The 72,089-nt window shown below is 46.8% G+C and overlaps 1 long non-coding RNA gene across 1 annotated transcript; it reads left to right on the top strand.

The window, feature by feature from the left end:
- Positions 1 to 20,174: 20,174 nt before the first annotated feature.
- LOC134612345 (uncharacterized) lies at positions 20,175 to 64,052 on the top strand. The gene is made up of 3 exons (XR_010090925.1): positions 20,175 to 20,319; positions 46,318 to 46,376; positions 63,752 to 64,052. It is a non-coding gene; the product is annotated as an uncharacterized LOC134612345 (long non-coding RNA).
- Positions 64,053 to 72,089: the final 8,037 nt, after the last annotated feature.

Here is a 72,089-nt window from a genome sequence, read left to right as displayed (position 1 = left end):
TTCCCAACACTCTCAGAGCTCCCACATAGCTTCCTCTTTACTCATTGTGTAGCCCCCTCATCTCGTTGATGTCAGCTCACTGAGCAGCCCCCCCATTTCCTTCTCTCCTTGTCAGATTTAGCTTTTCTATTGTACAACGCAATGCGCTTTATAAATTATAAATTACTGTGTTAATACTTGTAGCGGAATGCAGTAAGCCTGTCCTGTAAGATGCCTGTATAACTGTGTTCAGTATATTCTGCCTGTGTCTATTTTCCCATTTGTTATATTCCATGTAATAATCGTATGCTATTCGGTAGTTTCCGTCCGTACAAAATACATATGGAAACTACCGAACTGAGGGACCACCCCAGAGAGAAGTGTATTGGCAATTAAGGTTCCCATTCTGCCGAAACCGCAAGTTAACAAGCTCATTAGGATTGTATCTGGGTGGCCGCCATTCGGTATGCGTACACGTGGCGGCGGCCATCTTACGCATGAAAATCTCAGCGGTGTTTGGTCGTCGAGTGTCTGGAACTCAAATCGGACACTCAAACAACCGAACACCGCTGAGACCTCCAGAGCTCCGTAACTGCCGAACGGAGAGTCCTAACGAATCCCCATTCGGTAGAAACAAAGTACCGAATGAGGGAACCAGTATCTGGGTGAATTGAAGTGTGGATGGCAAATATAAATGTATGATTTAACTGCCAAACGGAGACCGACCGCAGGGCCCAAACACATGGAACCCTTTTCGGATACCACCTCGTGTGCGGTCGGTCAAACTTCACCCTCCACCTAACTACCGAACCACTGGTCCGATCTGGGTGAATTTCGGATATGATAGTCACCCAGATCAGGGCTATCTAGCGGTACCCTAATATTTAGCTTATGTGTTGGTTTAGGGGTATATCCATGTTTGGGGTAAAATATTGTATAAGTTAAGGGGATTATGAGTCACTCTGAGGGGAGGAGATGGGTGGGAGGTAACAAGCACTGTATTGGTTACTGTCCTAATTAATGTGAATCCCTCCCTTGCATGGGAGCAGGCTTTATAAGGAACCCTGGAATAAACGAGAGTCAGTTCTACTCCTGAAACTGTGTGTCGTCCAGTTATTGGGATTGCTGTGGGGATATTGCTGTACCTTTTACCTGCTGGAAACTCTGCTTGTGGATTTACTATTGACTTGTTCCTGAGCCTCACTAAGATCATAAGTGGAGAATAGCTGTGGGAATCAGCTCTCCGCTACAATACTAATTCACAAGAATCCCATGTTCTCCTTTTTAAGTACCTGAAATGGTTAAACATGAAAACCGTCATCCTTAAAATAAATCACCATTTTACCCATTTGTATTGAATGTTGACCCATTTTTAATGTCACTTTTTCCCCAGGTTTCCAGAACTACCTGATGTTCGGGATCATTGTCCTGCTAGTTGCCATAGTGATATGGCTCCGACTAACCTGTACGTATTACCAACACTAAACAACGGGTATAACGCACCCCCTGGAGACATTAAATGAAAGAAAAGATAAATATCCAGTCACACCCAAGGTTTCTTCTAACTTATAGACACTACTCAATCCATGAATAAAATACAACTCATAGTTACAACACAACTCATTGGTAACATACAATATATAAACACGGTATAACTCAAAGATACTAGGCAACCCATTAACATAACACGACACATAGACACTACATAACTCAGACACAACCCATAAGCAAAACATATTATTATTATTATATTATTTATAGAACGCCGTCAAATTCTGCAGTGCTTTACAATGGGTGGACGAACAGACATGTAGTTGTAACCAGACAAGTTGGATACACAGGAACAGAGGGGTTGAGGGCCCTGCTCAATGAGCTTACATGCTAGAGGGAGTGGGGTAAAATGACACAAAAGGTAAGGATAGTATTAGACTAGTGACAGTTGCAGAAGAGGAATCAGTTGGGAGCTATTAAGAGATTAATTGATACGCTTTTATGAAGAAGTGGGTTTTTAATGATTTTTTGAAGGAGTGGAGACTGGGTGAGCATCTAACGGAGGAGGGAAGCGAGTTCCATAGGAACAGTGCAGCCCTCGAGAAGTCTTGAAGGCGAGCATCAGAGGTGGGAGTATGGACAGAAGATAGACGTAAGTCTTCAGCAGATCGTAAGGGCCTAGACGGGACATACTTGTGTGTAAGGGAGGATAGATAGGTGGGAGCAGCATTATGTAGACATTTGAAAGCAAGAACCAGAATTTTAAATTGAGCTCTATATTTTATAGGAAGCCAATGTAGGGACTGACAGAAGGGTGAGGCATGGGAGGTGCGGGCGGACAGGAAGATGAGCCTCGCCGCCGCATTCATTATGGACTGTAACGGCGCAAGTTGGGAGCACGTAAGACCACTGAGAAGCGGATTACAGTAGTCAAGGCGAGAAAGTATAGTGGAATGGACCAACACCTTAGTCGCATCTGGCGTTAAGTAGGGGCGGATGCGCGCAATGTTTTTGAGATGGAAATGACAGGATTTTGCGATAGAGTGAACATGAGGCTTGAAGGAGAGGTCGGAGTCAAAGAGAACACCTAGGCAGCGAGCCTGCGTGGTGGAGCTGATGGTAGCACCATTGACTTGGAGGGAGACAGACACAGGAGTAACAACACTTGAGGGAGGAAAGACCAGAATTTCAGTTTTGGTCAAGTTTAGTTTAAGGAAGTGGGCAGCCATCCAGTTAGAAACAGCAGAGAGGCAGTCAGAGACACTAGTCAAGAGAGACGGGGAGAGATCAGGAGAGGACAGGTAGATTTGCGTGTCATCCGCATAGAAATGATATTGGAAGCCAAAGGAGCTAATGAGTTTACCAAGGGAGGCAGTATAGATGGAGAGCTATACACAAACATAATACAACTAATAGACACATACACATAACACAACTCCCACACCATACAGCTATCACACAATTACATAACAATATACATGACTCGTATTTACTCAGCTCCATGTCAATCATTGTTATACTCCCTGTCAATCATTGTTATAATCCCTGTCAATCATTGTTATACTCCCTGACAATCGTTGTCATAATCCTTGTCAGTAATTGTTAGAATCCATGTGTCATTGTTATAATTTCTGTCAGTCATTGGTTTAATCCCTGTCAGTCATTGTTATAATCCCTGTCAATCATTGTTATATTCCCTGTCAATCATTGTTATAATCCCTGTCAGTCATTGTTATAATCCCTGTCAGTCATTGCTATAATCCCTGTCAGTCATTGTTATAATCCCTGTCAGTCATTGCTATAATCCCTGTCAGACATTGTTGGAATCCGTGTCAGTCATTGTTATATCCCCTGTCAATCATTGTTATAATCCCTGTCAGTCATTGCTATAATCCCTGCTATATAATTTTTATTGAGGGCCTCCACCCACCGCTCAGGGGTGGGGGCCAGGGGGGAGGACATTAGTTCATAGCCCCCAATTTTTATTTAGGGCCCCCACCCACTGCTCAGGGGTGGGGGCCAGGGAGGAGGACATTAGGTCCCCCCCTAATTGGTATTTAGGGCCCCCACCCACTGCTCAGGGGTGGGGGCGAGGGTGTGGACATTAGGTCCCCCCCTTATTCTAATTTAGGGCCCCCACCCATCGCTCAGGGGTGGGACCAGGGTGAGGACATTAGCCCCCCCCCAATGTTTATTGAGGGCCTCCACCCACCGCTCAGGGGTGGGGGCCAGGGGGGAGGACAACATTAGCCCCCCTTATTTTGATTTAGGGCCCCCACCCGCCGGTCAGGGGTGGGGGCCGGGGGGGGAGGACAATAGGTTCCCTCCCATTATTTTACTTTAGTGCCCCTACCCGCTGCTCAGGGGTGGGGGCCAGGGGGGAGGACATTTGTTTCCCCTCTTATTCTAATTTAGGGTTTCCACCCACCGCTCAGGGGTGGGGGCCGGGGGGAGGACATTAGATCCCCCCCTTATTCTAATTTAGGGCCCCCACCCACCGTTCTGGGGTGGGGGCCGGGGGGAGGACAATAGGTTCCCCCCCATTATTTTACTTTAGGGCCCCTACCTGCCGCTCGGGGGTGAGGGCCCGGGAGGAGGACAATAGGTCCCCCCCCTTATTTTACTTTAGGGGTGGGGGCTCAGGAGGGGTGAACCTAGCAGCCATAGGCTGCTCACTGTTTAATAGACATGCCCCTACTCGCGGTATAGCGAGTAGGGGCATAATTTACTAATACTAAGTAATCTTTACTTAGTGTTAGTAAATTTGGCTGAAAGACCAATTTAGGTCTTTCAGCCTTTTAGTAGATAGCTCCCTGATAACGTGGGAATTAGGGAGTTATCTACTTATTCATTCCTGTCATTACATAGACTGGCCAAGTAACTTACATTTTATATGAATGTGTGTTACTTGATTGTTGTAAGTGTTGCAAATGCTTACAGCTGAATCCTGGCTATGTTTGTATACTTTTTATTTGAAATTGTATACTGTGTAACATTCTTCTTCTTCCACTGGGTAAGTATATTAGTACTTAGGCAATACATTGTACTTCCCTTTGCAGCTCTCTAGCCCTTTCCAGGACTTTTTTAGAGCCATTTTAGTGCCCAAAAGTTCGGGTCCCCATTGACTTCAATGGGGTTCGGGTTCGGGGTCAAGTTCGAGTCCTGAACTCAAACTTTTTGCCGAAGTTCGACTAAACCCAGTGAACCCGAACATCCAGGTGTTCGCTCAACTCTACCGGTGAGCACTATGTTTGTCCATCTCATTGTCCACCTCCCATAACTCTAGCTTTACATGTTAACATTTTACTTCTATCCTCTCCATTGGCCACATTTAGATCATATTTATTGGGCAAACCTGTGTGTGCAGTCATAATGGAACCAACATAATAATTCAGAACATGGAACGTCTATGATAATCTGACGCTTGGTTTAGTATTTGTTGTTTTGTTGTTTTTTTAATGCAGAACAATCATTTTATGAAACAAAAAACCTTTTCCTATTGAAAAAAGAAATAAACAAGCTGAATAAACAAGCTGAATACAACTGCATGTGTTTTCTTTTAAAGGTGCATCAAGTAAAACGAGCAACTTCACCCACGGGAAAGAAACAGAACCACAAGGTGACTTGTCTTACTGAAGCACAGTACTGGTTATTATCACACAGGGATGGCACACACAGTACTGGTTATTATCACACAGGGATGGCACACACAGTACTGGTTATTATCACACAGGGATGGCACACACAGTACTGGTTATTATCACACAGGGATGGCACACACAGTACTAGTTATTATCACACAGGGATGGCACACACAGTACTGGTTATTGTCACACAGGGATGGCACACACAGTACTAGTTATTGTCACACAGGGATGGCACACACAGTACTGGTTATTATCACACAGGGATGGCACACACAGTACTGGTTATTATCACACAGGGATGGCACACACAGTACTGGTTATTATCAGACAGGGAATGCACACACAGTACTGGTTATTATCAGACAGGGATGGCACACACAGTACTGGTTATTATCAGACAGGCATGGCACACACAGTACTGGTTATTATCACACAGGGATGGCACACACAGTACTGGTTATTATCACACAGGGATGGCACACACAGTACTGGTTATTATCAGACAGGGAATGCACACACAGTACTGGTTATTATCAGACAGGGATGGCACACACTGTACTGGTTATTATCACACAGGGATGGCACACACAGTACTAGTTATCACACAGGGATGGCACACACAGTACTGGTTATTATCAGACAGGCATGGCACACACAGTACTGGTTATTGTCACACAGGGATGGCACACACTGTACTGGTTATTATCACACAGGGATGGCACACAGAGTACTGGTTATTGTCACACAGGGATGGCACACACTGTACTGGTTATTGTCACACAGGGATGGCACACACAGTACTGGTTATTATCACACAGGGATGGCACACACAGTACTGGTTATTATCACACAGGGATGGCACACACAGTACTGGTTATTATCACACAGGGATGGCACACACAGTACTGGTTATTATCACACAGGGATGGCACACACAGTACTGGTTATTATCACACAGGGATGACACACACAGTACTGGTTATTATCACACAGGGATGGCACACACAGTACTGGTTATTATCACACAGGGATGGCACACACAGTACTGGTTATTATCACACAGGGATGGCACACACAGTACTGGTTATTATCACACAGGGATGGCACACACAGTACTGGTTATTATCACACAGGGATGACACACACAGTACTGGTTATTATCACACAGGGATGGCACACACAGTACTAGTTATTGTCACACAGGGATGGCACACACAGTACTGGTTATTATCACACAGGGATGGCACACACAGTACTAGTTATTGTCACACAGGGATGGCACACACAGTACTGGTTATTATCACACAGGGATGGCACACACAGTACTGGTTATTATCAGACAGGCATGGCACACACAGTACTGGTTATTATCACACAGGGATGGCACACACAGTACTGGTTATTATCACACAGGGATGGCACACACAGTACTAGTTATTGTCACACAGGGATGGCACACACAGTACTGGTTATTATCAGACAGGCATGGCACACACAGTACTGGTTATTATCACACAGGGATGGCACACACAGTACTAGTTATTATCATACAGGGATGGCACACACAGTACTGGTTATTATCACACAGGGATGGCACACACAGTACTGGTTATTATCACACAGGGATGGCACACACAGTACTGGTTATTATCACACAGGGATGGCACACACAGTACTAGTTATTGTCACACAGGGATGGCACACACAGTACTGGTTATTGCCACACAGGGATAGCACACACAGTACTGGTTATTGCCACACAGGGATGGCACACACAGTACTGGTTATTATCACACAGGGATGGCACACACAGTACTGGTTATTATCACACAGGGATGGCACACACAGTACTGGTTATTATCATACAGGGATGGCACACACAGTACTGGTTATTGCCACACAGGGATGGCACACACAGTACTGGTTATTATCACACAGGGATGGCACACACAGTACTGGTTATTATCATACAGGGATGGCACACACAGTACTGGTTATTATCACACAGGGATGGCACACACTGTACTGGTTATTATCACACAGGGATGGCACACACAGTACTGGTTATTATCATACAGGGATGGCACACACAGTACTGGTTATTATCACACAGGGATGGCACACACAGTACTTGTTATTATCACACAGGCATGGCACACACAGTACTGGTTATTATCACACAGGGATGGCACACACTGTACTGGTTATTGTCACACAGAGATGGCACACACAGTACTGGTTATTGTCACACAGGGATGGCACACACAGTACTGGTTATTATCACACAGGGATGGCACACACAGTACTGGTTATTATCACACAGGGATGGCACACACAGTACTGGTTATTGTCACACAGGGATGGCACACACAGTACTGGTTATTATCACACAGGGATGGCACACACAGTACTGGTTATTATCATACAGGGATGGCACACACAGTACTGGTTATTATCACACAGGGATGGCACACACAGTACTGGTTATTATCACACAGGGATGGCACACACAGTACTGGTTATTATCACACAGGGATGGCACACACTGTACTGGTTATTATCACACAGGGAGTGCACACACAGTACTGGTTATTGTCACACAGGGATGGCACACACAGTACTGGTTATTATCACACAGGGATGGCACACACAGTACTGGTTATTATCACACAGGGATGGCACACACAGTACTGGTTATTATCACACAGGGATGACACACACAGTACTGGTTATTATCACACAGGGATGGCACACACAGTACTGGTTATTATCACACAGGGATGGCACACACAGTACTGGTTATTATCACACAGGGATGGCACACACAGTACTGGTTATTATCACACAGGGATGGCACACACAGTACTGGTTATTATCATACAGGGATGGCACACACGGTACTGGTTATTATCACACAGGGATGGCACACACAGTACTGGTTATTGTCACACAGGGATGGCACACACAGTACTGGTTATTATCACACAGGGATGGCACACACAGTACTGGTTATTATCACACAGGGATGGCACACACACTACTGGTTATTATCACACAGGGATGGCACACAGTACTGGTTATTATCACACAGGGATGGCACACACAGTACTGGTTATTATCACACAGGGATGGCACACACAGTACTGGTTATTGTCACACAGGGATGGCACACACAGTACTAGTTATTGTCACACAGGGATGGCACACACAGTACTGGTTATTATCACACAGGGATGGCACACACAGTACTGGTTATTATCACACAGGGATGGCACACACAGTACTGGTTATTATCAGACAGGGAATGCACACACAGTACTGGTTATTATCAGACAGGGATGGCACACACAGTACTGGTTATTATCAGACAGGCATGGCACACACAGTACTGGTTATTATCACACAGGGATGGCACACACAGTACTGGTTATTATCACACAGGGATGGCACACACAGTACTGGTTATTATCAGACATGGAATGCACACACAGTACTGGTTATTATCAGACAGGGATGGCACACACTGTACTGGTTATTATCACACAGGGATGGCACACACAGTACTAGTTATTATCACACAGGGATGGCACACACAGTACTGGTTATTATCAGACAGGCATGGCACACACAGTACTGGTTATTATCAGACAGGGATGGCACACACAGTACTGGTTATTGTCACACAGGGATGGCACACACAGTACTGGTTATTGTCACACAGGGATGGCACACACTGTACTGGTTATTATCACACAGGGATGGCACACACAGTACTGGTTATTGTCACACAGGGATGGCACACACTGTACTGGTTATTGTCACACAGGGATGGCACACACAGTACTGGTTATTATCACACAGGGATGGCACACACAGTACTGGTTATTATCACACAGGGATGGCACACACAGTACTGGTTATTATCACACAGGGATGGCACACACAGTACTGGTTATTATCACACAGGGATGGCACACACAGTACTAGTTATTATCACACAGGGATGGCACACACAGTACTGGTTATTATCAGACAGGCATGGCACACACAGTACTGGTTATTATCACACAGGGATGGCACACAGAGTACTGGTTATTATCAGACAGGGATGGCACACACGGTACTGGTTATTATCACACAGGGATGGCACACACTGTACTGGTTATTATCACACAGGGATGGCACACACAGTACTGGTTATTATCACACAGGGATGGCACACACAGTACTGGTTATTATCACACAGGGATGACACACACAGTACTGGTTATTATCACACAGGGATGGCACACACAGTACTGGTTATTATCACACAGGGATGGCACACACAGTACTGGTTATTATCACACAGGGATGGCACACACAGTACTGGTTATTATCACACAGGGATGGCACACACAGTACTGGTTATTATCACACAGGGATGACACACACAGTACTGGTTATTATCACACAGGGATGGCACACACAGTACTAGTTATTGTCACACAGGGATGGCACACACAGTACTGGTTATTATCACACAGGGATGGCACACACAGTACTAGTTATTGTCACACAGGGATGGCACACACAGTACTGGTTATTATCACACAGGGATGGCACACACAGTACTGGTTATTATCAGACAGGCATGGCACACACAGTACTGGTTATTATCACACAGGGATGGCACACACAGTACTGGTTATTATCACACAGGGATGGCACACACAGTACTAGTTATTGTCACACAGGGATGGCACACACAGTACTGGTTATTATCAGACAGGCATGGCACACACAGTACTGGTTATTATCACACAGGGATGGCACACACAGTACTAGTTATTATCATACAGGGATGGCACACACAGTACTGGTTATTATCACACAGGGATGGCACACACAGTACTGGTTATTATCACACAGGGATGGCACACACAGTACTGGTTATTATCACACAGGGATGGCACACACAGTACTGGTTATTATCACACAGGGATGGCACACACAGTACTAGTTATTGTCACACAGGGATGGCACACACAGTACTGGTTATTGCCACACAGGGATAGCACACACAGTACTGGTTATTGCCACACAGGGATGGCACACACAGTACTGGTTATTATCACACAGGGATAGCACACACAGTACTGGTTATTGCCACACAGGGATGGCACACACAGTACTGGTTATTATCACACAGGGATGGCACACACAGTACTGGTTATTATCACACAATGATGGCACACACAGTACTGGTTATTATCATACAGGGATGGCACACACAGTACTGGTTATTGCCACACAGGGATGGCACACACAGTACTGGTTATTATCACACAGGGATGGCACACACAGTACTGGTTATTATCATACAGGGATGGCACACACAGTACTGGTTATTATCACACAGGGATGGCACACACTGTACTGGTTATTATCACACAGGGATGGCACACACAGTACTGGTTATTATCATACAGGGATGGCACACACAGTACTGGTTATTATCACACAGGGATGGCACACACAGTACTGGTTATTATCACACAGGCATGGCACACACAGTACTGGTTATTATCACACAGGGATGGCACACACTGTACTGGTTATTATCACACAGGGATGGCACACACAGTACTGGTTATTGTCACACAGGGATGGCACACACAGTACTGGTTATTATCACACAGGGATGGCACACACAGTACTGGTTATTATCACACAGGGATGGCACACACAGTACTGGTTATTATCACACAGGGATGACACACACAGTACTGGTTATTATCACACAGGGATGGCACACACAGTACTGGTTATTATCACACAGGGATGGCACACACAGTACTGGTTATTATCACACAGGGATGGCACACACAGTACTGGTTATTATCACACAGGGATGGCACACACAGTACTGGTTATTATCACACAGGGATGGCACACACAGTACTGGTTATTGTCACACAGGGATGGCACACACAGTACTGGTTATTATCACACAGGGATGGCACACACAGTACTGGTTATTATCACACAGGGATGGCACACACAGTACTGGTTATTATCACACAGGGAATGCACACACAGTACTAGTTATTATCATACAGGGATGGCACACACGGTACTAGTTATTATCAGACAGGGATGGCACACACAGTACCCGTTATCACACAGGGATGGCACACACAGTACCGGCTATCACACAGGGATGGCACACACAGTACTAGTTATTATCACACAGGGATGGCACACACTGTACTGGTTATTGTCACACAGGGATGGCACACACAGTACTGGTTATTATCACACAGGGATGGCACACACAGTACTGGTTATTATCACACAGGGATGGCACACACAGTACTGGTTATTATCACACAGGGAATGCACACACAGTACTAGTTATTATCATACAGGGATGGCACACACGGTACTAGTTATTATCAGACAGGGATGGCACACACAGTACCCGTTATCACACAGGGATGGCACACACAGTACCGGCTATCACACATGGATGGCACACACAGTACTGGTTATTATCACACAGGGATGGCACACACAGTACTGGTTATTATCACACAGGGATGGCACACACTGTACTGGTTATTATCACACAGGGATGGCACACACAGTACTGGTTATTGTCACACAGGGATGGCACATACAGTAATGGTTATTATCACACAGGGATGGCACACACAGTACTGGTTATTATCACACAGGGATGGCACACACAGTACTGGTTATTATCACACAGGGATGGCACACACAGTACTGGTTATTATCACACAGGGATGGCACACACAGTACTGGTTATTGTCACACAGGGATGGCACACACAGTACTGGTTATTATCATACAGGGATGGCACACACAGTACTGGTTATTATCACACAGGGATGGCACACACAGTACTGGTTATTGTCACACAGGGATGGCACACACAGTACTGGTTATTATCACACAGGGATGGCACACACAGTACTAGTTATTATCATACAGGGATGGCACACACAGTACTGGTTATTATCACACAGGGATGGCACACACAGTACTGGTTATTATCACACAGGGATGGCACACACAGTACTGGTTATTATCACACAGGCATGGCACACACAGTACTGGTTATTATCACACAGGGATGGCACACACAGTACTAGTTATTGTCACACAGGGATGGCACACACAGTACTGGTTATTATCAGACAGGCATGGCACACACAGTACTGGTTATTATCACACAGGGATGGCACACACAGTACTAGTTATTATCATACAGGGATGGCACACACAGTACTGGTTATTATCACACAGGGATGGCACACACAGTACTGGTTATTATCAGACAGGCATGGCACACACAGTACTGGTTATTATCAGACAGGGATGGCACACACTGTACTGGTTATTATCACACAGGGATGGCACACACAGTACTAGTTATTATCACACAGGGATGGCACACACAGTACTGGTTATTATCAGACAGGCATGGCACACACAGTACTGGTTATTATCAGACAGGGATGGCACACACAGTACTGGTTATTGTCACACAGGGATGGCACACACAGTACTGGTTATTGTCACACAGGGATGGCACACACTGTACTGGTTATTATCACACAGGGATGGCACACACAGTACTGGTTATTGTCACACAGGGATGGCACACACTGTACTGGTTATTGTCACACAGGGATGGCACACACAGTACTGGTTATTATCACACAGGGATGGCACACACAGTACTGGTTATTATCACACAGGGATGGCACACACAGTACTGGTTATTATCACACAGGGATGGCACACACAGTACTGGTTATTATCACACAGGGATGGCACACACAGTACTAGTTATTATCACACAGGGATGGCACACACAGTACTGGTTATTATCAGACAGGCATGGCACACACAGTACTGGTTATTATCACACAGTGATGGCACACACAGTACTGGTTATTATCAGACAGGGATGGCACACACGGTACTGGTTATTATCACACAGGGATGGCACACACTGTACTGGTTATTATCACACAGGGATGGCACACACAGTACTGGTTATTATCACACAGGGATGGCACACACAGTACTGGTTATTATCACACAGGGATGACACACACAGTACTGGTTATTATCACACAGGGATGGCACACACAGTACTGGTTATTATCACACAGGGATGGCACACACAGTACTGGTTATTATCACACAGGGATGGCACACACAGTACTGGTTATTATCACACAGGGATGGCACACACAGTACTGGTTATTATCACACAGGGATGACACACACAGTACTGGTTATTATCACACAGGGATGGCACACACAGTACTAGTTATTGTCACACAGGGATGGCACACACAGTACTGGTTATTATCACACAGGGATGGCACACACAGTACTAGTTATTGTCACATAGGGATGGCACACACAGTACTGGTTATTATCACACAGGGATGGCACACACAGTACTGGTTATTATCAGACAGGCATGGCACACACAGTACTGGTTATTATCACACAGGGATGGCACACACAGTACTGGTTATTATCACACAGGGATGGCACACACAGTACTAGTTATTGTCACACAGGGATGGCACACACAGTACTGGTTATTATCAGACAGGCATGGCACACACAGTACTGGTTATTATCACACAGGGATGGCACACACAGTACTAGTTATTATCATACAGGGATGGCACACACAGTACTGGTTATTATCACACAGGGATGGCACACACAGTACTGGTTATTATCACACAGGGATGGCACACACAGTACTGGTTATTATCACACAGGGATGGCACACACAGTACTGGTTATTATCAGACAGGCATGGCACACACAGTACTGGTTATTATCACACAGGGATGGCACACACAGTACTGGTTATTATCACACAGGGATGGCACACACAGTACTAGTTATTGTCACACAGGGATGGCACACACAGTACTGGTTATTATCAGACAGGCATGGCACACACAGTACTGGTTATTATCACACAGGGATGGCACACACAGTACTAGTTATTATCATACAGGGATGGCACACACAGTACTGGTTATTATCACACAGGGATGGCACACACAGTACTGGTTATTATCACACAGGGATGGCACACACAGTACTGGTTATTATCACACAGGGATGGCACACACAGTACTGGTTATTATCACACAGGGATGGCACACACAGTACTAGTTATTGTCACACAGGGATGGCACACACAGTACTGGTTATTGCCACACAGGGATAGCACACACAGTACTGGTTATTGCCACACAGGGATGGCACACACAGTACTGGTTATTATCACACAGGGATAGCACACACAGTACTGGTTATTGCCACACAGGGATGGCACACACAGTACTGGTTATTATCACACAGGGATGGCACACACAGTACTGGTTATTATCACACAGGGATGGCACACACAGTACTGGTTATTATCATACAGGGATGGCACACACAGTACTGGTTATTGCCACACAGGGATGGCACACACAGTACTGGTTATTATCACACAGGGATGGCACACACAGTACTGGTTATTATTATACAGGGATGGCACACACAGTACTGGTTATTATCACACAGGGATGGCACACACTGTACTGGTTATTATCACACAGGGATGGCACACACAGTACTGGTTATTATCATACAGGGATGGCACACACAGTACTGGTTATTATCACACAGGGATGGCACACACAGTACTGGTTATTATCACACAGGCATGGCACACACAGTACTGGTTATTATCACACAGGGATGGCACACACTGTACTGGTTATTATCACACAGGGATGGCACACACAGTACTGGTTATTGTCACACAGGGATGGCACACACAGTACTGGTTATTATCACACAGGGATGGCACACACAGTACTGGTTATTATCACACAGGGATGGCACACACAGTACTGGTTATTATCACACAGGGATGACACACACAGTACTGGTTATTATCACACAGGGATGGCACACACAGTACTGGTTATTATCACACAGGGATGGCATACACAGTACTGGTTATTATCACACAGGGATGGCACACACAGTACTGGTTATTATCACACAGGGATGGCACACACAGTACTGGTTATTATCACACAGGGATGGCACACACAGTACTGGTTATTGTCACACAGGGATGGCACACACAGTACTGGTTATTATCACACAGGGATGGCACACACAGTACTGGTTATTATCACACAGGGATGGCACACACAGTACTGGTTATTATCACACAGGGAATGCACACACAGTACTAGTTATTATCATACAGGGATGGCACACACGGTACTAGTTATTATCAGACAGGGATGGCACACACAGTACCCGTTATCACACAGGGATGGCACACACAGTACCGGCTATCACACAGGGATGGCACACACAGTACTAGTTATTATCACACAGGGATGGCACACACTGTACTGGTTATTGTCACACAGGGATGGCACACACAGTACTGGTTATTATCACACAGGGATGGCACACACAGTACTGGTTATTATCACACAGGGATGGCACACACAGTACTGGTTATTATCACACAGGGAATGCACACACAGTACTAGTTATTATCATACAGGGATGGCACACACGGTACTAGTTATTATCAGACAGGGATGGCACACACAGTACCCGTTATCACACAGGGATGGCACACACAGTACCGGCTATCACACAGGGATGGCACACACAGTACTGGTTATTATCACACAGGGATGGCACACACAGTACTGGTTATTATCACACAGGGATGGCACACACTGTACTGGTTATTATCACACAGGGATGGCACACACAGTACTGGTTATTGTCACACAGGGATGGCACATACAGTACTGGTTATTATCACACAGGGATGGCACACACAGTACTGGTTATTATCACACAGGGATGGCACACACAGTACTGGTTATTATCACACAGGGATGGCACACACAGTACTGGTTATTATCACACAGGGATGGCACACACAGTACTGGTTATTGTCACACAGGGATGGCACACACAGTACTGGTTATTATCATACAGGGATGGCACACACAGTACTGGTTATTATCACACAGGGATGGCACACACAGTACTGGTTATTGTCACACAGGGATGGCACACACAGTACTGGTTATTATCACACAGGGATGGCACACACAGTACTAGTTATTATCATACAGGGATGGCACACACAGTACTGGTTATTATCACACAGGGATGGCACACACAGTACTGGTTATTATCACACAGGGATGGCACACACAGTACTGGTTATTATCACACAGGCATGGCACACACAGTACTGGTTATTATCACACAGGGATGGCACACACAGTACTGGTTATTATCACACAGGGATGGCACACACAGTACTGGTTATTGTCACACAGGGATGGCACACACAGTACTGGTTATTATCACACAGGGATGGCACACACAGTACTGGTTATTGTCACACAGGGATGGCACACACAGTACTAGTTATTATCATACAGGGATGGCACACACAGTACTGGTTATTATCACACAGGGATGGCACACACAGTACTGGTTATTGTCACACAGGGATGGCACACACAGTACTGGTTATTATCACACAGGGATGGCACACACAGTACTGGTTATTATCATACAGGGATGGCACACACAGTACTGGTTATTATCACACAGGGATGGCACACACAGTACTGGTTATTGTCACACAGGGATGGCACACACAGTACTGGTTATTATCAGACAGGGATGGCACACACAGTACTGGTTATTATCACACAGAGATGGCACACACAGTACTGGTTATTGTCACACAGGGATGGCACACACAGTACTGGTTATTATCATACAGGGATGGCACACACAGTACTGGTTATTATCACACAGGGAATGCACACACAGTACTGGTTATTATCACACAGGGATGGCACACACAGTACTGGTTATTGTCACACAGGGATGGCACACACAGTACTGGTTATTATCACACAGGGATGGCACACACAGTACTAGTTATTATCATACAGGGATGGCACACACAGTACTGGTTATTATCACACAGGGATGGCACACACAGTACTGGTTATTATCACACAGGGATGGCACACACAGTACTGGTTATTATCACACAGGGATGGCACACACAGTACTGGTTATTATCACACAGGGATGGCACACACAGTACTGGTTATTATCACACAGGGGTGACACACACAGTACTGGTTATTATCACACAGGGATGGCACACACAGTACTAGTTATTGTCACACAGGGATGGCACACACAGTACTGGTTATTATCACACAGGGATGGCACACACAGTACTGGTTATTATCACACAGGGATGACACACGGTACTGGTTTTTGTCACACAGGGATGGCACACACAGTACTGGTTATTATCACACAGGGATGGCACACACAGTACTGGTTATTATCACACAGGGATGGCACACACGGTACTGGTTATTATCACACAGGGATGGCACACACAGTACTGGTTATTATCACACAGGGATGGCACACACAGTACTGGTTATTGTCACACTGGGATGGCACACACAGTACTGGTTATTATCACACAGGGATGGCACACACAGTACTGGTTATTGTCACACAGGGATGGCACACACAGTACTGGTTATTGTCACACAGGGATGGCACACACAGTACTGGTTATTGTCACACAGGGATGGCACACACAGTACTGGTTATTATCACACAGGGATGGCACACACAGTACTGGTTATTATCACACAGGGATGGCACACACAGTACTGGTTATTATCACACAGGGATGGCACACACAGTACTGGTTATTATCACACAGGGATGGCACACACAGTACTGGTTATTGTCACACAGGGATGGCACACACAGTACTGGTTATTATCACACAGGGATGGCACACACAGTACTGGTTATTGTCACACAGGGATGGCACACACAGTACTGGTTATCACACAGGGATGGCACACACAGTACTGGTTATTATCATACAGGGATGGCACACACAGTACTGGTTGTCACACAGGGATGGCACACACAGTACTGGTTATTATCACACAGGGATGGCACACACAGTACTGGTTATTGTCACACAGGGATGGCACACACAGTACTGGTTATTATCACACAGGGATGGCACACACAGTACTGGTTATTATCATACAGGGATGGCACACACAGTACTGGTTATTATCACACAGGGATGGCACACACAGTACTGGTTATTGTCACACAGGGATGGCACACACAGTACTGGTTATTATCACACAGGGATGGCACACACAGTACTGGTTATTGTCACACAGGGAATGCACACACAGTACTGGTTATTATCACACAGGGATGGCACACACAGTACTGGTTATTATCATACAGGGATGGCACACACAGTACTGGTTATTGTCACACAGGGATGGCACACACAGTACTGGTTATTATCACACAGGGATGGCACACACAGAACTGGTTATTGTCACACAGGGATGGCACACACAGTACTGGTTATTATCACACAGGGATGGCACACACAGTACTGGTTATTATCATACAGGGATGGCACACACAGTACTGGTTATTATCACACAGGGATGGCACACACAGTACTGGTTATTATCACACAGGGATGGCACACACAGTACTAGTTATTATCATACAGGGATGGCACATACAGTACTGGTTATTATCACACAGGGATGGCACACACAGTACTGGTTATTGTCACACAGGGATGGCACACACAGTACTGGTTATTGTCACACAGGGATGGCACACACAGTACTGGTTATTATCACACAGGGATGGCACACACAGTACTGGTTATTATCAGACAGGGATGGCACACACAGTACTGGTTATTATCACACAGGGATGGCACATACAGTACTGGTTATTATCACACAGGGATGGCACACACAGTACTGGTTATTGTCGCACAGGGATGGCACACACAGTACTGGTTATTGTCACACAGGGATGGCACACACAGTACTGGTTATTATCACACAGGGATGGCACACACAGTACTGGTTATTATCACACAGGGATGGCACACGCAGTACTGGTTATTATCACACAGGGATGGCACACACAGTACTGGTTATTATCACACAGGAATGGCACACACAGTACTGGTTATTGTCACACAGGGATGGCACACACAGTACTGGTTATTATCACACAGGGATGGCACACACAGTACTGGTTATTATCACACAGGGATGGCACACACAGTACTGGTTATTGTCACACAGGGATGGCACACACAGTACTGGTTATTATCACACAGGGATGGCACACACAGTACTAGTTATTGTCACACAGGGATGGCACACACAGTACTGGTTATTATCACACAGGGATGGCACACACAGTACTGGTTATTATCACACAGGGATGGCACACACAGTACTGGTTATTATCACACAGGGATGGCACACACAGTACTGGTTATTATCACACAGGGATGGCACACACAGTACTGGTTATTATCACACAGGGATGGCACACACAGTACTGGTTATTATCACACAGGGATGGCACACACAGTACTGGTTATTATCACACAGGGATGGCACACACAGTACTGGTTATTATCACACAGGGAATGCACACACAGTACTAGTTATTATCATACAGGGATGGCACACACGGTACTAGTTATTATCAGACAGGGATGGCACACACAGTACCCGTTATCACACAGGGATGGCACACACAGTACCGGCTATCACACAGGGATGGCACACACAGTACTAGTTATTATCACACAGGGATGGCACAGAATGAGTGTCACCAAAGCCACCAAACCAATTAAACAGCTTGCAGACAGCAATAGTGCCACAAACAAACACAGACAGTCTGACACTGTTATTGCAGAAAAGCAACATGTACACAAATAAATTGTAGTTTAATTGAAATAAATAACCTTTTATTGAAAAAAATGTAATGGTTTAAGCATGAATTATAAGAAAAAAACCGATATACTTATATCTACGTTCTTGCAGACTATTCCAATCAATGTCGTAAAAACTGGATTTTTCTGAACAAGAAATGTTACTTCTTTTCTGAAGAGAAAAATATTCAAGAAGAAGGTGAGAAAAATTGCATCGCGTTGGGCACACGACTGGCAGCAATGACAGAAGATGACACCACGCTACAGGTAATCACCCAGAAGAATTATCCCGTAAAATGTGACAGCGGCTCAGAAAGTAAGTCTGGGACAAGAATCTGTCTGTCCCTCTGTCTGTCTATGAATCTTTACGGCATATAAATAGATCAAACCCACCCACATATCCGATCCTAGTGTCTAATCTGACTCTGTGACGAACCCTGCTGCATAGACCTGTATAGCGGGTTCGTCTGTTTTCATTGGATTCGTGGATTTCCTGTCCGTACGCTGTTGTTCGTACATTTTCTAAAGTACCGATTGAAACTACCGAACATCGGCCACCCAGGAGAGGAGTGTGCGGCTCATTAACACCTTGATCACAAATTAGAACGTTGTGGTTAACCGCAAACACCTCTCCATTCCATTTCGTACGGGTGGTCATCGTTCGTATGCCGAACACGAGGCGGCGGCCATTTTGGACACGAGGCGAATCAGCGGTGTTCGGTGTAAAACCCATGGATCTAAAAACGGACTCTTTATCTACCGAACACCGCTGGAGACGGCCGTCTCCCCTTCTATTCCCTTGGAGGCATACGAACACTGTTCCGTTCGGGAGTTTCTTTCATCCGTATGAACTTACCCAGATAGCCGTCCCATGGAGTCATTCGTATACCGAAGGACTTATGAGAGACTTTGACTCCATGGCGATTGGACTGTGTACATCGGACCTGAGCGCTATTCGGTAGGAATATGCCCTCAGATCCAGGCTATCTGGGGATACGTTGCACGAACACTGTATATTCGGTACTTCTGATTTTATGTATTTTATTGCATTTTTTGTGTTTGGTTTTAAAATGGCGATGGTTCCTATCCTCGGAGTTAATTAGGTTTCTCCCTAATTATCTCCAGGATAGGAACAGATGTATTATGGGTAAAATGGGAAGGGCTTGTGTTATAGCCACTGTGATTGGCTACTGTTTAATATATTTTACAGTCTTCCACCAGGTCCCCTAGGGGAGTGTCTACCTGGTGGAGACCTGCATAAATACTGGGCAGGTAGCCCCCATTAAACACATTCTGCTTGACCTTCAAAACGGAGCTTTGTCTCGTTTGTGGAGGGATTGACTATTGGGACAGCGCTTTCGCTTATTTCTAGCTGTGGAAGGATTTCGGATGGATTGCTGATCGGGAGTTACCGCATTCGTATGCTCCGTTCGGGAGTTTTATGATCGGTTATACTGGAATTGCATTTCTGGAGAAAGGGGACTATCGACTAAACGGCGGCTTCACTCTCCAGGCGGTGAGTGTCGTAACAATTGGTGGCAAGCGACGGGATGAATCCCACCGCCCTGAAGGCCAGCTACACACCCCGGATTGGAAATGCAATATGAGGAATTGAGGCGTGCTACCCTTAAAGACATTTTGGAGCGCAGAGGACGATCAGCGAGCAATCTCAAGAAAAGAGAGATTATTGCTATATTGGTAGAGATGGATACAGCACAGGGAAGGGAGATAGCTAATGTGCCTGGCCTGCTGGATTTAACACCCGAGGAGATAGCGTTTAACCGGGCAGTTCAGATAAGGCTGCACACTTTGGCCCGAACCCTGCAGCGGATATTGTGGTGCAAGTACAAGCCGCAGTGGCAGCACAACAGGCGCTCCAGAGAAGCGGAGCTGCAGCAGCAGAGGTACCCCATAATAATAATGGGAAGAAAAAGGTACCCTTTGCTGCTTTTAAAAATTTTATTGAGACTGAAGGAGAGATAGACGGGTTCCTGGCGGACTTTGAACGACAGTGTGCTTTACACCAGGTGCCCGCAGAAGAATGGGTTCCTATCCTCTCTGGGAAATTATCCGGCCGGGCCAGTGAAGCTTTTCGGGCCATCCCAGAGGAGGAACTCACTAGCTACCGGGCAGTAAAAGATGCCCTTTTGACCCGGTTCGCTGTTACCCCTGAGGCGTACCGGAGGCGATTTCGAGACAATAATAAACAGGCTGGTGATTCCTATGTGGAATGGGCATGCCGGGTACACCGCACGGCAGCCCACTGGATGACAGGGTGTCGAGCGGTAACTGGGGAAGAGGTGCTGCAAGTGTTCCTGCTAGAGCACTGCTTTGACAAGTTACCTGCAGGAGTTCGAGAGTGGGTCAGGGACCGTAAACCTGCTACCTTCCATGAAGCTGCTCGTCTGGCTGACGAATACACTGATGCCCGTAAGCTCGATCAGACAGCAGCCAAGGTCCCTGCCCGAGTGGAATACAATCCGGCAGCACCTCCAACCACCAACCTATATCACCCCCCAGCACAACGTACCCCTGCTATGCCGCCAGCAACCAACCAGGGGCAGTCAGCCCGATTCAACAAACGGGGTTACTCCAACCAGGTCCAGTGCTTTGGATGCAAGCAGATGGGACATAAAAGACCAGAATGCCCTTTAAACCATGCCAACCAAGCACCGTCCTGGAGAAACCCAGCCGGCGGAGCCCAGCAGCCACCTCAGCCATCTGCCCACTGCCTTGAGCAGTAGGAGTTTTGGGGTTTCTTTCACGAAGCAGACCCCGTCCAAGCAGCTCAGCAGGACAACCGCCAACACCACAGGCAGACCGTTAAGTTGAATGGGAAAGAGGTCACTGGTCTAAGAGACACCGGAGCTACTATGACCTTGCTCCAAAAGAACCTAGTTTCGGAACACCAACACACCGGGAATACTGTGGCAGTAAGGGTGGCAGGAGGCGCCGTGTTCCGCCTGCCTGTTGCCCGGGTTCATTTGGACTGGGGAGTGGGAGCTGGACATGTGAATGTGGGGGTTATGAAGGACTTGCCTGCCGATGTTTTGCTGGGAAATGATTTGGCCCCTCTGATTTCTGCCTATGCTACTATGGGACCTGGCGAAGCCAATCCAGTGACTACCCGTGCTCAGACCCGTGCTGCTGGAACCGGCCCACCTGCTGCTGAGACCCAGGTAAGAACCGACTCCCCGACTGACACCCCAGGGCAGACGTTAGCTAGTTGGGATTCCCCAGAGGAGTTCGGGAGGGAAACCCAGACAGATCCATCTCTCCAGAGGTATAGGGGCAGAGCAGACACTGGAGAAGAAGGAGCAGAGGGGGAGCGGTATGAGTGGGTGGGGGACAGGTTATATCGGATCCCTAAGCCGTCCCAGAAAAGTGTTGCCCCTCCGCCAAATCGACAGCTGGTAGTGCCCGCGAAATACCGGCGGGAGATTCTGCGGATAGGGCATGATGTCCCGCTAGCCGGACATCTAGGGTCCCGCCGCACAGGCCATAGGATTATGCAGAATTTTTTTTGGCCAGGAATTAACCAGGCTGTGCGGATATATTGTAGCACGTGTGACACTTGTCAACGGGTAGGGAAGCGGGGGGACCACCCAAAAGGTAGGCTTATGTCGATGCCTATTATTGGGGAGCCCTTTGCCCGCATAGCCGTTGATATTGTGGGTCCACTGGCCAGGGCTAGTCCATCTGGTAAGAAATACATTCTCACCGTGGTGGACTATGCCACTCGCTATCCAGAGGCAGTAGCGCTGTCTAATATAGAGGCAGAGACAGTTGCTGATGCCCTGGTTAGGATTTTTACCAGGGTCGGGTTCCCTCAAGAGATTCTCTCTGACCAGGGAACCCAATTTACCGCTGTGCTCACCCAGCAGCTGTGGAGGGTATGCGGCATCAAACCGATACTTAGTTCCCCATACCATCCACAGACTAACGGTCTCTGCGAGCGATTTAATGGCACCCTCAAACAGATGCTGAGGACCTTTTCTGACACTTGCCGGGACTGGGAGCGATTCCTGCCTCATCTGTTGTTTGCCTACAGAGAGGTGCCCCAGGAATCTACTGGGTTCTCCCCCTTTGAGCTGCTTTATGGGAGAAGGGTCCGCGGACCTCTAGATCTCATTAGAGGCCACTGGGAGGGGGAGACGGAGCAGGAAGGGACCCCCATAGTGCCATATGTTCTGGAACTTCGGGACCGCATGGAGAAACTGTCTCTGATGGTAAGAGAGAACCTCCAGGTGGCCCAGGGGAGACAGAAGGAATGGTACGATCGGGGTGCCCGACAGCGAGTATTCCAGGTTGGGCAGAAGGTACTAGTGCTCAAACCTGTGAAGGCGAACAAGATGCAGGCATCTTGGCAGGGCCCGTATAAAGTATTAGCTCAGGTGTGTGATACTACTAACTTATAGCCAGCTGTTCAGATGACAGGATCCAGCGATCCTTTCATGTGAACATGCTAAAGGAGTATCAGGAACGACCTGAGGATGTAGCTGCAGTATGTGCCCCCGCTGCAGACGATACCGAAAGCTTACCCTTACCCGACCTATTAGCAAGAGGTGCCCAGACAGATCTGACTGATCTCGTACAGCTAGGGGACAGGTTAAGCCCCGCAGAGAAGGAACAGGCGAAACAGCTTCTGTGGGAGAAGCAGGCGACGTTCTCCCAAGAACCCGGCTACACTACCCTAGCTGTACATAAGGTAGAGACCCCTGGACAGAACCCCTTAAGACAGCCCCCTTACCGTATCCCTGAAGCAGTCCGAGAAGGAATGCGGAAGGAGATAGAGGAGATGACCCAGCTTGGGGTCATCGAGCACTCCGATAGCCCTTGGGCCTCCCCTGTAGTCCTGGTGCCCAAGAAAGATGGGACCACCCGGTTCTGTGTGGACTACAGGAGGCTCAACGAGCGGACCACCACTGACGCCTACCCGATGCCACGGGTAGACGAATTATTAGACCGCATTGCCAGGGGACGCTATCTGACCACCATAGACCTGTGTAAGGGCTACTGGCAGATTCCCCTGGCCAAGGACGCTATCCCCAAGTCGGCCTTCGTCACCCCCTTTGGCTTATACCAATTTAAGGTTATGCCATTTGGGATGAAGAATGCCCCAGCTACCTTCCAACGGATGGTGGATAGGCTCCTTGATGGCTTCCAGGAATTTGCTTGTGCATACCTGGATGATATTGCGATCTACAGTGAGTCCTGGGAGGAACACCTGGTGCACGTAGGGGTAGTGCTGGATAAAATTCGGGCCGCTGGCCTGACGTTGAAGCCAGGAAAGTGTCATCTAGGCATGGCTGAGGTACAATACTTGGGTCACAGGGTGGGGTGTGGGAGCCAGAGACCGGAGCCGGCCAAGATAGAGGCAGTAGCGAACTGGGCCACACCTATCACTAAGACCCAGGTATTGGCCTTCCTAGGGACAGCAGGGTATTACAGACGCTTTGTCCCCGACTACAGCTCTATAGCTAAACCCCTGACAGACCTGACTAAGAAGAACCTCCCTAAGCAGGTCCTGTGGTCTCCAGCTTGTGAAGCTGCGTTTCAAGCACTTAAGCAGGCTCTCGTGAATGCCCCTGTCCTGGCTGCCCCACTTCCTAACAAACGTTTTCTCGTTCATACAGATGCTTCCATGTATGGACTGGGGGCTGTGCTAAGCCAGGTCGGGGAGGATGGAGGAGAACACCCTGTCGCATATCTCAGTCGAAAGCTGTTACCCCGGGAAGTGAGTTATGCGGCAGTAGAGAAAGAATGTTTGGCCCTGGTCTGGGCATTGAAAAAATTGAGTCCCTATTTGTATGGACAGGAATTTTCCCTTATCACGGACCACAATCCCCTTGTTTGGCTTAACCGGGTCTCAGGAGACAATGGTAGACTGCTGCGGTGGAGTTTAGCATTACAACCATATAACTTCACCATCAGCTACCGACCCGGTAAGCAGAATGGGAATGCAGATGGGTTATCACGGCAAACCGACGTCCTTGCTACTTCCGAGTCCGGTCATCCCCAAGTTGACCCGCTAAAGGGCCAAGCCGGGTCTGCCGGAGTGTTCCACAAGGGGGGAGCCGTGTGACGAACCCTGCTGCATAGACCTGTATAGCGGGTTCGTCTGTTTTCATTGGATTCGTGGATTTCCTGTCCGTACGCTGTTGTTCGTACATTTTCTAAAGTACCGATTGAAACTACCGAACATCGGCCACCCAGGAGAGGAGTGTGCGGCTCATTAACACCTTGACCACAAATTAGAACGTTGTGGTTAACCGCAAACACCTCTCCATTCCATTTCGTACGGGTGGTCGTCGTTCGTATGCCGGACACGAGGCGGCGGCCATTTTGGACACGAGGCGAATCAGCGGTGTTCGGTGTAAAACCCATGGATCTAAAAACGGACTCTTTATCTACCGAACACCGCTGGAGACGGCCGTCTCCCCTTCTATTCCCTTGGAGGCATACGAACACTGTTCCGTTCGGGAGTTTCTTTCATCCGTATGAACTTACCCAGATAGCCGTCCCATGGAGTCATTCGTATACCGAAGGACTTATGAGAGACTTTGACTCCATGGCGATTGGACTGTGTACATCGGACCTGAGCGCTATTCGGTAGGAATATGCCCTCAGATCCAGGCTATCTGGGGATACGTTGCACGAACACTGTATATTCGGTACTTCTGATTTTATGTATTTTATTGCATTTTTTGTGTTTGGTTTTAAAATGGCGATGGTTCATATCCTCGGAGTTAATTAGGTTTCTCCCTAATTATCTCCAGGATAGGAACAGATGTATTATGGGTAAAATGGGAAGGGCTTGTGTTATAGCCACTGTGATTGGCTACTGTTTAATATATTTTACAGTCTTCCACCAGGTCCCCTAGGGGAGTGTCTACCTGGTGGAGACCTGCATAAATACTGGGCAGGTAGCCCCCATTAAACACATTCTGCTTGACCTTCAAAACGGAGCTTTGTCTCGTTTGTGGAGGGATTGACTATTGGGACAGCGCTTTCGCTTATTTCTAGCTGTGGAAGGATTTCGGATGGATTGCTGACCGGGAGTTACCGCATTCGTATGCTCCGTTCGGGAGTTTTATGATCGGTTATACTGGAATTGCATTTCTGGAGAAAGGGGACTATCGACTAAACGGCGGCTTCACTCTCCAGGCGGTGAGTGTCGTAACAGACTCCTTTCAAATACCTGATTGTGACGAGAGCAATCTCGCCACATTGTATTCGAGAAGCCTGTTTGCCCGCCTGCTGCCTTTGGACTATGGACCAGACTTTTAAAAGACTTATTTTCCCTGCAGAAAGGCTGATTCGTGCCTTTCTGCCGGGGTGTTCGGTAGATTTTATCTACCAAACCAACTACCGAAGGCGCGACCACCCGGGAGCTGCAGTGTGCCGCCAATTTACCTCCGGTTAACCGCAGCTTAATTGACGAATTCAGGGTGGTCTTTGTTTGTTTACCGAACACGTGGCGGCTATTTTAAAAGTCCCGTACGGCCAGCGGTGTTTGGCACTTAAACTATGGAACTAAAAACTGACACTTATTTGCACAAACACCGCTGAGCCGAAAGCCGCCTGGTTCCTGTTCGTACAGTTTAACGAACACATGTCCATTCGGTATTTTTTGTGAATGTGTTAACCCAGATAGCTCTGCCATGGAGCCCATTCATGTAGTTAAAGACTTTGGCTCCATGGCAATTGAACTGTGTGTATAGGATCTGAGCGCTATTCGGTAGTTTTGTGCGCTCAGATCCCAGCTATCTGGGGATATGTGAAATGTCTGTGTTTTATGTAGACAAGGTGACTTTATGTATTTTAAAGTGTTTTACTGTCTTTGTGTCCCCACGTGTATAATGGAGTCTTACCTCTGTCCTGGGAGATAATTTAATTACTTCTCAATTATCTCCAGGATAGAGGGAGGGAATTAGGATTCATTGTGGGGATGTTTTACTGCTGTGTGTCTGTAATTGGTGTATGTCTGTCCCTTGTCACAGTCTTCCATCTGGTCCCCTAGGGGAGTGTCCATGTTACGGTTGCCTCCAGGCTGGCTGGAAGTTGGACCGTAGAAAAGGATGCTCCTAGCACTCACCAAAGGACCATCAGCACCGTAGCCACCATAAGCACTGCAAACTCCACGAACCACCGCTGCTGGGCTGGTATCTCGCCGTCTGCTCTGCGCCCTGGACCTACGACCAGGCTCCAGGTTCCAATAGGAGAACCTCTTCCTTCTGTAGAGCGAAGCAGGATCAGGAACAAGAGCTCTTACAAGAGCTCAACAGCTAAGGGAGTATGAAGAGCATAGCAATCCCTGTAGTGATTATAGCTGTCCCCTACAAACATGAGTCAAGGCTGCAAGTTAGAGGGTTAGAAGAGGTCTGAGATGCTGGAACACCCAGCCTGGCTTTTATTGAGGTTACGTGCAAACAGGACACTCCCAGGGGGAGGCATAAAATCACCAATCACACATCTGGTGCAGCCCACACATTCCCTCCCCTCAGATAAACAGTTAAACCAATTATTACATACAATAAAAATACAGTTTTTACACATACACTGTAACTTTAAAACCATACATTCAATTTCAATAAAAGTTGCATATTCAGACTCAGCATACATCAAACCTAAACCCTTCCAAAAATCAGCCAAATCCCTCCAGTGGATCAAAAGTTAGCTGGAAGTCCTTTATGACTGACCGCAAGCAGGGGCGGACTGACCACTCGGGCAGATCGGTCATGGACCGAGGGCCCGAGGCAGTCAGGGGCCCGGCTGCCTTAACAGTCATACTCTCTCTGGCTGGGGAGTTCAGAGATCTCCCCAGCCAGAGAGGCACAATTTAACATGATATGTGTCCCCTCACCTACTGAGATCTGGCAGCAATCCTGCTCTTGCCAGGTCTCCTCTATACTCTCTGCGGAGCGTGTGAGGGGAGGAGGCGGGGCCCAGGAGAGGGGAAGTGACATCACTTCCTGCCTCCTCCTCTCCTCCTGCAGAATATACTGAGTGAGCAGCCTGGCACAGTCAGCAGGTATGTAAATCAACCATCTCCACCTCCACCTCAGCACCCATCTCCCTCAGCCCCATGCCCCTCCACCCACCTCAGCACCCACTTCATCTCCCATGCCCCCTCCACCCACCTCAGCACCCACATCATCTTCCATGCCCCCTCCACCCACCTCAGCACCCACATCATCTCCCATGCCCCTCCACCCACCTCAACACCCACTTCATCTCCCATGCCCCCTCCACCCACCTCAGCACCCACATCATCTTCCATGCCCCCTCCACATCATCTTCCATGCCCCCATGCCCCCTCAGCACCCACTTCATCTTCCATGCCCCCTCCACCCACCTCAGCACCCACTTCATCTCCCATGCCCCTCCACCCACCTCAGCACCCACTTCATCTTCCATGCCCCCTCCACCCACCTCAGCACCCACATCATCTTCCATGCCCCCTCCACATCATCTTCCATGCCCCCATGCCCCCTCAGCACCCACTTCATCTTCCATGCCCCCTCCACCCACCTCAGCACCCACTTCATCTCCCATGCCCCCTCCACCTCAGCCCCATGCCCCCTCCACCCACCTCAGCACCCACTTCATCTCTCATGCCACTCCACCTCAGCCCCATGCCCCCTCCACCCACCTCAGCACCCACTTCATCTCCCATGCCCCTCCACCCACCTCAGCACCCACTTCATCTCCCATGCCCCCTCCACCCACCTCAGCACCCACTTCATCTCCCATGCCCCCTCCACCTCAGCACCCACTTCAGCCCTATGCCCTTCTCCAACTCAGCACCCACCTCCCTTAGCCCCATGCCCCCCTCCACCCACTTCAGCACCCATCTCCTGCTTCACTCACCTCATCTCATCTCCCATGCCCCCCTCTACCTCAGCACCCATCCCCCTCCACCTTCACTCACCTCAGCCCCCCTCTCACCCAGCACCCACTTCATCTCCACCTCAGCACCCATCTCCCTCCACCTTCGCTCACCTCTGCCCCCATCTACCCCAGCACCCACTTCATCTCCAATGCCCCCCTCCACCTCAGCACCCACCTCAGCCTCATGTCCCGCTCCACCTCAGCACCCATCTCCCTTAGGTCCCACCTGGGCCCCATGTCCACCTCAGCACCCATCTCCCCCATCACCCACCTCAGCCCTAATGCCCCGTTCACCCATCTCAACCCCTATCCATCCCTACACCCATCACAGCCCTCACTGCACCCACTACAGCCCCTATACCTTCCTGCACCTAGTATACCACCTATCACTCTTCCATTCTCTACAGCCACTACGGTCCCTATGCCCCCCTGCACCTACTAGAGCCCATATCCCCACACACCACACACTGCAGCTACTATCCACACACACAGCCTTAAAGGGACACTCCAGGCACCCAGACCACTTCTGCCCATTGGAGTGGTCTGGTTGCCAACTCCCACTACCCATAACCCTGCAAGTGTAATTATTGCAGTTTTCATAATCTGCAATATTTACCTTGAAGGGTTAAGTCCTCAGCCAGTAGAGGACACTTCCGTGTTCATAGAACACGAAAAGTGTGCTATAACATCGCTGGACGTCCTCACGCTATGTGAGGACCTCCAGCGTTGCTGAAATCCCCATTTGAAAGCATTCAATGCTTTCCTATAGGGAGGTCTAATGAGCGTGTGCGGCATTGCCGCGCATGCGCATTAGGTCTCCCCGGCCGCGCATGCTCAATAGGAGCGTGGGCAGATCCTGACCAGGAGCCGAGGGACATCGGCGCTGGATACGGGTAAGTCACTGAAGGGGTTTTAACCCCTTCAGCAACATGGGATGGGGGGTGGGAGGGAGAGGGGACCTGCAGTGCCAGGAAATCGGTTTGTTTTCTTGGCACTGGAGAGTCCCTTTAATATCTATTATCCATACAAACACACATTACAGCCCTAGTAAACCCCAGACGCCTACTACAGCCCCTACCACACACTGCAACACAACCAGCTGTCTCAACTCACATACTGCACTGCAAACAGACTCATTCACACACTTAAAATCGCCAAAAGCCTCACTGTATGCACACAATCCCACAAGCAGCATCCCCACACATGGAAAACAACATGCAGCCTCCCTACACAAAGCCTCCCTACAGTTATCACAAGCAGCATTCCTACCATTGCAATACTGCACACAGCCTCCTTACACACTCTCACACACACACCATAATTACAACCATCTATATAACACAAACATATTCTGCAGTGCAGTACAATAGGTAAAAGGCAAAAAAATTTACACAACACATTGATATACAGGAACACATCACAAGCAGCATCCCACACACTAAACCCCACAAGTCGCCTACAAACGTTTGCAGGTTACTTGTATGGACTTGTATGACTGAAAACAAATGTGGGGGATGCTGCTTGTGATGTCACCAGCAAACACAGGGGAAAAAAACTTTGCACCAGAAGGGGGCCCTTGGTCTCCTATTGCCCGAGGGCCCTGTGAGTTGTCAGTCCACCCCTGACCGCAAGCACATTTTCCTGCCCAAAACAGTTCCATAGATTTGGGCTGTGCGGTCGGTCAATTTCATGCCGAAAAACGACCAAGTCCCATTTCGAACGGGACTTAGTCTCTGGAGCTGAAAAACGAAATGATGGAAAAGGTAAGGGTCAGCGGTGTTCGGCAAAATGTGTAGCCGATTTCAGTTCCACAGAATCTTTAGCATACACCGCTGACCGCATCTGAATGAACAAAGATGGCCGCCGCCACGTGTTCGTTTGCACGAACTGAGGCCACCCAGCGGTCGGCAATTAACCTGCAGTAACCTCACAGCCTGGGAGGTAAATTGCCTGCATACTTTAACTTCTGGGTGGTCCGCCTGTGTGGTACTTGGTTCAGTAAGCCCTATTTACTGAACCAAGTGGGAGAAAGCCAGGAACAAGTTATTTTACAGGTCTGGGGACATAGTCTTAAAGGGGTATTGTTCACCAAAGTTACAAGATGTCCCCAGACGGTTCTTAAAGGGCCATACACACCCAATAAAAGTTAATAAGTTTTCAGGGGCACAATCTTCCAGGGGCCATAGTCATGAGGAAGGAGGCTGGCAAACAGGCTTCTCCACAATCCAGGGAAGCAGGGCAATGTTCCATTTAAAGGGCCAGTTACAAATAACGATTTGTAACAGTCCACCAGGTGGGAGACCTGCATAAATACTGGGCGAGTAGCCCTGAATAAACCAGACCACTGCTTGACCCTCAACACGGAACTCTGTCTCGTCTTTGGGGGGATTTACTGTATGCTGATAGAGACTGATTGCTAGGAGTGTAAGCTGCTTGGATGCTTTTACTGTTCGTCTGCTAGCAGCTATTCGTGAGGTTCCGGTTCGGGAGTTTGGAGCATTCCCTTGTATGCAGTTCGGGAGGTTGGTGTTTTACTGAAGCTGCCTTTATATCTGAAAGGGGAATATCGCCTAAACGGATTTTAATCCCTTGTCTGCTGAAACGGTCCATTACACTGATCATTTCCGTATTCATTTTAATGAACTGTTTGCTATTCAGATCTTTTTGAAGAAATATATAAATTGTTCTAATAATGCCCAGTTTTTGCTAGCCAGGCTTTCATTAGGTTCATTCAGGTCCTTGGGGCACGCACAGTGTGGCCGCATTACCGCAGTCCTAAGGCCGCGTGGCCCAAATGCTCCACGTGGCCGTGCGGCCTGAATAGATAGTACTTACCTTTGGTCCCGTGAATGGCTCCCTCTGCTGGTTCGCGAGACGAACTGCAGCCCCTTATAAATATAATATTTTGCCATGACGTCATGATCTTAAAGGGGCCGCGTCATCTGGGAGGAGCAGCAAAAATGGAGGAGCAACAAAAAGCTCTCTATATTTAAATGTTATGTTTTTATTAAATATACAATCTAGAAATATAGATTGTTTTACTGCTCCTCCTGTTTCCCCCGTATTGGTAATTTCTAACCTCATCTGTGACGGATCCCCTACACTCCGACTGAGTATATCCGCTGTAAGTCTCACGAGTCCCAAAGTGAAGCAGTGATTATATCCCTGGTATACACAAACATCAGTCGAGATTTGATGAAGGGTAAAAGAAGGAATATTTTTTTATGCTCCAGTGACCTGTTTATATACACAGACCCCCAGCATCGGGTCTCCATTTATTTGTACAGTAAGCCCGCCCATGCCCCTCTGTGTCTGGGACTGGGAGATAAGAGAGCTAACTTTTCCTTAAACTAATTATCTCCCCTCACCCTTCAATCTCTCGCCTGCCCTGATTGCAGTATGGCTGAGGTAGATGGTATTCATACTCCTATGGTCTGTTAGTGCAGCTTGGCACCCTCGAACCCCCTCACCCATCAATCTCTCACCTGCCCTGATTGCAGTACGGCTGAGGTAGACAGTATTCATAGTCCTTTGGTCTGTTGGTTAGCTTGATATCCACAGCTGAGGAGAGAGGGTTGGATATGTATTCACTCCAGGCTGGACAGACTGGGCAAAGGGGCATAGACGCCCTCTGCCAGGGCCTTGCTTGGCTGCATTATGGAGCCGTGTTGAGTGTTGAGAGGGAGCTACATGCCATATGGGACACACTGCCCTGCACCCCAATAATACGTTACTGCACATAATCTCAGAATACTGGCAGTTACCCCTAAAATCCATTGTGACTGACCACCTGGCACCCTGACTGAGTGCCTCCACCAATCAATGCTTCCTAGTGCTCACCGAGTACTTAAAAGCACTCCACCAGACACCATAACCACCGTAGTCCCCACAGCCAGCGTTACAGCTTGGTTGGGGTCTCACTGTCCTCCACCCAACCTATACCCAAGACCAGGATCCTGCTTCTAGTGGGCCGACCTCTCATACTCCAGAGAGTATAGCAGAAGAGCTCTTACAAGAGCTAGTGATTATAATCCAAAGGAGTATAGTGATTACAGCAATCCCCAGAGCTGTCTCCTCCACACATGTTGAGGGTGAAGATGAACTATTTAATGGCAGCCACAATTGGCCTTATATATAGGTCCCCATGCAAGGGGTTTACTATAACCGTGCACATGGTCCTATGCCAAAAACAGTTCCAGGGAATCAGGGCTAACGAAGAGACTTTTAAAGTGCATTGGGCTAGAAATATTGCAGGGCCCATAGTCCTGAGGCAAGAGGCTTGCCAGCAGGCCCCTCCAAGAACCTGTAATGAGGTTCCGTTCGTCACATCCATGATTAAAATGGAAAGATTATTTCAGATCCTTGTCTCAGCACAGGGAAGGACAAAACTCATAAAATAGGGAAAACCCCAATAAAATGTATTTCAAATCTTGGATGAAACATGTTCTGGGCATTAATAGCAAATACATGAAATCCATTGAAATAAGAGGAAGATGTGTCCTTTGTTGAGCTCCAACTTGTGGTAGGGTATAATATGACATAATGTAAAGAAACTCAATAATCCTTGCACAAAACAACCAAGGTGAAAAAGTCAGGTGTTTCATTATAGATCTAGATAAGAACCAATAATCAAATGTTTTTTGCTTCCTTAGATTGATTGATTGATCATTTATTATTAGTTATTGCAAGATAGGTTTTTGAGATTTGGAAATTTTACATATGAATATACCGTATATAACGGACCCCTTTACTCCGACTGAGTATATGCATTGAAGAGTCTCCCAGGTTTCGAATTGAGGCAGTGATTATAACTCTGGTGTGACGGTACAATCCGTTACTCGGTCAAGCATTCCCTTCTTCCCATTCTCCCGAATTGCTGGTGTCTCCATCTCCTGAATGGTTGGTGTTGCTGCAACCAAGTTCTCCCGGTCTAGCTCCATTAACTCAGCCGTAACGACCTGCTTGGTTTTGCTGCTAGCAATACTTCCATGTTGCTGTGGATAGGGACGCTGCCCGTAGCTAGCTCTATCCCTTGAGTTCCTCCGAAGCCAGGGTCGCTGCACGAGTGCTAGCGTTGCCCTCCATGCACTATACACCAGTGCTTTCCTTGAATCCTCTGTGCAGGGAAAAAGAAGGGAAAATCCCGCCGCTTGCCACCAGTTGTGACGGTACAATCCGTTACTCCGTCAAGCATTCCCTTCTTCCCATAAAATAAAATCAGCAAGTAATCCAAAGAGTAATAACTTGCTGGTCTCGCCAAATAATCCACACATGAGCCAAGGCTTAATGCTGGAACAAGACTGACTTTTAATGACACACACTCTGCTTTTATGCAATTCTCCCCTGCAAGAGAGACACCCACAGACAATTATGAATTACCCATTCACACAATGGTTACATCCCACACATCTCCTCCCCTTAGCCTGAGAGGTAACCCATGTGACGGAACCATCCGTCTGTCTAGTACTTTTGTGGATTCGGCTATTTTAGGCCATCCGTCTAAAGGACTGATTTGGGATGTTATAAAGTATGTTTTACCGTTCCAGCCTGTTTTCCAGCCGTTCGCCTCGTTTCGCACGAACTCCCTGTCTAACATATGGGTGGCCGCCATTTTGGGACTGTTGCACGTGTTCGCGGCCATCTTGTGTACGAACAGCGGTGTTTGCCTGTGAACGCGTGGAACTAAAAACGGATACCCAAACAGGCGAACACCGCTGAGACCTCCATACACCCAGAAGTTTGTGTTGGAACTACCGAACGACGAGCCATTCGGTAGTTACTTGTAATCAGCTATGGGGAATCCAGCGAACTCGGAGACAGTTGTGGATGATAAGGATTTCGTATGATTTTAACCGGCGAACGGAGACCGACTGCAGGGCCGAAACTTGTGGAACTCTTTTCGGCTAGAAGATCCGTGCAGTCGGTCAAAACTTCAATCGTCCATAACTCCCGAACCCCTTAACCGAATGGGCTAAGATTTGGACAGAGTGTTCCCCTAACCAAGACCTTTCAATTGGTGCTGGACTCAAGGGTGTACCCCCTGGTTTTGGGGTACATCCATAACTGGGGTGAATTATTGTACAGTTTAATTGTGTTGTGTGATTATCTGAGGGGAGGAGAGGTGGGGGTGTTACCCTGTGTATAATTGGTTATTTTCATCCTCCCCCTGGGAGTGCCCTGTGTGTGCCTTTTCTTAATAAAAAGCAGGCTGGATGTTCCAGTCCTCAGATCTTGTTTTGACCCTCAACATGGAGCTTCAGTCTCGTTATTGGGGGGATTCTTATTTACGCTCAAGGACTATTATTGGGAACTTATGCCGTTTGGTGGATATCGTTACTCGAGAGATTACTACTTCCCCTGGTTATGGTTCGTGGATTATACAGTATACGAACAAGGACTTGATACGGTGAGAGGGGAAGGTAGACTAAACAGTGACTTACTTATTAAGACAAAAGGTGTCTTAACAATTGGTGGCAAGCGACGGGATGAATCCCACAACACAGAAGGAAAGAAATGCAGTATGAACAGTTAAGACGTGCTACTCTTAAGGACATAATAGAACGCCGAGGTCGATCAGCAAGCAATTTAAAGAAACGAGAAATTATTGCTTTGCTAAGGGAAATGGATGCAACACAGGGATCGGAGAACGCTAATGTGCCCAGCAGTTTGGATTTAACACCCGAGGAGATACAATTTAACCGGGCAGTGCAAATAAGGCTGGCACACTTTGGCCCCAACCCCTCAGCAGACATTGTGGAACGTGTGCAAGCTGCAGTAGCAGCACACCAAGCGCTCCAAGGAAGAGGAGCTGCAGCAGCAGAGGTACCCAATAACGATTCCGGAAGGAAAAAGGTACCATTTGCTGCATTCAAAAACTTTATTGAAAATGAAGGAGAGATCGATGGGTTCCTGGCCGATTTTGAGAGGCAGTGTGCCCTCCATCAGGTACCCACAGACCAATGGGTCACCATCCTCTCTGGGAAATTATCCGGCCGGGCTAGTGATGCATTTCGGGCCATCCCAGAGGAGGAGATCACCAGCTACCGGGCAGTGAAGGATGCGCTCCTAGCCAGGTATGCGGTGACCCCAGAAGTTTACAGACGGCGCTTCAGGGAAACCAACAAACAAAGTGGCGATTCGTATGTGGAATGGGCCTGCAGAGTTCACCGTACTGCAACCCACTGGATGGCAGGATGCCAAGCAGTATCGGGGGAAGAGGTACTACAGGTATTCTTACTGGAACACTGTTTCGAGAAATTGCCTACCGGGGTTCGGGAGTGGGTCAGAGATAGAAAACCCTCTACCCTACCCGAGGCGGCCCGGTTGGCAGACGAATATACTGATGCTCGCAAACTGGACAGTACCGTGGTTAAAGTTCCGACCAGAGTGGAATACCGACCAGCAGCCCCTCCGATTCCAACAACCTACCAACCCCCAGTGCATCGCAGCCCAGTAGTACCACCGTCCAATAATTATGTACAGCCATCCAAATTTAATGCCCGGGATTATTCCCAACCCATCCGGTGCTTTCTGTGCAAACAGTTGGGACACAAGCGCCCGGAGTGTCCGCTGAACCAAGCTAACCAAGCTCAGTCCTGGAGGAGATCAGCCAACCCGAATCAGCGACCACCACAGCCTGCTGCTCACTGTGTAGAACAGGAGGAATTCTGGGGTATCTTGCACGAAGCCGACCCGGTGCAAGCCGCCCATCAGGACAATCGCCAGCAACACCGGCAGACTGTGAAACTAAATGGCCGAGTGGTAAATGGACTTAGAGACACAGGAGCCACCATGACACTGCTCCAAAAGAACTTGGTCTCAGAACACCAGCACACCGGAGACACAGTGGCCGTGAGGGTAGCAGGGGGAGCCGTATTCCGGTTACCTGTTGCCCGTGTTCACCTGGACTGGGGAGTGGGCGCTAGACACGTGGATGTTGGGGTTATGAAAGACTTGCCCGCTGATGTGCTTCTTGGTAATGATTTGGCCCCTTTGGTTTCGGCCTATGCTCCAATGGGTCCCTTGGACGTTAACCCAGTGACTACTCGCTCTCAGACCCGTGCCTCTGGAACCAGCCCACCTGCCGAGGAGGCCCAGGTAAGACCCTTTTCCCCGACTGACACCTTGGCTCAGACCCCCTTACATTGGGATTCCCCAGAGGAGTTTGGGAGGGAAACCCGGGCAGATCCTACCTTACAAAAGTACAGGGACAGAGCAGACGCTGGAGAAGAAGGGATAGACGGAGAGCGGTATAAGTGGGTGGGGGACAGGCTATACAGAATCCCGAAACCTTCCCAGAAAAAGATAGCCCCTCCGCAGAACCACCAGCTGGTGGTACCCGCGAAATACCGGCAGGAGCTTCTGCGGATAGGGCACGATGTCCCTTTAGCAGGACATCTAGGGTCACGTCGCACAGCCTATAGGATCTCCCAGAATTTCTTTTGGCCCAACTTCAACCAGGCTGTACGGATATATTGCAGTACTTGTGACACATGTCAACGGGTAGGAAAACGGGGGGACCACCCTAAGGCTAAACTATCAGCGATGCCTATTATAGGGGAGCCCTTTTCCCGCATAGCTGTTGACATTGTGGGTCCACTGGCCAGGGCTAGTCCATCAGGCAAGAAGTATATTCTTACTGTAGTGGACTATGCCACTCGCTATCCAGAGGCAGTAGCGCTGTCGAACATAGAGGTAGAGACAGTTGCTGATGCCCTGGTGAGGATTTTTACCCGGGTTGGGTTCCCTAAAGAGATCCTCTCCGACCAGGGAACCCAATTTACTGCGGTGCTCACCCAGCAGCTGTGGAAAGTATGTGGCATTAAACCCTTGCTTAGCTCGCCTTACCATCCACAGACTAACGGTCTCTGCGAGCGTTTTAACGGTACCCTCAAGCAGATGCTGAGGACCTTTACGGACACTTGCAGGGACTGGGAGAGATTCTTGCCGCACCTTCTGTTTTCATACCGGGAGGTGCCCCAGGAATCTACTGGGTTCTCCCCTTTTGAGTTACTGTATGGGAGACGGGTCCGCGGACCCCTAGATCTCATCCGGGGACACTGGGAAGGGGAGACCGAGCAAGAAGGGACCCCCATAGTGCCATATGTTCTGGAACTTCGGGACCGCATGGAGAAACTGTCCCTGATGGTAAGGGAGAATCTCCAGGCGGCCCAGGGGAAACAGAAGAGGTGGTATGATCAGGGTGCCCGACAGCGAGCCTTCCAGGTGGGGCAAAAAGTATTAGTGCTCAAACCTGTGAAGGCCAACAAGATGCAAGCCTCTTGGCAAGGCCCGTACACGATAGTGGCGCAGATCTGCGATACTACCTATTTGATAGCCAGCTGTTCCGACGAAAGGGTCCAGAGATCCTTTAATGTGAACATGCTGAAAGAGTATCAAGAACGACCTGAGAACATTGCAGCTGTATGTGCCCCAGCTGCAGATGACCCGGAGAATTTGTCTCTCCCTGATCTATTAGAAAGGGACCCCCAGACTGACCTCACCTCCCTCGTACAGTTAGGAGACAGGTTAAACCCCACAGAAAAGATCCAAGCGAAACAGTTGTTATGGGAGAAGCAAGCAACTTTCTCCCAGGAGCCAGGTTACACCCACCTCGCTATGCACAAGGTAGAGACCCCCGGACAGACCCCCTTACGACAGCCGCCCTACCGTATCCCTGAAGCAGTCCGAGATGGAATGCGGAAGGAGATACAGGAGATGACCCAGCTTGGGGTCATCGAACCCTCTGACAGCCCTTGGGCTTCGCCTGTAGTCCTAGTACCGAAGAAAGATGGGACCACCCGGTTCTGTGTGGACTACAGGCGACTCAACGAGCGGACTACCACTGACGCCTACCCGATGCCCCGGGTAGACGAATTATTGGATCGTATTGCCAGGGGACGTTATCTGACCACCATAGACCTATGTAAGGGCTACTGGCAGATTCCCCTGGCCGAGGATGCTATCCCCAAGTCGGCCTTCGTCACCCCATTCGGCCTGTACCAATTTAGGGTCATGCCTTTTGGGATGAAGAATGCCCCGGCTACTTTCCAACGGATGGTGGATAGACTCCTGGATGGCTTCCAAGAATTTGCCTGTGCATACTTGGACGACATAGCGATCTATAGTGGGTCCTGGGAGGAACACCTGGTACACATAGGGGTAGTGCTGGATAAGATCCGGGCCGCTGGCCTGACATTGAAGCCAGAAAAGTGCCATGTAGGTATGGCAGAGGTACAGTACCTGGGTCACCGAGTGGGATGTGGGAACCAGAGACCAGAGCCCGCCAAGGTAGAAGCGGTGGCTAACTGGCCCACACCCACTACTAAGACCCAGGTATTGGCCTTCTTAGGGACAGCGGGGTACTACCGACGTTTCGTTCCTGACTACAGCTCTATTGCTAAGCCCCTGACAGATCTGACGAAAAAGAATTTGCCTAAGCAGGTCCTGTGGTCCCCGGCTTGTGAAGCTGCGTTCCAGGCACTGAAGCAAGCTATCTTGGCTGCCCCAGTCCCTAACAAACGCTTTCTCGTTCACACAGATGCTTCCATGTATGGACTGGGGGCTGTGTTAAGCCAAGTTGGGGAAGATGGAGGAGAGCATCCTGTCGCATACCTCAGCCGAAAATTACTACCCCGAGAAGTGAGTTATGCGGCAGTTGAAAAAGAATGTTTAGCCCTAGTCTGGGCATTGAAAAAGTTAAGTCCCTACTTGTATGGGCAAGAATTTTCCCTTGTAACAGACCATAACCCCCTCGTTTGGCTTAACTGGGTCTCAGGCGACAATGGGAGACTGCTGAGATGGAGCTTGGCATTACAACCGTACAATTTTACTATTAGCTACAGACCCGGTAAGCTGAACGGAAATGCGGATGGCTTATCACGACAGACCGACATATCCACCACCTCGTAAGTCCGGACATCCCCAAGTTGACCCGCCACAGGGTCAAGCCGGGTCTGCCGGAGTGTTCCACAAGGGGGGAGCCGTGTGACGGAACCATCCGTCTGTCTAGTACTTTTGTGGATTCGGCTATTTTAGGCCATCCGTCTAAAGGACTGATTTGGGATGTTATAAAGTATGTTTTACCGTTCCAGCCTGTTTTCCAGCCGTTCGCCTCGTTTCGCACGAACTCCCTGTCTAACATATGGGTGGCCGCCATTTTGGGACTGTTGCACGTGTTCGCGGCCATCTTGTGTACGAACAGCGGTGTTTGCCTGTGAACGCGTGGAACTAAAAACGGATACCCAAACAGGCGAACACCGCTGAGACCTCCATACACCCAGAAGTTCGTGTTGGAACTACCGAACGACGAGCCATTCGGTAGTTACTTGTAATCAGCTATGGGGAATCCAGCGAACTCGGAGACAGTTGTGGATGATAAGGATTTCGTATGATTTTAACCGGCGAACGGAGACCGACTGCAGGGCCGAAACTTGTGGAACTCTTTTCGGCTAGAAGATCCGTGCAGTCGGTCAAAACTTCAATCGTCCATAACTCCCGAACCCCTTAACCGAATGGGCTAAGATTTGGACAGAGTGTTCCCCTAACCAAGACCTTTCAAGCGGTGCTGGACTCAAGGGTGTACCCCCTGGTTTTGGGGTACATCCATAACTGGGGTGAATTATTGTACAGTTTAATTGTGTTGTGTGATTATCTGAGGGGAGGAGAGGTGGGGGTGTTACCCTGTGTATAATTGGTTATTTTCATCCTCCCCCTGGGAGTGCCCTGTGTGTGCCTTTTCCTAATAAAAAGCAGGCTGGATGTTCCAGTCCTCAGATCTTGTTTTGACCCTCAACACGGAGCTTCAGTCTCGTTATTGGGGGGATTCTTATTTACGCTCAAGGACTATTATTGGGAACTTATGCCGTTTGGTGGATATCGTTACTCGAGAGATTACTACTTCCCCTGGTTATGGTTCGTGGATTATACAGTATACGAACAAGGACTTGATACGGTGAGAGGGGAAGGTAGACTAAACAGTGACTTACTTATTAAGACAAAAGGTGTCTTAACAACCCAATTATACGTACAGTTTAAAACATACTTTTTACCTAACATTCATAACTCTAAAACCATACATCACATTCACATAAAAATTACATATTCACAATCAATCCATTCAGGGGAACAACATATTAATGAATCAGACCAGGGGTTCAAAAGTTAGTAAAAGTATATTTTGGTCCCTGGCTGGCAGCATGGCAATCTGGTTTAAACAGGCTTTACAGAGAATTATCCAGGGCTAGGGGCAGACTCCATTGAGCACATGGTTGCAAAAAGACGTAAACCACTTTAAAATACATAAAGTCACCTTTTACACATAACACACGGACATTTCTTTTATACATTTTAAACCAAACAAATACAGGTATTTAAATAGCAGGGAGAGGGTTTAACTGAGGGCCCACAGGCAAGTACATGGAAAATCCTTCACAATGGCCCCCCTTTTTCTCCCTGCTCCGGCAGACATGACTGGACCTTTCCGGGTCCAGTGGGGCTGACGGGACTGCCAGTCATTAGTCCCAGAATAAGTCTGTTTGGCGGGCCAGCCCACATACAGCATTCAAAGGGCCAGACCTCCCTGGGTCCATAATCCCAAGGCAAGAGGCCGGCGAGTAGTCCTCTCCAGGCGCACAGACCCCTGACCTTCCGTCTGTCAGTACCCCGGTTAGTCAGGCAGCCCACCCACAAATAAAAATTAGCAGAGTAGCCCCCCCACGATAACCAGTACTGGCCTGTAGGTTCAAGTTTGTAGTGGGACAGCTCAACACCCTCGGTCTCCCTGGTGCAGCTAGGTAAACTGCTGGTGCTGCTTGGGGGGTAGAGGCCAGCGGTGCTCTGCCTTGTTGCCAGCTCTTCCGCTGGGGTACCCCGTAGTAAGCCAGGCTCTTGACCCGGGAAAAAGGGAGGGCAGAGGCTAACAGCGCTCTGTCCAGATGCCAGCTCTGCTACTGGGGGAATTAGGGCATAGTCCTGCCCGGTGGCAAAGGGAACGTGGGGGTCAGTGGGGGTTAACATCTCCACTGTTAACCCTGGGCCCTAGTTAGGAGTTAGCTGGGGAGGGGGGGGATTGGCTTACCTCCTCCTCCTGATACTCCTGCGGCCGTTGGGAAGGGAGGTCGATGCTCTCCGCTCCCATTTTAAACCGAACAGATACAGGTATTTAAATAGCAGGGAGAGGGTTTAACTGAGGGCCCACAGGCAAGTACATGGAAAATCCTTCACATCTGGTATACCCAAACATCAGCCAAGACTTGATGAAGGGTACTAGATGAAAATTTTATTAGGGCCAAGTGACCTGTTTTTATACACAGACCACCAGCATGGGGTCTTTATTAATTACAATGGTAAGCCCGCCCAGGTGCCTGTGTCTGGGTCATAAGGGAGTTTGCTTTAGCTTAAACTAATTATCTCCTAGGCACTAGAGGTACAAAATATTACTGTAGCGTTACTTACCTTGTCCGGGGGCCGGCCGAGGTCCTCTGTTCCCAGTGCGCTCAGAGCGCGGATGACGGCGGGCGCTGACCGCGGAATGCGGTCACGTGTCCCGCCTAGCTTTGAGAGTGCGCCGCGCGTCACGAGCACGCTCTTAAAGGGGAAGTGGGAGCCGAAGATCAAAACAGTCTCCCATTGGCCCCTGTCACCCCACACTCCCCATACTCTCACATATTGGGGGCGTGGATATGACAGGGGCCAATCAAGAATAAGTTGAAGGTATTTAAACTTACCTCTCCCTTTACTCCCTGCCCTATCGGGGTTTCAGTTCCCTTTAGCGCTTGTTGTGTTCAGTTGTGTTCCTTCGTATTGACCTTGGCTTTGTTTCTGACTACGTTATCTCTTTATCCTTATCTGTTTTGTTTGCCGGCTTGCTGTTTACTGTGTACCTGTCAGGACATGAAGGGGTGCTGCCCTGCAACAGCACTGTCCCTTAAGTGTGGGAACCAACTTAGCAGAGAAATAATTCTAGGACACGATAAATGGAGTAATAAAGAAAATGTATTAAGGCAAACCAAAAGGATATAGATATATATAATATATACAAAACAAAATATGACAATGCCACAAATATATAAATATATACAATAACCCAATATATACAATAGAGCAGGCAGAGTCCACGATAGTCCTAGGCAAAGGTAAAGGCTTAGTCAGGTTAGTGCAGCCACCAAGTACAAAATGAACATCAAGGGGCAAAGTCCTAAGCAGGTCACACAGAAATAATGCAGCAAGGTCAGAATCACTGGAGAAGGAGTCTAGACAGGAACATTGCAGGCGAACACTGGAACAGGAGGCACAGGACACAGGACCATAAGGACATCGGAACACCAGATCAGGAAACACAAGATACTCAGGATACTCAGGATACTCAGGAAACAAGACACAGGAGACAGGAGCCAGGAGCACGGGAGCCAGGAAACAGCAGGTACAGGGTCAAGGATAGAGGATAATGATCTGACCGGGAGTGAGGGGAGAAACCAGAATATATAGGTGCTAAACAAGGGCCAGGTGTAGTGCCTAACGAAAGGAAATGAGAACAGTGCCAAACAGAAAGAGTGGTGAGTGCGAGTACTGCACGAGGGCATGTCGACTAAGGAGTGTCGTGACAGTACCAGACCCCGGCTAGTCCTAGTTTACGCTGTCTATCTGTGCCCTTGACCTCGGATCGTTCCTGACTCTGTCTCCTCTCATATACGTCGAGTCCGGCCATTCTAAGGTCCGGTAGACGTATCTCTCCTCTGTGTTGTCTTTTGTCGAGTCGAATCCTGAGAGTTGGGGTATATTTTCGTTACAATTACAGAAAAAACTCCAAAATACATACAATATTGATAGGAACCCCTACACGTATTATATCCCCAGATAGCCTACACCCAAGCACCCAAGTTGTCCAAATAGCGCTCAGATCCATAAATTCTAGCCGAATCGACACCGGGGTAAAGTTCTAACCGGCTGCACACATTGCTCAATGGACAAAATAGTTCCATGGCATTTGGTGCTTTTGCCAGTCAACTTTCGGGAGTTCCCATACAAAATAAAATGAATGTTTCCCCTGGCTCGTAGGTAGCAAATGTTCGCCTAGTTCGTGCAAACATTTCCACCGAACAGTGCTCTTCTGTCTTGTTGGGAACGGAAGCAGGCGTCAGTACAAAGTCACTGTAACTGCACCCCAGATATAGAAGGGGTTAACGCCGCCAAAGATGTTCCCTTCCTGAACACAAGATCAGCTACCAAACACTCCTAAGCGCCGAACAGGAAAACACACGAATAATCCCCCCCCCAAGTATGAAGCGAGGCTCTGTATTGAGGGTCAAGCAGGAATCTGTTTACTGTGGGCTACATGCCTTTTAACCCTCCTCTCTATCCTGGAGGTAATTGAGTTAAGTGCTAGAAGTAACTCAATTACCTCTCAGGATAGAGTATAACCTCCATTTTATAATGACAATAAAAACACATAAAAATATATAATTCCCAAACTACCGAACAGAATGCCTACATTCGACGTATCCCCAGATAGCTTAGATCTGAGTTCACAATATCACTGAATAGCGCTCAGATTCCATACACACAGTTCAATCGCCATGGAGCTAAAGTCTTTCACGTAGTATTTTTGTCATACGAATGGACTCCATGGGATGGCTATCTGGGGTGGCTCTGTTCATATAGTCAATGTACCGAATGGCACGACATTCGTATGAACCGATGAACAGAACGAAGGCGGGTCGGTGACTTCAGCGGTGTTCATATGAAAATAGTGTCCGTTTTTAGTTCCATAGATTTGTCGACGAACACCGCTGGGCGATCGATGGTCCAAGATGGTGCCACCACGTGTTCGTTCATACGAACGACTCCAACCCAGCTGACCATTCGACAGTAGAAAGTGTCTGCGGTTAACCACAATATTCTAATGAGGCCAAGAGGTTAACAAGCAGCACACTCCGTTGCTGGGTGGACTGCCGTTCGGTAGTTCTTTTGTGCAAAAGGGAATTAAACATAGCGGCCGTACAGACAGGGCAATAACTGAACAAACAGGTGAACCAAGGTGAAACAAAAGTAATCCAAAGACAGAGAGGTCTGTCACAGTCACCAAGGTTTGAGAGTGGAAGTATTCATCTCTGAGTTCCAGACGATCGACGACCAAGGGCCTCTGCCCGAGATCAGGAGACAAGATGGCAGCCGTTTTCCAGAGCATGTGTTGTTTGGTTATACGAACGGCGGCCACCCAAAGAGACAAATAGGGGTTTCCTATTACCACCTGTTTAAACTGTTTCTGTTTTTGAGTTAATGTATCTGGTTTTATTCAAGCTGTTAAAATGCTCCATTTCATTTGACGAGGGTTTAATTTAATGTTGCTGTTTCTTTGTTTTTTTCCCCCAGAGGATTCTCACTGTGATTGAAAAGGATTTTTGGATCAAGGCGGTAATAAATACCAATGTGTATGTTTAATGACTTTTGGCTGATAAATGAAAATAAATGTTTTCTTATAGCACGCTTGGACTTACACAGATACGATTATAGATAGCGTGTGCATACCACGATAGATAGCATGTGCATAGCATGATAGATAAAATATATATACAATGATGGATAGAATGTACATACCATGATAGATAGAATGTGCATAACATGATAGAATGTGCATACCATGATAGATAGAATGCGCATAGCATGATAGATAGAATGTGCATAGCATGATAGAATGTGCATAGCATGGCAGATAGAATGTGCATAGCATGATGGATAGCATGGGCATAGCATGACAGATAGAATGTGCATAGCATGATGGATAGCATGGGCATAGCATGACAGAATGTGCATAGCATGATAGAATGGGCATAGCATGACAGAATGGGCATTGCATGACAGATTTAAAAGGCATAGCATGACAGATAGAATGGGCATAGCATGATAGATAGAATAGGCATAGCATGACAGAATGGGCATAGCATGACAGATAGAATGGGCATAGCATGATAGATAGAATAGGCATAGCATGACAGAATGGGCATAGCATGACAGATAGAATGGGCATAGCATGACAGATAGAATGGGCATAGCATGACAGATAGAATGGGCATAGCATGACAGATAGGGCATAGCATGATAGATAGAATGGGCATAGCATGACAGAATGGGCATAGCATGACAGATAGAATGGGCATAGCATGACAGATAGAATGGGCATAGCATGACAGATAGAATGGGCATAGCATGATGGATAGAATGGGCATAGCATGATGGATAGAATGGGCATAGCATGACAGAATGGGCATAGCATGACAGAATGGGCATAGCATGATCGATAGAATGGGCATAATAAAAAAAAAGATAGGGTCGCACTCAGTCACAATATACCAATCCAGGGTGCTACTGAGCATGGGTCAGCAAAAAAACCACATGAAATATACATAAAAATAAAAAATCTCAGGGGCGTGGCCTGACAGCTCAACTGAACGGTCGCATGAGCTGTTAGCTCCTCCGTGAACCGACCCTCCACAGCAATTTTCATAGCGATAATCTGCCTATACTACCCACCGGAACGTACAGGAGGAAGAAAATATCAGCATGGCATCGAAATCAGTCAAAAAAAACAGGCACAAGCAAACCGTGCTGCATGTCCAGGAGCTATCCTCGCCGCACCTACAGGCCCAAGATGGCGCCGGAATGCCGAGATCCCCGGCGGCACGCTCTGACACCAGCGACCTCACCTCGGTCTCTGAGCCGGCGGCTGCACCAGCCACGGATCTTTCGATCCACAAAATGCTGCAGGCAATGCAGGCATCACTGCAATCCGAAATGTCCAAAATGGCGCGGGACATCAGATCAGACATACAAGCGTTGGGGGACAGGACGTCCCGCCTAGAAGACAAATCAGAGGAGATAATATCTGCACACAACACCTTGGCAGATGCCTACGCAGACATAAAGGAGCAATTGCATCGCCTAACAGAAAAAGTAGCGGATCATGAGGATAGGGATAGGCGCAGTAATATCCGCCTCCGCGGCATTCCTGAGGCCGTTTTACCCCAAGATCTCCAGGCCTATGCCACAAGTCTCTTCCAACATCTAGTCCCAGACCTTACACAAAGAGACTTCCTCATTGACCGCATACACAGGCTGCCTAAACCGAAGTCTCTGCCTGCGACGGTCCCGAGGGACACAATAGCAAAGCTGCACTACTTTACCACTAAAGACTGCATTATGAGAGCCTCCAGACGCACACAGGATCTACCAGAGCAATTTGCAGCAGTCCAGCTCTACACGGATCTCTCCGCCTCCACGCTGTCTAAGAGAAGAGAACTTACCAGCATCTCCAAAGCCCTACGAGACGCAAACGTCCTATACCGCTGGGGATTCCCAACCCGCCTGATTGTACGGCACAATGGCGTGGACCGCCATATTACCAACATAGAAGAGGGAAGAAGATCTCTAGCGGAGTGGAACATCGCCCTACCACCGCACCTGACAGAGACACCCCACCTGAACGCAGGAGACCCGCGTGGAAAGTGCCACACGATTGGAATGTTGCAGCTTCAGCTAAGTGACTCTCATACCAACATTTACGCTGCCTTTCCTTCTATACATGAGGGCATATTGGCCCGACACTTTCCCTGTTTAAAGACTTAATGTGTTATACCTCCTTTTTTTTCACTTTTTCAAGTACTGACCTCACAGACTTGCTCTATTTTTGTCATTTTTTGGGTTTTCCTATGCTTTTCTTAAGGGCTACTGGCAGGCTATTTTAGAATGTTTCTGTACCTGTGCTGCTAACTTAGTAGATGGAGATGGGATGGTTGACAACCGCTGTATTTATTAGGCCTCGCAGCCGTGGCGGGACCCTTGAGTCGGGTCCTCTCACGGCGGCGATGCAAAGAAACTGGAGCACGTCTTGTGCTACACACCCACGGCTATCTCTGTGCCATGCCGCAAGGAACGTTAACTGCTAGTATGGCAGGGTTCACGAAATTCCACGCCGTCCTCCTCGCAGCCTTACCTAGTTGTAGCACCAACCCACAGGACCAGAGGCCAGTACAGAGAAACACCATGCCTTAGAGCAGAAGTTAAGTTCTGATGGCTACGAGGGCCGACCACGGTGTAGTTTGCCACAATTTCCCCCACCAGGCTCAGAGGAGCCATGTTTTTACCGTCTCAGCCGCAAGGCACTCTCTTTGACGGCCTTTTGTATATAGTTTTTATCACCCAGTTCTCATACCAAGAGACCCCCTCCTGGTACTCACCCCATTACCTCAACTCCCCTACCCCAATATGGTATCACATAAGGCGCAAGACACCCGCCAAACAACAAATAGTGACTTATGCACAATTTGACCACGCTATAACTCTGACAGGGTCATATAGTATTGGGCGTACAAATCTGTTACCCGCCACTTCCCCGATAGAAAGGAAACTCAGCCTCTCACCACTTCGCCCCTGCGACTTCCGCTGCATCACAATGCTGCTACTCTCGCAACAAATTTCACGACACACCAACTACAACACCTTTATACCTCCAAATAACGATAGTGAGCTCAACACAGCCGCAGCGAGCTCAACACAGCCGCCCGCCTTCATACACTTTAATGACACTCAATATCTTGACCTTAAATGTTAAAGGACTAAACACACCACACAAACGACGACTAACACTGGAAGAAGTGAAAAAGCACAAGGCCCACGTAGTGTTTCTCCAAGAAACACACTTCAAATGGGGACACCGTCCCAAATTCGGTTCTAAATTATTCCCCCACGACTATCACTCATGCTTCAAGACGAAAAAGAGAGGGGTATCCATACTGATAAGTAATTCGGTGGCATTTTCCTTCATCAAAAAAATAAGTGACAGACAGGGGCGATATCTCCTACTCCAGTGCCTCATTAACAATGAGCCTTATACGTTCCTCAATATATATGGCCCACACACAAACCACACGGAATTTCTAGAAACAGTGTTTGCCCTGGCCACTCTACATAGACTCGGGGAACTCATAATGGGAGGAGATACTAATTTCCTCCTAGACTGCTCAATAGACACAACCTCATCGCACAAAATCACCGCATCATCAGCACACACACTCAACAAGGCTACCTCCTCTCTTTGTCGCCTAATCTTAAATAATAACTTCCTTGACCCGTGGAGGATTCTCCATCCCCTGGAACGAGACTACACGTTCCACTCTCCGGTGCACAACACTTACACGAGGATAGACAGGTTCCTTATACCTTCCACGACGGTACATAGAGTAGTAAAGACCCAAATTGGTTTGATAACCTGGTCAGACCATGCCCCTGTGATACTGACCATAACGGAACAATTCCCCGCATCAGGCAAAGGATCTTGGATACTGAATGATTCCCTGTTAACAGACCCGATACTCACAGAACAACTCACAGCAGACATCACCTCCTATTTCTGTACAAATTCGACCCCCGACGTAGACATAACGACCATCTGGCAGGCACACAAAGCAGTTATATGTGGACTCCTAATCAGAGCAGGTAGCTATGCCAAAAAACAAAGACTCAAAGAATATACTGCACTAATCTCAGAGATCACAAACCTCACGCACAAAAACAAATCAGCCCCAACGCAATCCCTACAACGCCAACTATTAACATTACAATCCAAACTCAGGGACATAGAACTTAGGAAAATGACTCATATGCTTCAGCGCTTTAAATATAACTTTTTTATGCAAGGAAACAGAGCCGGGGCGCTGCTGGCAACACGACTCAAAGCACGCACAGCCAACTCAAAAATAGCTTATCTCACTGACAAATCGAAACGCAAACTTACGAACCCTCAAGACATAGTGGAGGCGTTTGCAACCTACTATAGCACGCTATATAATCTCAAAGACGACCCTGAAACAACTCCTCCACCTAAATCGGCCATAGAGGATTTCCTGGCTAAGGCGAACCTCCCCAAATTGACACCAGAAGATATAACCTCCCTTTCTGCACCATTCACCATAATGGAAATAGAACGAACAATTCAGCACCTCCCTAAACACAAGTCGCCTGGCCCTGACGGATACACTAATTTATACTATCAAACGTTTGCATCCACTCTATCACCTCACTTGCTCATACTATTCAACCACTGTTTTGTTCAGGGTGCACTGCCCCCTGAGATGCTGAGAGCCCACATTTCCACCCAACCCAATCTCCAACACATTGCCCTAACTTCAGGCCCATCTCCTTGCTCAACTGAGACGTCAAATTATATGCTAAGCTCCTAGCCAACCGCCTCTCCAACATACTTCCAAAGCTTACCCATAATGATCAATCTGGCTTTGTGAAAACCAGACAGGGCTCGGACAATACCAGGAAAATCCTGAATATTCTAGCATATACGACTGCCAACCGCGGAGAAGGCCTCCTCCTAGTGCTAGACGCGGAGAAGGCCTTCGACAGGCTCAATTGGGACTATATGAGAATGGTCCTACAAGCTTTTGACTTTACACCCCCACTACTTTCTGGTATTATGGCTCTATATAACGGAACATCGGCACAAGTAGGAAACGCAGGTTTCCTGTCCACCCCCTTCAATATTTCTAATGGTACTAGGCAGGGCTGCCCTCTCTCACCACTGTTATTTGTTCTTTGCCTGGAACCACTGGCCTATGTCATCAGACACCACCCTGACATTAAAGGCATATCGATAGGCACATACGAGTATAAATTATCTATGTTCGTGGACAACATTTTCTTGACACTAAGCAATGTAGAGACGTCCCTGCCGACCTTACTACGACTTTTAAGCGAATACGGTGTATTATCGTACTATGAATTAAACCAAGCCAAGACCCAGGCCCTACCTGTAGGCCTACAGCGAGCCACGATTACAGGGCTGGTTGAGGAATACAGATTCGACTGGCGAAAAGACCACATTACATATTTGGGGGTAAAAATAGCACCCACAGTGGACCAAATATTTCATTATAATTATAGACCACTAATCCTACTGTGCAAAGCGGAATGTAACAAATGGAAACCGGTGAAACTGTCTTGGTTAGGCAGGATTAACACCATCAAAATGGTCCTAATCCCCAAACTACTATACGTATTCCGTCTATTGCACATACAAGCCCCGCCTTCCTTTTTTAAAACTCTTCAGCAGATAATATCCAAATTTATCTGGGATTCCCGAAGACCGAGACTATCACACCGCACCCTACAACTGGCCACGGCAAAGGGCGGAGTGCCTATTACAAAGATGCTATTTTAGACGCAGCGGTAAAGTTGCACACCCACAAGGGAACGCACCAATGGGTAGATATGGAGGTAGCATACTCCGGTCAGATGCCTCTGGTTGACATATTGTGGACCCCCACATCCTATCGGCCCAAAGTCAAATCCCTACTACTGACCACTTTACTGACTCTACGCCACTGGGATGCACTACATCACAAACACAATCCTACCCACAAATTTCACCCTCGCACGCCACTGTCGGCATTTAAGGCAATCTCACCCTGGCTCTCACTTGGCTCTTGGGCCAAACTGGGAATTACCCACGTAAACCAAGTTATGCAGGGTAACCTCATTAAATCCTTCCCAGACCTACAGAAGGAATTCAAGCTCGCTAATTCATCAGTGTTTGCCTACTTGCAACTTAAGGGTATAATTTAATTACATGTAATGCGAGATCAGGCGCACTTAGCCGCAGGTTTCAAAGACATGGCAACACTGTACGACAGATGCTGGCAAGCTCCAAACAAACACAAATCTCTATCCCTCTGCTACCAGTTGACCCTAGAGGCCACAATCATAGTTACCCCGAATTTTGTGACCCAATGGCTCAAAGAGAGCGATGATTTATTGATCGAAACTGAAGTGTCGGCATCCCCACGGGCTCTCACAGGCCTTACACGATGCTACTCCCATGTGGAGGCACACAAGAAATATAGGTGGTACTTAACACCCCATAGACTCCACTCGATGTTCAACAAGGTGCCTCTCTATTGATGTGGGACCGAACGGGGCACAATGCTCCACATCTGGTGGACATGTCCACGAATATGGCCCCTGTGGGTAGAAGCACAGACTATTTTACAATCCCTGGGTATCCCGTCACCACCTATAGATATACATACAGGCTTGTTCCTCTCATACCCGCACTCAACTCCAAAGTATGTGAAAAGTGTAATGGCCATTGTTGTTCTGGCAGTAAGAAATTTAATAGCGACTCATTGGAAACAACCCCAATGTCCCTCCCGAACCCAACTAATAGACAAAATTCACCAGTACTATTCATATGAGAGTATGTCAACCAAGTCTGCCGCTCAGCAAAAAACTTTCCAGGGGGACTGGGCATCATGGCTAGACTTCAGGGCCAATTTGGCCATGGTTCCACCACCTAAAGCCGTTATGGCACTAACCAGGAAGAAGCCGACCCCTCCCTTCACACATGGCAGACCCTGGCATCCCCGTAACGCGTACTGACCCCTAGAGATACGAATTGACCCTCTATAGAAGTAAGCATAGTCAAGGCATACACTCCAGAGGGTCTTGAGACCTATTTGCTGGGGTCTCCATGCGCCGGAGTCAAGCGCTGATATATACCATACCCTGTGGCGCTCACCCTTACACCCCCCCCCCCCTCCCGACACTCCACCCCCATTCGTTTCTCCCCAGTTGGGAAATCACAAAGGTATAAACATGCACTACTAACCATTCCAGTACTAATAGGTAATGATCAATTGAAGTAGGCAATAGATAGAAAACTTCAAGGCGACACATGCAACCCTGAGGTGTACTTCGGACCAACTATAGGTGCCCACATGCACTGCAGCCAAGAGAGTCCTCAGTACTATCACCAGCTCACCCCCTGATGTTTATATACCACGAAACGACGCAAATGCCGAACTTCACTGTATGATGTAGTGGAACTTTTTGTTATATGCAATGTGATCCCCCCTCATCCCTCTTCCTTTCTGTACCCCATTTACTTTAGGAAAATAAAAAATTGTCAATGGAAAAAGAAAAAAAAAAAGAAAAAATCTCAGGCACTCACTGTGATTGTATCCAGGCAGATTTATTTGCAACGTTTCGACCTGTCAAGGTCTTTATCAAGCGTGCTTGATAAAGACCTTGACATATAGAATGTGCATAGCATGATAGATAGAATGTTAATATGAACAACATGCTTATCTGCTGTTAACGGAGACTTGAGTTTAGTTTAGAAAATGAAAATTGTACGTTACAAGGGAAGGTAATATTTGTACTTGGAGCAAACGATGACTCATTCAACACGTTTCTAAATGTTATCAATATCCCACCAGCCTTAAAGGGACACTATAGTCAGCTGAACAACTTTAGCTTAATGAAGCAGTTTTGGTGTATAGAACATGCCCCTGCAGCCTCACTGCTCAGTCCTCTGCCATTTAGGAGTTAAATCCCTTTGTTTATGAACCCTAGTCACACCTCCCTGCATGTGACTTGCACAGCCTTCCATAAACACTTCCTGTAAGGAGAGCCCTATTTAGGCTTTCTTTATTGCAAGTTCTGTTTAATTAAGATTTTCTTATCCCCTGCTATGTTAATAGCTTGCTAGATCCTGCAAGAGCCTCCTGTATGTGATTAACCCCTTAAGGACACATGACATGTCTGACACGTCATGATTCCCTTTTATTCCAGAAGTTTGGTCCTTAAGGGGTTAAAGTTCAATTTAGAGATTAAAAGAGATCCAAAGCAGGAACGCCATTCCCGTTACCAGTCCTGCAGGACCTGCCATGCTACCTGCACACAGGGGCCATCACACGCTGTGTTCCCTCTCCGGCTCTAACTCTCGCGAGACCACGGGTTACCATGGCAACGCTCCGCACAGGCGAGCCTCGGGAGAGTTAGAGCTGGAGAGGGAACACAGCGTGTGATGGCCCCTGTGTGCAGCGGCTGCTTCCCTCCACCGGACCACTGGGTGATCTCCCCCCTCCCTGACAAGGTAAGAAGCAGGGAGGGGGGGGGATAAAATAAAAAAATACAAACACAAAGTTTTAAAAAAATGCTTCACTATCATCCAACACACACACACACATCATCCAGCACACACACACACACACACACATCATCCAGCACACACACACACACACACACATCATCCAGCACACACACACACACATCCTTTAACCCCTTAAGGACCAAACTTCTGGAATAAAAGGGAATCATGACATGTCAGACATGTCATGTGTCCTTAAGGGGTTAATGGAGATACCCAGTCAGGGTGCCAGGCGATCCGTTACACACACACACATCAGCCAGCACACACACACACACATCATCCAGCGCACAGACACACACACACATCATCCAACACACACACACACATCATCCAGCACACACACACACACACATCATCAGACAGCACACACACACACATCATCCAGCACACACACACACACACACACATCATCAGACAGCACACACACACACACACACATCAGACAGCACACACACACACACACACATCATCCAGCACACACACACATCATCCAGCACACACACACACACACATCATCCAGCACACACACGCGCACACACAGATCATCCAGCACAGACACACACACATCATCCAGCACACACACACACACATCATCCAGCACACACACACACACACTTCATCCAGCACACACACACACACACACTTCATCCAGCACACACACACACATCATCCAGCAAGCACACACACACATCATCCAGCGCACACACACACACACACACACATCATCCAGCACGCACACACACACATCATCCAGCGCACACACACATCATCCAGCGCACACACACACACACACATCATCCAGCACACACACACACATCATCCAGCACACACCCACATCATCCAGCGCACACGCACGCACATCTTCCAGCACACACACACTTCATTCATTATACACAATCTGCATTCATTATACATACTCTGCACTCACTACAAACACTCTGCATTCATTATACCCACTACATTCACTACACACTACATTCACTACATTCACTGCATTCATTATACACACTCTGCACTCACTACAAACACACTGCATTCATTATACACACTCTGCACTCACTACAAACACACTACATTCATTATACACACTCTGCACTCACTACAAACACGCTACATTTATTATATACACTGCACTCACTACAAACACACTACATTCATTATACACACTCTGCACTCACTACAAACACATTACATTCACTATACACACTCTGCACTCACTACAATCACAATACATTCACTATACACACTCAGAACTTACTTCAAACACACTACATTCATTATACACACTCTGAACTCACTACAAATACACTACATTAATTATACACACTGCACTCACTACACACACTGCATTCATTATACACACTCTGCACTCACTACAAACACACTACATTCATTATACACACTCTGCACTCACTACAAACACACTACATTCATTATACACACTCTGCACTTACTACAAACACACTACATTCATTATACACACTCTGCACTCACTACAAACACACTGCATTCATTATACACACTGCACTCACTACATTCATTATACACACTCTGCACTCACTACAAACACACTACATTCACTATACACACTCTGCAGTCACTACAAACACTAAATTCATTATACACACTCTGCACTCACTACAAACACACTACATTCATTATACACACTCTGCACTCACTACAAACACACTACATTCATTATACACACTCTGCACTCACTACAAACACACTGCATTCATTATACACACTGCACTCACTACATTCATTATACACACTCTGCACTCACTACAAACACACTACATTCATTATTCACACTCTGCACTCACTACAAACACACTACATTCATTATACACACTCTGCACTCACTACAAACACACTACATTCACTATACACACTCTGCAGTCACTACAAACACTAAATTCATTATACACACTCTGCACTCACTACAAACACACTACATTCATTATACACACTCTGCACTCACTACAAACACACTACATTCATTATACACACTCTGCACTCACTACAAACACACTACATTCACTAGTTAAAAACAAATAAAGGATACAAAGGCGTTATTTAATTCCTTACACCCAGTGCAGCAAAAAATACCCAAGTGTAGTGTCACCTCTTACACTTAGAAATAACTTGAAAAAAGGAAAAAAGGTACTTAGCGCTCACGGAAAAGGAGAAGGACTGTTACCTTGCACATATAATGTTTCGAGTGGTTACATAAACAAGTTGTTCTTTTTACCTACATATGAATAGAATAAACCACACATAGTGTAACCTGTATATACAGTGTAAAAGTGAGAGAAAGCAATTTTCTTCAAACTCACAATTTTCAGAGCCTTTTATAAGTCGGCTCTAAACTCTTAGCGCTTGTCGTCTCCTCCTTGAGATATAAGGTTAAATCTTCCAGGGAGGTCCGCAGGGACTGATGAAAGTGCAGCAGACTCCAAAGTATATAAAAGATTATTTATTCAAACAAATAGTTTAAAATAAAAAGGTATATATATACACATATAAAAAGTTAATTTTAGCACAACGCGTTTCAACCATAACAGGTCTTTCTCAAGTGCATCTGTCTTGACAACTGAATATAAAATGCTTATATACACTAAGGGGAAACAGGGAACAGAGTGAATTATAATTTGCACCTGTGTGCATAAACCTAATATAATTTCCTTATATGGTCATAGCCGGAAGTGTTTCGCCAAACGAATTATGGCTGCACTTCCGGCTATAGACAGATCCCTGCTGCCCTCCCCAACATGTCCGCCGGATCCCTTCGCTGATATCCGGTCTGTGTCCTCCATACGTGCTTCCTAGCTTGTCGGCGCGTCATTTCCTGTGACGCGAGTCACGTGATTGTCGAACGGAACGTAATTTCCTATAACGTATTAGTCTTGACAGAGTGGCGGTCACATGAGTGATGGGCGAAACGTCCATTATGGATAGGGCAAAATGCCCTTAGTTCATGATATCGGCATATCAGATATATAAATAAATATGAAGAGAAGAAAGGAAAAACGGACATGAATAGCATATATATCTTACTGTGTATTATAAGTATAAAAAGGATATAACATCTCACTAAATTTACATAGAATATGTTAAAACAGTTCTCTATTTCAATGATAATATAGGAAAAGGGAGAAGGGAGAAAGTGCAAAAAAGGTGGGGTGAATTCAGACCCAAATGAATTGTACCACATATAGCTTCCAAAAGGTTCTATTTCATACATATATTTGTTGGATGGACTACCAAAACTTATTACGATATAAGTTAAAAACCTATTCAAAAGTATTTAAAGGAACAGTACTAAAAATTCCTTTTCTAAAAAACATTCTTAGAAACATCCTTAAAATTATTATAGTTATAAAATGCTGTTAATTTCAAAATCAATGTTGAGACCCAAAGGTAATAAAGTGCGTAATTCGAATATCCATTTAACCTCTTGGGTACTCAATTTACTTGGGAGATCTCCACCTCTCCAATGGGCTTCAACTTTCTCAATTGCATAAAATTTAAGGAGTTTGGGATCTGAATCATGTTTTTCTAAAAAATGTTTGGATACACTGTGGCTTGTGAACCCTTTTTGAATGTTTCTCACATGTTCCCCTATTCGGACTTTGAGTGGCCTTGATGTTTTGCCCACGTACTGTAAGCCACATGGGCATGTTAGGAGGTATATAACGTTGTTGGAATGGCATGTAATCATTGATTTAATTTTAAACTCCTCTCTAGTATTAAAAGATTTAAACATAATTACTTTTTTTTCTTTAATATTAGTCTTTTTACATGCATTGCACATGCCACAGTGATAAAAGCCTTTTTGGTTTTTGGACCATTTTGTTAAAAAATTACCATTATCTGGAGACACTTTCTCCAGAAAACTACTAGTTAAGATTTGTTTAAAATTTTTTGCACCTCTAAACACAAATTTGGGTTTAGAATCTAAAAATTCCTGTATTTCCTCATCTTGATTTAAAATCCTCCAATTCTTGTCTACAATTCTTTTAATGTCACCTACATTACTCGAGTAGTTAAAAATGAGGGGAATTTGTTGATTCTCACTGTCTTGATTTTCTCTCTTTTTATATTTAAGGAGGGGAGATCTCTCTAGCGATGTTATTTTCTGAATTTGGGTTTCTAGATCTTTTTCGTCGTACCTCTTCTGTGTGAATTGTTCTTTCAGGACTTCTGCCTGGTGGGAGAAATCTTGTAAATTCGTACAATTTTTCCGTAACCTTAGGAATTGGCCCCTCGGGATATTAGCTAACCAAGGTCGATGGTGACAGCTACTAATCTCTATGTAGCTGTTCACGTCGACTTGTTTAAAAAAAGTGCGTGTGTTCAACCTATTGTTACTGATATAAATATTAAGGTCTAAAAAGTCGATACTTTTATTGCTGACATTTTTGGTAAGACGGATTCCCCAATCATTACAGTTTAAAAAATTAAAAAATTGGTTAAAAAGATCTTCAGGCCCCTTCCAAATAATAAAAATGTCATCAATACACCTCTTGTATAGGACCAGAGGTTTTTAATTTATCAGAAAAGGTTTTAACTGACATACAAACCAAAGTTTTAATTAAAGGTTTTAAATTTGCACCAAGTTGCTCTCTAAACAAATTTGAAACTTTTATTGATATTAATCGTTTTAGTCGTAAATTATGTCTTAAAATTTTTTTTAAAAGGAAAGGTTTAGAACATAGTGTGAACTCACCATTACTTGAGAATGTGGACAACTCAGAAATTGTCCATACTAATTTAAAGAAAAAATCCAATTTCTATCCGGCATTCCTTAAATCAGACTCAATTAAAGTCTTTGAGCGGGCATGCCTGGACGAAATTTACAAAATAAAACCCCTGTCTAAATACAGTCTAAATTTAACTTTTGAAGAAAAAAGAAATTTGGAGGAACTTAGAAATTATACATCAATTGTCATTAAGCCGGCGGATAAGGGTGGAGGAATGGTTTTATTGGATAAGACCAAGTACTTACAAGAAATTGGAAAACAATTACAAGATCCCAATACATATAAGATTTTAAAAAAAGACCTCACACAAGATATTAAGAAGAACTATCAGGAATTTTTAGAAAAAGAAGAAAAAGCAGAGATCTTGAATAAGGGAGAATTAGCCTTTTTATTCCTTGACCACCCACGTTTACCAGTTATTTACGTATTACCAAAAATACATAAGGACCCTATAAATCCACCAGGACGCCCTATAATATCTGGTATAAATTCTATATTGTCGCCATTATCACAATACATAGACTTTCACCTTCAACCTTTAGTTAGAGAATGTCCCTCTTACCTTCAGGACTCAATGAGCCTTTTGAATTTATTAAATGGTTTTAAATGGGAAGATGACTATCTCCTCATTACTTGTGACGTAACCAGTTTATACACCATCATTAAACATGAAAGAGGATGTGAGGCTACAGAATTTTTCTTAAAAGAATCTAAAAAATGTAATGAAGCCCAACAGAACTTCATTCTAGATGGTATACATATGATTTTAGATAACAACTATTTTTGGTTTGAAGGAGAATTTTACTTGCAAGTTAGAGGGACAGCTATGGGGACCAGGTTTGCACCCAGTTACGCCAATCTTTTCATGGCCTACTGGGAACGCACTTTTATACACCAGGGACATGACTGTGGTGCAAACCTGGTCCTATACAAGAGATATATTGATGACATTTTTATTATTTGGAAGGGGCCGGAAGATCTTTTAAACCATTTTTTTAATTTTTTAAACTGTAATGATTGGGGAATCCGTCTTACCAAAAATGTCAGCAATAAAAGTATCGACTTTTTAGACCTTAATATTTATATCAGTAACAATAGGTTGAACACACGCACTTTTTTTAAACAAGTCGACGTGAACAGCTACATAGAGATTAGTAGCTGTCACCATCGACCTTGGTTAGCTAATATCCCGAGGGGCCAATTCCTAAGGTTACGGAAAAATTGTACGAATTTACAAGATTTCTCCCACCAGGCAGAAGTCCTGAAAGAACAATTCACACAGAAGAGGTACGACGAAAAAGATCTAGAAACCCAAATTCAGAAAATAACATCGCTAGAGAGATCTCCCCTCCTTAAATATAAAAAGAGAGAAAATCAAGACAGTGAGAATCAACAAATTCCCCTCATTGTTAACTACTCGAGTAATGTAGGTGACATTAAAAGAATTGTAGACAAGAATTGGAGGATTTTAAATCAAGATGAGGAAATACAGGAATTTTTAGGTTCTAAACCCAAATTTGTGTTTAGAGGTGCAAAAAATTTTAAACAAATCTTAACTAGTAGTTTTCTGGAGAAAGTGTCTCCAGATAATGGTAATTTTTTAACAAAATGGTCCAAAAACCAAAAAGGCTTTTATCACTGTGGCATGTGCAATGCATGTAAAAAGACTGATATTAAAGAAAAAAACGTAATTATGTTTAAATCTTTTAATACTAGAGAGGAGTTTAAAATTAAATCAATGATTACATGCCATTCCAACAACGTTATATACCTCCTAACATGCCCATGTGGCTTACAGTACGTGGGCAAAACATCAAGGCCACTCAAAGTCCGAATAGGGGAACATGTGAGAAACATTTAAAAAGGGTTCACAAGCCACAGTGTATCCAAACATTTTTTAGAAAAACATGATTCAGATCCCAAACTCCTTAAATTTTATGCAATTGAGAAAGTTGAAGCCCATTGGAGAGGTGGAGATCTCCCAAGTAAATTGAGTACCCAAGAGGTTAAATGGATATTCGAATTACGCACTTTATTACCTTTGGGTCTCAACATTGATTTTGAAATTAACAGTATTTTATAACTATAATAATTTTAAGGATGTTTCTAAGAATGTTTTTTAGAAAAGGAATTTTTGGTACTGTTCCTTTAAATACTTTTGAATAGGTTTTTAACTTATATCGTAATAAGTTTTGGTAGTCCATCCAACAAATATATGTATGAAATAGAACCTTTTGGAAGCTATATGTGGTACAATTCATTTGGGTCTGAATTCACCCCACCTTTTTTGCACTTTCTCCCTTCTCCCTTTTCCTATATTATCATTGAAATAGAGAACTGTTTTAACATATTCTATGTAAATTTAGTGAGATGTTATATCCTTTTTATACTTATAATACACAGTAAGATATATATGCTATTCATGTCCGTTTTTCCTTTCTTCTCTTCATATTTATTTATATATCTGATATGCCGATATCATGAACTAAGGGCATTTTGCCCTATCCATAATGGACGTTTCGCCCATCACTCATGTGACCGCCACTCTGTCAAGATTAATACGTCACAGGAAATGACGTTTCGTTCGACAATCACGTGACTCGCGTCACAGGAAATGACGCGCCGACAAGCTAGGAGCACGTATGGAGGACACAGAACGGATATCAGCGAAGGGATCCGGCGGACATGTTGGGGAGGGCAGCATATAGCCGGAAGTGCAGCCATAATTTGTGTGGCGAAACACTTCCGGCTATGACCATATAAGGAAATGGGTGGGTTTATGCACACAGGTGCAAATTATAATTCACTCTGTTCCCTGTTTCCCCTTAGTGTATATAAGCATTTTATATTCAGTTGTCAAGACAGATGCACTTGAGAAAGACCTGTTATGGTTGAATCGCGTTGTGCTATATTTACTATTTTATTTGTGTATATATATATACACCTTTTTATTTTAAACTATTTGTTTGAATAAATCATCTTTTATATACTTTGGAGTCTGCTGCACTTTCATCAGTCCCTGCGGACCTCCCTGGAAGATTTAACCTTATATCTCAAGGAGGAGACGACAAGCGCTAAGAGTTTAGAGCCGACTTATAAAAGGCTCTGAAAATTGTGAGTTTGAAGAAAATTGCTTTCTTTCACTTTTACACTGTATATACAGGTTACACTATGTGTGGTTTATTCTATTCATATGTAGGTAAAAAGAACAACTTGTTTATGTAACCACTTGAAACATTATATGTGCAAGGTAACAGTCCTTCTCCTTTTCCATGAGCGCTAAGTACCTTTTTCCTTTTTTCACACTACATTCACTATACACACTCTGCACTCACTACAAACACACTGCATTCATTATACACACTCTGCACTCACTACAAACACACAGCATTCATTATACACACTCTGCACTCACTACAAACACACTGCATTCATTATACACACTCTGCACTCACTACAAACACACTGCATTCATTATACACACTCTGCACTCACTACAAACACACAGCATTCATTATACACACTCTGCACTCACTACAAACACACTGCATTCATTATACACACTCTGCACTCACTACAAACACACTGCATTCATTATACACACTCTGCACTCACTACAAACACACTACATTCATTATGCACACCCTGCACTCACTACAAACACACTACATTCATTATACACACCCTGCACTCACTACAAACACACTACATTTATTATACACACCCTGCAGTGCACTAAATGCATAGGAGTGTAATTTTATTTTATTTTTTAAGGGGGGGAGGGGGAGGGGGGGAATCATGGGTGAGTTCCCACACTTTTTTCTCCAAGACTTGACCCCTGTTTTCATCATATTGTGATCTTTAAAATATATGCATAAACATTTAATTTCTTGAATTTTTCAAATAGTTACGTATAATACTTTAAAAAGTTTTTTTCCTTATTATTTCAAACTTTTAGAAACACAAAAAAAAATCTGCAGTCTGTTATCAGTAGCGAATTCAGTTATTAGGATTTTTATAATTCTATATTATTTCTTCCTGTCAGGGAGAATATGAAAGATATGGATAAATGTGCAAAGTTTGGGGGCCGTTTGAAGATTGATAACTGCACCTCAATCATGCGTTGGATCTGTGAGACCGAACCAGAGTAACGGAATTTGTTCCAGATCATTCTTTGGGATATAATCAATGTTAGTTATTCGAATTCTATATCCTAAGAAAGCCAAACTGTGTGATAAAAATCCTGGAAATGTATCTTTATTTGGGGAGGGAAGGAGAGTCATTAATTTCTCTGCAGTAAAGAGACAGTATGGAACTCTGTACATAATAAAACACATAACAAATTATATTCCATTACTTTCCTTTTCCAGTTTTGTCATGTTATATCAGCATTTGGACCTTGTGAGCCCATTGAGGTCCAGGTTGGTCCGTTGAACCCAGGATTGGCATTTTCCCCTCTACCAATGGGTTGGAAGCAGCAGCATATCTTCTCTCCCATTGGTTAGAGAAAACAAACCCTATAATGGAACATTGCTGCTTTACCCTAACACTCCCCAAGATAAGTCAATCTGCAGCAGTTGGTCCTGGCACTGTAAGTGTGTGCTGTAAGTAGGAGGTATAATTACTAATAAGAATTGTAAGGTACAACAGCGCCCCCCAAAAAATCACCCAAGTGTGATGACACTCCCACATTTAATACAAACGTAAAAATGGAACCAAATACGGTGATTTGCGTACAAATTGGAAAACAAGCCTCACAATATAAACCCACAGGTAAAAATTGTAAGATACAAAATATACAAACACAGAGTGCAAACTAGAAGTGTAACGGAGCTCCTTGGACCCCTGGCTGGGTACCTCTGCCAAGGACCGCTTCCTAGCTGGAACAGGGGACAAATTACAGCACTTCTGCCCATAGTCGCTGTGGCTTGACTGGGGCCTTGGAACCACTCTCTCCTTGAGCCGAATGGGGAACTTGCTCTAGACACCCCCAGGCACTGGACGACGCTCAGTCATGGGAGCTCTAGTCCTTACAAGCACTTTCCCCATGAATCCTCCATGCTGGCACAAGCTGGAACAGTGATTAGCCCTCTCCCCTTCCAGTAACCAGATGACACATCGTTCTGGGAGTACAATACTTTAATGGCAGCCACAACTGGCTTTATATGTATGTCCCCATGCAAGGGGCACTCGCCTCTGGACCAGAGAGTAAGCCACAGTAGAAACAAATACGCAATTGCATTGGCTCTAAGATCCAGGACACTCTGTGCCTGGGAGATAATTGGATCAGGAACTGTATTAATCTAATACAATTATCTCCAAGCACAGCATGCTTGCAAGGATGGACTTATGTGCGTACCACTGACATGAAGGGAGAGTGAGAGGGGAGGATCAGTATTAGGAGGAGGAAAGACAAGAAGTTCAGTTTTACAGAGACTGAGTTTTCAGAAAGCGGGAGGACATCCAGTCAGAGATGGAAGAAAGGCAAGCAGTGACATGTTGCAGGACGGCAGGGGGAGGTCCGGGGAGGAGAGATATATCTGGGTGTCATCAGCGTACAGGTGGTAGTGGAATCCAAATGAGGCAATACGTTTGCCAAGAGAGGCAGTATAAAGAGAAAATAGAAGGAGAGCCTTGGGGAACTCCAATCGAGACAGGATGAGGGGAGGAAGTATCCTTGGAAAAGGAGACACTGAATGAGCATTTGGAGAGATAAGAGGAAAACCATGAGAGGACAGAGTCACAGAGACAGAGCGATTGAAGAGTTTGAAGAAGTAGAGCATGATCAACGGTGTCAAAGGCAGCAGTTAGGTCAAGAAGAATTAGTATTGATTAGTGGCCTTTGGATTTAGCTGCGATTAGGTCATTAGTAACTTTGATAAGAGTACGAGAGTGGAGAGGGCGGAAGCCAGACTGAAGAGGGTCAAGGAGATAGTTGGAATTGAGGAAGCGAGACACACAGGTAAAGAAAAGTCTTTCCAGAAGCTTTGAGGAAAAAGGGAGCAGGGATATGGGACCATAGTTAGAGGGGGAGGACAGGTCAAGAGATGCTTTTTATTTTAGGATAGGTACTGTAGCGGAGAGCTGATGTCCCACAGCTATTCTCCACTTAAGATCCCAGTGAGGCTCAGGAGCAAGGCAATAGTAAATCTACAAGCAGAGTTTCCAGCAGGTAAAAAGACACAGCAATATCCCAACAGCAATCCCAATAACTGGACGACACACAGTTTCAGGAGCAGAACTAACAATCTTTATTCCAGGGTTCCTTATAAAGCATGCTCCCATGCAAGGGAGGGATTCTCATCAATTAAGACAGTAATCAATACTGTAACTGTTACCTCCCACACATCTCCTCCCCTCAGAGTGACTCATAATCCCCTTAACTAGTACTGTACATTTACCCCAAACCTGGATGTACCCCTAAACTAGTACATAGCATCAATATTAGGGTACCGCCAGGTAGCCCTGATCTGGGTGACTATTATATCCAAAATTCACCCAGATCGGACCAGGGGTTCGGTAGTTAGGTGGAGGGTGAAGTTTGACTGACCGCACACGAGGTGGTATCCGAAAAGGGTTCCATGTGTTTGGGCCCTGCGGTCGGTCTCCGTTCGGCAGAAAAAACAGACAGTTATATTAGCCATCCACACTTAACTTCACCTGGATATTGATTCCCTCGTTCGGTACCTTGTTTCTACCGAATGGGGATTCGTTAGGACTCTCCGTTCGGTAGTTACGGAGCTCTGGAGGTCTCAGCGGTGTTCGGTTGTTTGAGTGTCCGATTTGAGTTCCAGACACTCGACGACCAAACACCGCTGAGCTTTTCATGCGTAAGATGGCCGCCGCCACGTGTACGCATACCGAATGGCGGCCACCCAGATACATCCATAACGAGCTTGTTAACCTGAGGTTAGAGAGAAGTGTGAACCTTAATAGCTGACACACGTCTCTCCGGGGTGGTCCAACAGTTCGGTAGTTTCCATATGCATAGTGTACGGATGGAAACTACCGGATAACATACGATTAGTACATAAAATTATAGCAATGTGAAAATTAACATAGGCATAACATACTGAACACAGTCACCTAGGCATATTACAGGACAGGCTTACTGCATTCCGCTACAGTGCTCCCCCTTGCCCACAAGCCGGCATACACAGTCTGATCCCACACGGATCAGCTTGGGGATGTCCGGGGTGCTCACGGATCATTTCTCCAGATCAGTTTGTCGTGACAACCCGTCAGCGTTCCCATTTTGCTTACCCGGGCGGTACTGAATGTTAAAGTCAAAAGGCTGCAGCGCCAAACTCCAGCGCAGCAGCCTGGCATTGTCCCTGTAGCGGCACCCCGGTGTAGTAGGGGTTTACGCCGCTGAGAAGGTGTCCTTTCCCCCAAGCACGAAGTTAGCTAAAGCATAACAGGTTCCCCATAATTACGACATCCAAGTAATAGTCATCCCCTCCAAGCACGAGACGAGACTCTGTGTTGAGGGTCAAAGTAGGAATAATGTTTATTCTGTAACTCGGGCTTTTATGCCGTACAACAACTCCTCCCCGTATCCGGAGGAGATAATACATTTACAGTCACTCCCACTGTACCGAGCAGAATATTATACAATTATTACAAGTTTTAATAACACACATAATATGCAACGAAAATACAATGTGCTACGTGTATTAGGGAACGGAGATCTAAGGGAACAACATACGTGAAAATCCCCTAGATCGGTTGAGCCGTTCGCCAGATACACGTTTGCACCAATTATGCAGGAACTATACAATATAAACGAAAACTCTCTTTTGGATCCGGTGTCTTTATTTCGGTACTTTGGATCCGTTGACTAGCATGGACGTACGTTGTCGGTAAGGTCGGCATTCGTCGTGTGGAAAGTTCGGTCATTAGTCCATGCGGTCAAAATGGCCGCGACCCATTGTTCTCTCCACGTGGCGATGTATACCGTACGGATCCACAAGTACCCGAAATCCACAATAATCCATATGCAACGGCAATTCTCCGAGATGGTATCTGTTACTCCCAAAAGGGGTCTGTCACACGGCTCCCTCCTAGTGGTACACTCCGGCAGACCTGGATTGATCCTTTCGGATTAACTTAGGGATGACCGGAATTCACTTGTCCGGAGAATTGTCCAGTTGTCGAGACAACCCATCGGCGTTGCCATTTAGCTTACCGGGTCGATAGCTGATGGTGAAATTGTATGTTTGCAGGGCCAAGCTCCATCTTAGCAATCGGCCATTGTCTCCTGCGACCCGGTTAAGCCATACCAATGGATTGTGGTCGGTTACCAAAGAAAATTCTTGTCCATACAAATACGGTGTTAGTTTTTTCAATGCCCATACCAGGGCCAGGCACTCTTTCTCTACGGCCGCATAGCTCACTTCCCTCGGTAACAACTTTCGGCTGAGGTATGCGACCGGATGCTCTTTTCCATCTTCCCCGATCTGGCTCAGCACAGCCCCCAGTCCATACATGGAAGCGTCTGTATGTACAAGGAAACGTTTGTTAGGTACTGGGGCAGCCAAGACAGGAGCATTAACAAGAGCATGTTTGAGGGATTGGAATGCGGCTTCGCAAGCGGGAGACCACAGGACCTGTCTGGGTAAATTCTTTTTGGTCAGGTCAGTCAAGGGCTTGGCTATCGTACTGTAGTCAGGGACGAAGCGCCTATAATATCCGGTGGTCCCTAAGAAGGCCAATACCTGGGTCTTGGTATTCGGTGTGGGCCAGTTCGCTACTGCTTCAACCTTGGCAGGCTCCGGTCTCTGGTTTCCACACCCTACCCGGTGTCCCAGGTATTGGACCTCGGCCATTCCTAAATGGCACTTCTCGGGTTTTAGTGTCAGGCCCGCGGCCCGAATCTTATCTAGTACTACCCCTACGTGGACTAAATGTTCTTCCCAAGACTCACTGTAGATCGCAATGTCATCCAGGTATGCACACGCAAACTCCTGGAAGCCATCGAGGAGCCGATCCACCATTCGCTGGAACGTAGCCGGGGCATTTTTCATCCCGAATGGCATGACCTTAAATTGGTATAGGCCAAACGGGGTGACAAAGGCCGACTTGGGGACGGCATCCTCGGCCAGGGGAATCTGCCAATAACCCTTGCAGAGGTCTATGGTAGAGAGATAGTTACCCCTGGCTATGCGATCTAGTAATTCGTCTACCCGGGGCATGGGGTAAGCGTCAGTGGTAGTCTTTTCATTTAGTCGCCTGTAGTCGACGCAGAACCGAGTGGTTCCGTCTTTCTTGGGAACTAGGACTACGGGAGAGGCCCAGGGACTGTCTGATGGCTCAATGACCCCCAGCTGGGTCATTTCCCGTATTTCCTTCAGCATCCCGTCCCGGACGGCTTCCGGAATACGGTAAGGGGGTTGTCGGAGGGGGGCCTGCCCTGGGGTTTCTACCTTGTGTATGGCCAGGGTGGTGTATCCTGGCTCCTGGGAGAAGGTACTCTGTTTCTCCCATAGGAGCTGTCTAGCTTGCTCTAGCTCCGTAGGGTTCAGTCGTTCTCCCAGCTTCACTAGGCTAACTGGGTCGGGGTGAGTCTCCCTTTCCAGTAGGTCCGGTAGGGGTAAATTTTCGGGGTCATCAGTAGCTGGGGCACAAACAGCGTTAACATCTTCCTGTCGCTCTTGGTATTCCTTCAACATGTTCACATGAAAGGATCGTTGGATCCTTTCATCTGCACAGCTGGCAATAAGGTAGGTGGTATCACAGAGTTGGGCTAAAACCTTGTAAGGACCCTGCCACGCAGCTTGCAGTTTGTTGTCCTTGACCGGTTTTAGCACCAATACCTTCTGCCCTATGTGGAATAGTCGTTGCCGGGCACCCCTATCGTACCATCGTTTCTGTCGCCCCTGGGCCGCCTGGAGATTCTCCCTTACCAACAGGGAGAGCTGCTCCATGCGGTCCCGGAGCTCTAGGACATATGGCACAATAGGTGTCCCTGCTTGCTCGGTTTCCCCTTCCCAGTGGTCCCGAATGAGATCGAGGGGTCCTCGCACCCTCCGCCCATACAACAACTCAAAGGGGGAAAAACCCGTAGATTCTTGGGGGACCTCCCTATACGCAAATAACAGGTGGGGTAAGAATCTTTCCCAGTCTCTGCAACCGTCCGTAAAGGTCCTCAACATTTGTTTGAGTGTCCCATTAAAGCGCTCACAGAGACCGTTAGTTTGGGGATGGTACGGGGAACTGAGCAGGGGTTTAATGTGGCACACTTTCCATAACTGCTGTGTGAGGACGGCCGTGAACTGGGTTCCTTGGTCGGATAGGATTTCTTTAGGGAACCCCACTCGAGTGAATATCTTAACCAAGGCATCGGCGACCGTCTCAGCTTCAATATTCGGCAGGGGTACTGCCTCGGGGTATCGGGTCCCATAGTCCACCACGGTAAGAATGTACTTCTTACCGGACGGGCTATGTCGCGCTAGGGGGCCTACAATGTCGACGGCGACCCTATAGAAAGGTTCCCCAATGATCGGCATCGACATTAATTTAGCCTTTGGGCGATCTCCCCTCTTACCCACCCGTTGGCAAGTGTCACAGGTTCTGCAATAGTGTCGCACGTCCCGGTTAAACCCTGGCCAGAAGAAATTCTGGGTAATCCTATGGCCCGTGCGACGTACTCCTAAATGGCCAGCTAAGGGTATATCGTGAGCGATCCTCATGATTTCTTGCCTGTATTTTTTCGGTAGCACTAGTTGCTTCTGCGGGACGGGGTTTTTACCTGCTGCGGGCTCCTGGGGGATCCTATACAGTCTATCCCCCACCCACTCGTAGCTTTCCCCATCTGTCCCCAGTTCCCCTTTATCTGCCTTATCCCTATATTTTCGTAGCGTGACGTCTTCCCGCGTTTCCCTCCCAAAAGTCTCAGGGGTATCCCAGTCTAAGGGAGTCTGTCCTAAGGTCACAGTCGGAGGGTTAGCTCTTACCTGGGTCTCCGCGACTGGCGGGCCGATTCCAATAGCACGAGCCTGAGCCCGGGTGGTGACAGGGCAGGCTCCAGCAGGACCTTGAGGAGCAAAAGCGGACAACAGCGGGGCTAAGTCATTTCCCAAGAGTACTTCCGCGGGTAGCCCTTTCATCAGGCCCACATTCACTTGGCCAGCTCCCACCCCCCAATCCAAATGCACTCGGGCCGTGGGGAGGCGATGTACTGCACCCCCGGCCACTCTAACGGCCACCGTTTGTCCAGTATGTTCCTTTTCGGGGACCAGGTCGTGTTGGATCAACGTTAGGGTGGCCCCAGTGTCTCGTAATCCACTGACAACTTGTCCATTTACTCGGACGGTTTGTCGGTGATGCTGCCGGTTATCTACGGCAGCCGCATATAGGGGATTGGCCTCGTGCAAAATCTCCCATTGCTCTTCCCCCAGGGGTTGGGCTTCAATGCAATGGGCCCCGGAGGTAAAGGGCCGGGTGTTCCCTTCAGCGGGCTTCCTCCAAGAAGCTTGTCGAGCTGGGTCTAGTGGGCATTTGTCTCTCAGGTGGCCCACCTGTTGGCACCTATGACACCGCCGGCGGTCCGGGGCACTGGACTGGGCGAAGCGGGAGGGGGTGTTGTAGCTAGGTTGATTAGCGGAGGTGGTTGGAGTAGGGCCGACGGGGCGGCTTTCGACTCGGAGAGCTGCCTTTTGGACCGAGGGGTCGGGTTTGCGGGCGTCCGCATACTCGTCAGCCATCCGGGCGGCTTCGGGTAGGTAAGTGGTCGCCTATCCCGAATCCACTCCCTGAGCTCCTTGTCCACCTTCTCAAAGAAATGCTCCAACAAAAACAATTGTAATACCTCCTCCGCGGTGGTAGCTTGGCACCCATCCATCCAGTGGCCAGCCGTGCGTTGCAGTCGGCAGGCCCATTCGGTGTAGGAGTCACCGGTTTGCTTTCGGGATTCCCGGAAGCGTCTCCGATATGCTTCGGGGGTTACTGCATATCGGGACAGGAGGGCTTCCTTGACCAATCGATAATTTCCCACCTCATGGTCCGGGATTGCTCGGAAAGCATCACTGGCTCGTCCGGATAACTTGCCAGACAAAATTTTAACCCACTCCTCGGCGGGTACTTTATGTATGGCACATTGACGCTCAAAATCCGCCAGGTATTGGTCAATCTCCCCCTCTGTTTCTACGAAATTTTTAAAAGCGGCAAAGTGGACTTTCCTCTTTTCCTCGGGAGTTTGAAGGGTCCCAGCAATTGGACTGGCGCTGGTTGACGTCTGGCGCCGGTTGGCATCGACCGCTGCGATTACTTGGGTCACGATCCTAGGCGAGGGGTTTGGTCCGTAGTGAGCCAACCTTACCCTCACCTCGTGGTCGAATCGTTCATCTTCCGGGGTTCGGACCAAGGCGATCTCTGGTTCTGGG

This window comes from Pelobates fuscus, chromosome 5 (genome assembly GCF_036172605.1).
Source record: "Pelobates fuscus isolate aPelFus1 chromosome 5, aPelFus1.pri, whole genome shotgun sequence".
In the NCBI taxonomy this organism is placed as follows: domain Eukaryota; kingdom Metazoa; phylum Chordata; class Amphibia; order Anura; family Pelobatidae; genus Pelobates; species Pelobates fuscus.
This window is presented reverse-complemented; position numbering and strand designations above follow the sequence as displayed.